The sequence below is a fragment of the Gossypium hirsutum genome, chromosome A09 (assembly GCF_007990345.1).
Source record: "Gossypium hirsutum isolate 1008001.06 chromosome A09, Gossypium_hirsutum_v2.1, whole genome shotgun sequence".
Classification (NCBI taxonomy): domain Eukaryota; kingdom Viridiplantae; phylum Streptophyta; class Magnoliopsida; order Malvales; family Malvaceae; genus Gossypium; species Gossypium hirsutum.
In genome coordinates this window covers 64,555,542-64,627,630 of record NC_053432.1, presented here as the reverse complement: position 1 = coordinate 64,627,630, position 72,089 = coordinate 64,555,542, and the positions used below count along the sequence as shown (strand labels likewise).

The 72,089-nt window shown below is 33.1% G+C and overlaps 3 protein-coding genes, 1 long non-coding RNA gene and 1 other non-coding gene across 7 annotated transcripts; 3 read left to right on the top strand and 2 right to left on the bottom strand.

Annotated features, from left to right (window-relative positions):
* Positions 1–12,717: 12,717 nt before the first annotated feature.
* On the top strand, positions 12,718–13,645 carry LOC107912782 (uncharacterized). The gene is made up of 2 exons (XR_001688287.2): positions 12,718–13,090; positions 13,393–13,645. It is a non-coding gene; the product is annotated as an uncharacterized lncRNA (long non-coding RNA).
* Positions 13,646–26,789: 13,144 nt separating this feature from the next.
* On the top strand, positions 26,790–29,375 carry LOC107912781 (histone deacetylase HDT1). The gene is made up of 10 exons (XM_016841107.2): positions 26,790–26,959; positions 27,368–27,438; positions 27,517–27,728; positions 27,853–27,869; positions 27,951–28,004; positions 28,098–28,258; positions 28,454–28,504; positions 28,590–28,677; positions 28,810–28,921; positions 29,011–29,375. The coding sequence occupies exons 1-10, from the start codon at positions 26,947–26,949 to the stop codon at positions 29,069–29,071; spliced, it is 840 nt and encodes a 279-aa protein (XP_016696596.1). The 5' UTR covers positions 26,790–26,946; the 3' UTR covers positions 29,072–29,375.
* Positions 29,376–30,018: 643 nt separating this feature from the next.
* TRNAL-UAA (transfer RNA leucine (anticodon UAA)) lies at positions 30,019–30,101 on the top strand. The gene has a single exon. It is a non-coding gene; the product is annotated as a tRNA-Leu (tRNA).
* Positions 30,102–31,904: 1,803 nt separating this feature from the next.
* On the bottom strand, positions 31,905–36,004 carry LOC107912780 (splicing factor U2af small subunit B). Of its 3 annotated transcripts, none has more exons than XM_016841105.2 (6): positions 34,868–36,004; positions 34,633–34,719; positions 34,481–34,562; positions 33,656–33,782; positions 33,111–33,569; positions 31,905–32,238 (listed from the first exon to the last, which is right to left on the bottom strand). In XM_016841105.2, exons 1-5 carry the CDS (start codon positions 35,102–35,104, stop codon positions 33,158–33,160), a joined length of 945 nt encoding a protein of 314 aa, XP_016696594.1. In that variant the 5' UTR covers positions 35,105–36,004; the 3' UTR covers positions 31,905–32,238; positions 33,111–33,157. The 3 variants fall into 3 exon arrangements, with proteins under 3 accessions (XP_016696594.1, XP_016696593.1, XP_016696595.1); XM_016841104.2 differs by having other exon boundaries at positions 31,905–32,975; positions 34,868–35,759; XM_016841106.2 differs by having other exon boundaries at positions 31,905–32,312; positions 34,868–35,759.
* Positions 36,005–39,189: 3,185 nt separating this feature from the next.
* LOC107912779 (glucomannan 4-beta-mannosyltransferase 2) lies at positions 39,190–43,736 on the bottom strand. Its single transcript, XM_016841102.2, has 8 exons — positions 42,888–43,736; positions 42,707–42,805; positions 42,312–42,564; positions 41,033–41,143; positions 40,498–40,748; positions 40,205–40,404; positions 39,906–40,121; positions 39,190–39,805 (listed from the first exon to the last, which is right to left on the bottom strand). The coding sequence occupies exons 1-8, from the start codon at positions 43,215–43,217 to the stop codon at positions 39,652–39,654; spliced, it is 1,614 nt and encodes a 537-aa protein (XP_016696591.1). The 5' UTR covers positions 43,218–43,736; the 3' UTR covers positions 39,190–39,651.
* Between the last annotated feature and the right edge of the window lie 28,353 nt (positions 43,737–72,089).

Sequence of the window (72,089 nt, the reverse complement as noted above, 5' to 3'; positions counted from 1 at the left end):
CGAACCTTTTTTTCATATGCCCGCATCATTCATTTTTGGTACATCTGACCATGAAAAATAGCTCTTAGCCTCTTTTCTTCAATCAAGTTCAATTGATCATATCGAGACTGGATCCATTCTGCTTCATCCAACTTTATCTGCGACAACACTCAAAGGGACGGGATCTCGACTTCAATCGGCAAAACCACCTCCATTCCGTAGACCAAAAAGAAATGTGTTGCCCCAGTTGAGGTTCTGACTGATGTTCGATAAGCAAATAGGGCAAATGGTAACTTCTCATGCCAGTCTCTGTAGGTTTCGGTCATCTTCCCCATAATCTTCTTGATGTTTTTATTGGCCGCTTCTACTGCTTCATTCATTTTCGAGCGGTATGGTGACGAGTTGTGGTGTCTGATCTTAAATTGACTGCAGACTTCCGCTATCGTACTATTGTTCAGGTTTAATGCATTGTCAGATATGATCCTGTCCGACATTCCATATCGACATATGATCTCCTTTTTCAAAAATTTGCTCACTGCCACTTTGTAACACTAGCATACGAAGCGGCTTCTACCCATTTGGTGAAGTAGTCGATAACCACGAAGATGAACCGATGCCCATTGGAAGCCTTAAGTGATATCGATCCAATCACATCCATACCCCACATAGAGAAAGGCCATGGAGAAGTCATGGCATGCAGCGGTGAAAGAGGCACGTGAATTTTGTCTCCATAAATTTGGCATTTATGACATCTCTTGGCGTAATTGACACAGTCTCCTTCCATAGTGGACCAATAATACCCGAATCTCATAATTTGCCTGGCCATTATAATGCCATTAGCATGTGTCCCGCAGACGCCTTCATGGACTTCTTCCTAGATTTTCTTAGCCTCTACAGCGTCTACGTATCTTAGAAACACTTGATCTTTCCTTCTTTTGTATAGGATCTCCCCATCTAAGACATAGTCGATGACCAACCTTCTTAGCATCCTTTTGTCATTCTCGCTTGCCTGGTCCAGGTATCCACGATTCTTCACGTATTGCAGTATATCGTGATACCAAGGGTCGTCATCTTTTTCTTCATCTTCTTCAATATTGTAACAGTGGGCCGGAGTTTCATAAATGCTCATCCGGATGGGTTTGACATCTTCTTGTTTGTTCACCTTGATCATGGAGGCTAAGGTAGCCAAAGCATCGGCTATCTGATTTTCCTCCCGTGGAAGGTAGTAGAAAGTAATGTCATCGAACTCTTTAATCAATTCATGGATCATCTTTTGATATTCGATCAACTTGGGGTCTCTGGTCTCCCATTCTCCCTTGAGTTGATAAATCACTAGCGCAGAATCCCCATACACCTCTAGCACTTTAATCTTGCGTTCTATGGCCGCGCGGATACCCATGATGCACGCTTCGTATTCCGCCATGTTATTCGTACAATCAAAATTCAATTTACTAGTGAATGGATAATGATCTCCGTTTGGGGATACCAAGACTGCCCCGATTCCATTACCCACAGCATTTGATGCCCCATCGAAGTTTAGTTTCCAGGGAAGTTATTCCGGATCACTTTCTTCAGCGGCCGTAACACACATCAGGTCTTCATTCGGGAAATTGAAGTTCAAAGACTCGTAGTCTTCCCAAGCTCTACTGGCCAGGAAATCTGCTATTGCACTCCCTTTTACTGTTTTCTGGTTCACATAAACTATGTCGAATTCAGAGAGCAGAATCTGCCATCTGGCCATCCTTCCATTCAAAGCTGTTGACTCCATCATGTACTTTAAAGGGTCCAGTTTCGAGATGAGCCAAGTAGTATGATACAACATGTACTGCCTCAGCTTTCGGGTTGTCCAAATTAGGGCACAACACAACTTTTCTATCGACGAGTACCTTGTCTCACATTCCGTGAACTTTTTACTAAGATAGTAAATAGTCTTTTCTTTCCTTCCTGACTCATCATGCTGACCCAGTACACATCCCATAGAATTCTCAACTACTACCAGATACAGTATCAATGGCTTATCGGGGTTAAGTGGCATCAGCATCGGAGCGTTAGACAAGTACTGTTTGACCTTGTTGAAAGCCCTTTGGCATTCTTCATTCCATTCACCTGGATTATGTTTCTTGAGGAGGCGAAAGACAGGGTCACATTTCTCGGTCAGTTGTGAAATGAATCGAGCAATGTAATTTAATCTTCTTAAAAAGCCTCGAACCACTTTCTGGGTACGCGGCGGAGATAGCTCTTGTATGGCTTTGACTTTGTCTGGATCAACCTCAATCCCCTTTTCGCTAACCACGAATCCGAGAATCTTTCCAGACTTGGTTCCGAAGGTACATTTAGCTGGGTTGAGTTTTAGCTGAAACTTCCTCAACCTCAAGAACAATTTTCTCAGGACTTGTATGTGCTCCTTCTCTGTTCGAGACTTTGCGATCATATCATCAACATAAACCTTGATCTCTTTATACATTATGTCGTGAAATAGGGTTACCATGGCTCTTTGATAAGTTACCCCCACATTCTTCAGTCCAAACGGCATCACCTTGTAGCCAAACGTCCCCCACATGGTTACAAATGTGGTCTTATCCATGTCTTCTGATACACCTTGATCTGGTTATATCCGGAGAAACCGTCCATAAATGAAAACAGTGAGTGTCCTGCCGTGTTGTCCACTAGGGTGTCAATATGAGACAGTGGGAAATTGTCCTTCGGGCTGGTTTTGTTCAAATCTCTGTAGTCCACACACATTCGCACCTTTCCATCTTTTATTTTTAGCAAGATGTCGGGCCTCATTCTTCGGAGTTTTTGCTGAACTGGCTTACATTCTTCCTTTATGGGGAGCCGGTGCACCATGATATCAGTGTCTAAACCAGGCATATCTTGGTACGACCATGCAAAGACATCTTTAAATTCTTGAAGTAATTTGACAAGGTCTCGCTTCATCTCCATGGTGATACAAGTTCCGATCTTTACCTCTTGTGCTTCTCCTAAGCTCACAATTTCTACTAATTCTTTGTAAGGCAGGATTTGTTTCTCTTCTTGTTCTACCATTCTCAACAAATCAGGAGATAGGTTACAGCCTTGGTCATCCTCAAAATCCTAAGAATCCTCCATACACACATCTCGCTCAAAAAGAAATTCTGAGTCACTAGCAGTGTCACTCGTATCATTGATATCTGGGGACCTGTTATGAGGATGAAGGCAGACACAAAGAATCAAAAGAATTCAAAACATTTATCTGTATGGTATGATTATGAATGACGAATGAAAGAATATTTAGAATGTTTAAAGAATAAAAGAATCCGAAAGTAATCGTTTGTATAATATGAATGAAATTGAAAGAATGAGAGAACATTTGCTCAAAAATGATAATAACCCTGCATTTCATTAAAATAACGTTTTTAAACATCAGTCTATTTCAAAAAAGATTCTTATTACCCCTAGGCCTAGAGCAATAAGTGTGTTTTGGACATTACTTTGAATCAGTTCTAAAAACTACAAGAATCTCTTCCACAGTCCAGTTATCCAGAACACTTCCAGGTGTGTAGGGGCAAATGCCCGATAAATTTTCTCCTTCAGCCTCTTCGTCATATGTGGCGTTGATGTCCAAGCTTTTTAGCCTTTCTTCTATGGCTCCCTTCATTGTCGTACCTCTCTCAGGATGAATGATTCCTCTGGACACAAAGGTTTTCGATATGTGGGGGAATATCATTGGTTCCCATTTGATTTCCTCCCCCGTTAACCGTGCTCTCCTTCTCTCTTGCTTTTTTTCCAGCTCTTTTCTCTATTGCCTTGCATTTGGCTTAAATCCTAAGCCGAAGTGGTCTCTCTTCTCCTTCAACGCTGGCGTTTCAACCCTTCCTTGTAGATGTCTCTCAAGTCCTTTTCCGGGTAGGGCCCCTTTTCCAACTGTCAACTGTAGGCTCATCCTCGTGGTTTTGGACAATTTTGGCACCAAAATCTTGCTTCCCTCAGTGATAAACGTTGTATTAACAAATTCCAAAGATCGAAATGAGCATTCGATTGCTTCGTCATCTGTCTCCAAATAGGGCGCATTATTGCTCACAGTTGCAATGATATCCTCTTCAGCATTGATCGTTATCAGCCACCCCTCTGATACCAACTTCAACTTTTGGTGCAACGACGAAGGCACTACCCCGGATGAATGTATCCAGGGCCTCCCCAATAAGTAATTATATGAGGGCTTGATATCCATTACTAGGAAATCCACCTCATATGTGTGTGGCCCGATCTAAAGAGGTACCTCGATTCTGCCCATCACCCTTCTCTCCGTGCCGTCAAATGCTTTCACTATAATCTGGCACTCCTTCATGTGAGAGCTGTCTATAGGTAATCTGTTAAGTGTAGTCAAGGGAAAGACATTCAAGGCCGAACCATTGTCAATCAGTACGCCTGGCAGCGTATACCCTTTACAACGCGTGGTGATATGCAAAGCTTTAGTCGACCCCATGCCCCTGAGTGGTATCTCATCATCATTGAAGAAAATATAATTATCGGCACTGATGTTGCTAACTAAACGGTCTAGTTTGTTAATGGAGATATCGTTGGCAACGTATGTTTCATTCAAGACCTTTATCAATGCGCTACGATGAACTTCCGAGCTTAGAAGTAAGGCCAGCATCGAGATACGAGCCAACTGTTTACATAGCTGTTCCACCACACTGTATTTGCTATGCTTTAGGAATTTTAAAAACTCCTTGGCCTCCTCTTCGTTAACTAGCTCGTTAATAGATTTGGTTGCTTTTTCCTTTATTTTTTCGACCCTTGGGGCTTTTCCTTTTACGGGTTGTACCTTCTCATTTGCTGTATCGTAACGTCTCCCGCTACGTGTATAGGAGCCCCTGTCTTGACCCTCTTTTAAAGCATCCACCAGGCTTTCCTTTCCTGGAATCGTCACGTTACAATCATAATTCTATGGGACCTTTTTGTTGTCTTTATAGGGGAAGACTGCAGGTCTTTGGATTATGACCCTCGGTGGTATTTGTACTCCAGCTTTATTATTTTTAGGTCTCGATATGATAACCACGGGATAGTTAGCTGTTTGATTCTATGCCGTCAATTCTCCCTCCGACGCAGATATATCTCCCTCTACGGGGTCTTCGATCTCTTCATAGAATTCCATTTCCTTATTATCCATCATGTTCTGTACTAGGGCCCTGAATCCCACACACTCTTGGATTTCATGCCCCACCTCATTGTGGAACTCGCAGTAGTTCCTCTCTTCTTTAGATTCTTCCCTCGAATCCAACGCGATAAATCCTCGCTTGGCCATCTCCTTCCACACCCGTTTCAATGGGGTCCTGACTTCTCTAACCTCACTTTTGACCTTCTTGTTCTTGCCTTCGCTTATCCCATTCACTCCTTGGTCGGTATGATTGGGGAGCGGGTTTCTTGCTACGTTGGATACTGCTGGATCGTCAAACCTTACGATCCCCATCTTAATGAGTCTTTCGACTACTTTCTTGAACGCAGTGCAGTTTTTGATTGAGTACCCGGTGATTCCCGCGTGGTATTCACATTGGGCGTTTGTGTCATACCATTTGGGATATGGGGGCTTTAGAGGCTTCAGGTAAAAAGGGGACACTACACGAGCGTTGAACAGGTTCTGGTACAACTCCCTATACGTCATGGGTATAGGGGTGAACTATGGCCTCTCTGTGTTCTCCCTCGTGTTGGATTCTTGTCTTACAGAGCTTTGCTGATTGGTGGTCACCATCTTGGGTTGATTTACGGTGAACCTCTCTGTGTTTTCCCTCGTGTTGGATTCTTGTCTTACAGAGCTTTGCTGATTAGTGGTCACCATCTTGGGTTGATTTACGGTGAATGACTTGGAATGACCCTTGTTGAATGTGCTCGTGTTGTTCACTTTGTTATCTCTTTTCCTCGGGGCCGACTTCTTAGCACTCTCTCTCGATTCTATCTTACCACTCCTCACAGCATTTTCGATCATTTCCCCTGTTATCACTATGTCAGAGAAGCTCTTGGTGGCACTTCCCAACATATGAGTGATAAAAGGGGCCTTCAAGGTGTTGATAAAGAGCATCGTCGTCTCCTTTTCTAGAAGTGGCGGCTGAACTTGTATGGCCACCTCTCTCCATCTTTGTACATACTGTCTGAAACTTTCATTGGATTTCTTTTCCATGTTCTGGAGAGTGATTCTGTCTGGGGTCATGTCCGTCACATAATTGTAGAGCGGCTTAATTGGTTATACCACTTAGATGCAGCCCCGACCAGACTATCTTGAAAGCAGTGGATTAATAGCTGGTCATTGTTAACGTATCCCGTCATTCGCCTGCAAAACATAGTGATGTGGGCTTCAGGGCAGCTTATTCCATTGTATTTCTCGAATTCGGGCATTTTGAATTTAGGGGGAAGGACTAAATCTGGGACCAAACTCAGGTCCTTGGCATCAATCCTTTGATGATGATCCGTGCTTTCCATGGCTTTAAATTTTTCCTCGAGCTATTTACACCTTTCTTCCAATTGTTTTTGCGAATCTATCCTCGCCTTTTCTTCATCAGCAACTTCATCCAAATCGGGAACGGGCGGATGGTTCGGGTTGTTGACAAAGTTAGAGCCTGAGCTGGTTTGGAAGTTCATTGGTATTGAAGGTCTGGCCTGAACCAACTGGGGCATGATCGTGACAGATGGTTTTGGTAGATTAATCCCGGGCTTCATCGGTACATGTCTCAGAGTGAAGCCAGGGGGTACTGAAGATCTTCTTTAGTTTCCTCAACTTTGTCCATGGGGCCCTTTCCCTTATCCATTCCTCCCAATAGCAATTAGGATAACTGGGTCATCATTTCTTTCTGGGACTCCATCATTTGCTCCTTCATCTCTCGCTGAATCTTGGCTAGCTACTCTTGCATCTTAGACTGCATTTGTTCCTGCATGTCCTTTTGCATTTGCTCCAATTTCTCAAGTCTTTTATTCATTGACTTTTTTCTTGTACCGTAGGGGTGCGTGGTTGGTTGGTTTTCGTTGGTTTCTAGGTTACTGAAATGATTTTTAATTAATTAATTAGAAACCTCTTATGACCTTTAATACATAATGATATGATGTAATGCAAATGCATGAATGCAAAGGAGGTATCAATTTTGATTCAATTGCCTTTAGAAAATTTCACTTGAAAATAAAATCTTTTACATAAAGTTGAGTTACAGATAAAATTTCGCTCTAATCTTTTACATAAAGTTGAGTTACAGATAAAATTTCGCTCTAACACTCAAAGTCTTAATTTTTCTAAGCAACGAGGCCAGCTCCTATCCGCGATTCGATTCCAACTCATACTTCACGCTCAGTGTGTCTGCCTGTACCGCTAAAGCTTGCAAGTTTATCAGCTACCTCCTGAATCTAGGTTATGGCTTCTCCCATAAGGTAATATCTGTTTCTGACCTGGTCTTGCGCATGGTGAAGCTGCTCTTTCCAATAGTCCTCATTTGCCTTGAAAAACTGGATCCGCATCTCACAGTTTTACAATGACGCCTCTAATTCTTCTATTCTTCCTTTCATTTCTTCTATCTTGCTCAAGCTTGCCCTCAATTCCATTGCAGTGTTGCAGTTTCGGTACTGATGTAGAGACTTCTCAAGTTCTGCCACTCTAGCCCTTAATTCATCTCGCTCATTTCTACTTTCCGACAGACTCTTCTCTAAATCTTCGTTTCGTGCCTGAGCTTCTCGGTATTTCCTTTCCCACCGGTCGACATTGGTCTTTTCTTCTCGGATTTCATGGCGCCATTATTCGGATGTCTTACCTAACCCCGCAGTCCTCATAGACAGACGTAGTTTCTTATAGTCAGTCTTCAAGCTGTCTAAATCTTCATCGGCCTTAGTTTTCCCTTTTCTCCACTTTTCAGCCTCTGACCTCTGGACATCAGCGTCTAATCTTAGGTGCATCTTCTCTTCCTCCAATTATTCGATCTTCTTCCCAAGCTCTGAACTCTTCTTCTCGAAATCTTGCCTTATAATTTCCAATTCTGATGGGGTGACTTGTAATTGTTCTCCCATAGGTCAAGCATTCTCCAAGCTTGGCCTAGGAACGTTATCATTAACCCTATTCTTAAACCATCCATCATACTCGGGCGTTACCATGGAACCGACAGCCAACCTCTTCATCCAACAAGTTTGCTTCCAAGCATCCGATAGCTCCTGAACTTTCTTCTTATAGTGAGCACCTTTAAAAGAGAATTCACTCTGAGCAAGTCCGTAAGTCGTGGGTACAAACTACCTCGACTTATATTGCCTCAACACAAGTAATGGAGTATACCTGGTAGCTCCCCAAATTCCTAACAAAGGAACCCAATCAAAGTTACCACATCGGTACATGATCTCATCAGGAACCATCCAATAAGCTCTCCACTCGATATCCTCCTCCTTGAGGTTTTGAAGAATTTTCATCCACTTCTCCTCCGAGATATCCTCTCTTCTTTGTATAGCTGCCTCCTTTTTCAGCGGGGAGTAACCTTCGGAAAAGACCCGATAAGAAACCTTGTCTACCTTCTAAAAGTGCCCATGAAATCATACCATCAATAATTGTACACAACCAATAAACCGCCCCTCGCTTGTCTTCCGGCATGAGCTCAAAGATCTGAACGTTTCGACCAATATCGTCGGTACCGGTGTGATTCCCCTTTCAAGGCGATCGAATAAGTCAATGACTACCTCGTCCACGTGCCTCAACGCCTTAGGAAAAATTACCAATCCGTAGATGCTTAAGGCGAAGATGTCGACCCTCTTTCTTTCGTCTGGATGCGTCAAGATCAAATCTCGCAAATTCTCCTAAGGGATACATTTACTATCTCTTTTTTGTTGAATTCGAGCAGTGACCCAAGGCTCGCTCATCCCGGAAATACTCATCAATTTCTTCACAAAAGTCTGACCACTAAAGGCCCGGGCATAAGTTTTTCTGACTTGAATTTTCGGACACTTGAGCAGAGTAGTGTATTCCTCCATGGTAGGTACTAAATCCACTTCTCCAAAAGTGAAACACTTGTAAGCAGAATTCCAAAACTGCACCATATCTCGGAACAGATGTTTATCCACTCTAATGTCTAGCAAGTAGGATATATCACCGTAGCTTTGATAAAACAACTGCTTGGTCCCTTTATCCCAACTAGTCCAAATATCCCTCAACTCTTGCAGCTCATTCTGTGCTACATTGATGTGAGTGAAATCTTGCAACTCTGATATATATCCTTCTGCCAATCTATCCCCTTTTTTCTGATTGTAGCTTCTCTGACCATGCACGCACGGCCGCGTTATCCTCGACTTTACTAAGAAATTCATTCTCCATGTCAAACTTTCTAACTTAGTAATTGAATACGAATCAACACCTCTTTTAGTATGCAATTTCAAGCAAAAAAAATCAAAACAAAACACAGGTTAGTATCACATAATAATGATAAAATGCAAGCACATAAACGATAATTACAACACATATACGGGTAAGTACTAAGGCTCGACGCGGTTCCACCCATGGATAGCTCCTAAGGTTCATTATATGTGGTTCGGTTCTAGAGATAAGGTACCCGAACCAGTAGATTCCTCAATCCTCGCCCATTATAGGCTCATATAGATCGAGTTCGGTTCGGGGGGATACATTTCCCTATGACCATGTGGAGATGAAAATCTCACGAAATCATAGGTACGGATGTACCCCGAAAGTAATCCACTAGCCCATGTGGAGGTGAAAACCTCACGAAAGCGTAGTTTCTTACTCTCACCTAGAAGGTGTGACCACAGCGGTCACGCAATGAAATGCAGTACTATTCTACGAGATCCGAACCATAACACTCATACAAACGAATGCAACCATGATTTTCAAAACAAGTTTTCGATTTTTGACAGAAGGACAGCAAATAATCGATTTTATGGCTAGACTCTCTTAAAGGTCCCCAGCGGAGTCGCCATGCTGTCGAAACCACCCTTTGTGAAAATTTAAAAATTTAAATTTAATGGAAAATAGGGAATCGACTTTTGAAAAACTGAAATATGGAGTCGCCACCGATCTTTTGTTTGTGTGATCGGGTCACCTAAGAATTTGGTTATTTCAATAAAACATTTTGGTTTACTAAAATAACGATCCTGGTCTATGAAAATACGAGAGAACGGGCTCGGGATTCGGTTACGTATGAGGAAGGATTAGCACCCTCACTACGCCCAAAATTGGTACCAAATTGATTAGATACTGTCCTTATGTCTAAAATAAAAAATCTTTTTGAAATGTGGTTCTTTTTTAATAACATTTGAGTAACCCGAGTTGGTTGCCAAAATCTTCTTGTTTTGACGTCCGAAAGTTTATACCTTGAAAATTACAAAAGGATGTCCAACTATTTGGTCCAACAAAAAAACCGAAACCCAACACAGTAGGGCACGATTCCTCGAATTTCCAAACATTGAACATTGCCTCACCTTAGGAAATACGAGTGAAATTCTGAAGATATATTCGATTATTTTGAACAAACGGGAAATTGTAACCCAGCACGATAGGGTACTATTCCCCGAATTGTCAAACATCGAACATTTCTTTCGTTTTAAAGGGTTTTTAGAAAACGTGAGTAAAATTCCAAAGGGATCTTTGATCGTTTAGAACAAATGAAAAAGCGCAACCTAGCATGATAGGGCACGATTCTCAAATCGCCAAACCTCGAACATCCTTTATTTTAAAAGGTTTTTAACAAACATGAGTGAAAACCTAAAGGAATATTCAATTGTTTTGAGCAAACGAGAAATCACAACCCAGCGCGATAGGGCATGATTCCCGAATTGTCAAACACCGAATATTGCCTTCGTTTTAACGGATTTTTAGAAGACATGAATGAAATTTTGAAGGGATATTTGATTATTTTAAGCAAATGAGAAATTGCAACCCAGCACGTTAGGGCACGATTCCATGCATTGCCAAATATCATATATCACATTCGCTTAAGGGATTTTTAAAAGACATGGGCAAAATTCAAAAGGGACCTTCGATTACTTTGAGCAAACGAGAAATTGCAACCCAACACGTTAGGGCACGATTCCACGAATTACCAAGTATCGAATATCGCATTCGTTTTAAAGAATTCTTAATAGTTGTGAAACTAGTTTAAAACGCATCAATTTGATTTGAAATAAGACGAAATTAATCATAAAATTTGGATTTTATAAAACCACATTTCAAAAATCAAGTGAAAAACAATGAATGGGGTAATATGTGTACGCATAAAAATACGACAATGGAAAAATGAAGATAATACAATTTATTTAATCAACTACAAGAACTTAAATGACTAAGCATAACTAGTTTGGAAATGTAACTGAATTTCAACCATGCATGGAGAATAATTAACATGACAATATGAAACAATGAATAAAATATGCAACGAAAATATGCATGACATGATATGATATGACTACTATTAGATACACAAAACAAAATGCAAATCAAAGACGTAATAAGGTATAAAATTATTTTAAGGACGACGAATAAATGGGCACATGAAATGTAGGTTGACAAATTTGTAAATATATAAAAAAGAACTAAGGCTAGATATACAGTTTCTTGAAATAGACATTATAGAATGAAAGTTTGAATCGACTTGCATGTAAAGTATTTTAAACACAAGTACATTTAAAAAGTTGATACTACATGATGATTTAAATAATATATATAATATAAAAGAATAATAATGAAGATATATGACAAGACATAACACACAAAATAGATTTATAAAACATATGTACATATAAGTTTATTGTAAAAAAAACGTGAAATTAATAACAAGATATATATAATTTCTTAAAATAGTCTAAAAATTATGCATAGTCTTATATCAAAACGTTTAAAATAATAGACTATATATACACAAAAGCAATATAATGTAACGATATACTCAAACGATACGAATTTTATAATTACAAAAAGAAACAATGACTTTTCGAAAATTATTTCATATATATAGAGAGAGAGAAAATACTTGATAAATCACAAAGCAAAAAGTGTATTAATATATATACATATAGGTGTAAAAAAACAAATGCATGTAAAATAACATAGATGTGATAATATATATAGGGCTAGATTAGTCTTATTATATATTATATACATAATAGATTTAAAAAAACATGCTTATATATAAGGAGAACTACATGTATAAAATACATGGATTTAGTAACATATATATATAAATTAAGAAATGAGTATCAATAAATATGTACATATGTATGATAATAATTTAAGAGATATATTACGTTGGACTACATAATAAAATATAAGAATAAACTTAAAAAAAACCATCTGTATAAAAAATATAAGGTTAATAATAATATATATGAAATAAAGAAAAAATCACTTTAATATAAAGTATATATGTATATACAGTAGTGTATGTGAGAAACATTATAAAAGGGATTGAAAAAAACGAAATCAAATCATTAAAATATATAAAGAATAATAAGTAAACAAGGATAAAAACAATTGAATGCGTCTAAAAAATTGATAATAAGCCATAAAATGAATAAATAAAGAGAAGGGACTTAATTAAAAGGGAATTAAAATAAGGGGGACAAAGTATAAATGGAAACAAATGCCAAAATGACAAAGGGGGAAGCATGTAACAAGTGCGAATGCGCAGGGACTAAATGTGAAAATGATCCAGACCCCCAAGACGCAATACTGTACTGCGGACTAAAGTGCAAACGCATGCAAATTAATGAGCTAATTTAAGAAAACAAAACAGAACAGCCAAGGCGTGATTGAATATACACGCAAAAAAAAGGAGGGACTCAGCTCGTAAATAACCCATTTGCTGCGTATAGGCACGGGTTCGGGTCCTGGAGCCGGTCGACGCGCGGACCCTCCCCCCTTGAAACGGTGCCGTTTCGTCTTTTGCTTAAGACTTAAAGAAAATGAATGGCATTTTGCCATTTTTCCCAGTTGCAGGCCAAATACCCAATCATTAGGGTTTCAGCGCTGCAACTTTCATCCCCTAGGGCCGACTCTTGGGTTTCACCAGCACATAATGTGCCTCCGCCACCGCCGAGACCCAAAGCCCCCTTTTTTGGTTCCGTTTCCATGCCCAAGGGACCCCGATGACGGAACCGATGATGTAATCAGGTAAACTCTTCCCTTTTCTTATTTTCTTCTGCTAAAACACATTCAAACCTCGAAGAAGAGGATCTATTCAAAAAAAGAAAAGGAAAATGGAACTCGAAATCACCTCTCGAAAATTTCGGCTTGATTTTTTTGTATTTTGTATTTCCGTGTGCTTAATATGCGTTCGTTTGTATTGCTTGTGTCCAAAAAGAGATTTACAGTCGAAAATCAACAGCTTTATAGCCGAATAATCAAAAAATAAAGAAAAATATAATTTTTTCTTTGCTTTCGTATTGGCTACTGCTCTGTTTGTCTTCTTGCAGGTACGGGTGTGCGTTGGTGTGTGTACGGGGGCGTGGCGTGGCTGCTGAAACGTTGGGGCGTACGGAGGCATAGAGCTACTGTCCGGTTGCTGTTGCGGCGCAAGAGAAAGAGGGTGACTTTGGGTTTGCCGAAACTTGGCTCAATTTTTGAGCCGTTTGGGCCTGTTCCAGTTATTGGGCCCTTGTATTTGGGCTACGGAATATTGTAACGATTTCGACTGTAATAGGACACTAAATTTTTATTTGGGTTTTATACTTATTGTTTTTTTTTTGTTTATTTTGTTCATTTTGTTTTGTTTTGTGTTTGCAATGGGCCGGGCAAATTGGCCTGCTTACAATCTTTGTAGGTTTTTTATAGACATCAAATAAAAAAAACAGTGATTCAAAGCAAATAATAACAAATCAGGAGAAAAGCACCAAATCGGAAGAACTCAAAATACCAGAAATCAAACCCGAAAACCTAAGGTGATTTTATTATTTTTTTTATTTTTTTTCTATTTTCGAATCTATTTACTCACATGTATACATATATTACAAACACATAAAAAATACAAAAAAATAAAAGAAAGAGTACCTTTCGGAGTTTTGGCCACCGCACTCGGTGGCCAACGACGGTAATCAGAGGCAACCTTATGGCGGTCCGGCGACTTGAGACATGGCCTGGCCTCGGATGCTTTGAGAGAGGGGAGGGGAACTTTTTTTTTTGAAGAAGAAGAAGAAGAAGAAGAGTGAAAATGAAATTTTTTGAAATTTTTTTAGCTTTTATAGCCTAGTAGTCAAGGAGAGGGCACTCCATCAGGCTATCAATCATCTTTATATATATATATATATATATTCAATAAATTTTTTTTAGAATCAAGGCTGAAATGATAGAATATATAATAATTAAAGGTTAAATTTGTTATATATCAATCAAAAATAGGATAATTTGGTGAAAAAGTAAATGTTGAGATTAATTTGCTCAACATCAAAATTGAGAGGAACCAAAGAGAATTTTTAACCCAAATATTTTTATATGTTAGATCAACTATAAAGTTAGAAATTTTGTGTTAAACGGCTTAAATGGAATATCGATGGGGGAATTATAAATTTTCATGTAATCAAAAGACTAAAAAAAAACTTGAATTGAATTATCAATTTTTAAAAAGAGCTAAATAACAATTTTCGATCTAGGGGCTAAAAGGGCATAAATTCAATTGTCTTTTGTTTAAAGTGACTAAACTGGAAATTTTCTATTGATTAAGAGGTGCCAAAACCTCCTGCGTCAAATGTATATGTGCAGAATATAAATAATAATAAAAAAATTATCATCTTCGTCTACCAGACTAAATTTTGATGATCTCTTTTTAGTATTATAAATTTAATAGTTAAATTTTGTTATTAGTTTTTATATTTTGTAAAAGTTTTCGATTTAATTCTTGCATTTTAATTTGGTCATTTTTAGTTTTTTACTTTTCAAATTTTAAATTTTTAATTCTCTCCAAATGATAACTGTTAAATTAATTAAATTAAGCTCTGCTATTTTCAAAATTTGATGTGCCAAACATATTATCGTATGTGTAATGCTATGTTGCTTATTTTTTTCCACATATTACTTATTAAAAATCTAGTTAAAGGGTTAATGACTGTCATTTACGTGAAGACAAAAAATTTAAAATTAGAAAAGTATAGGGACTTAGAATGATTCAGTTGGAGAATATGAATCAAATCTACAATTGTACTCATAATACATGATTGGTAATTGAATTTAACCAAACTATTTTAAATGTTACCGTTTAGGCCAGGACTAAAATTGACCAACTCAGAAGTATAGTAACTACAATTGACCAACTCGAAAAGTACAGGGACTAAAATTAATCAAATTGAGTATAAAGACTAAATCCACAACTTCTACAACATATAGGGACTAATGCAAAATTTAACCTAAATTTAATTAATAATCTTTTCTGATATTATAAACTTAACTTTAGTTTTGCCTCTCTTATCGGACAATCCTCGTCTATTTAACTCAAATATTCAATTTCGCATATGATGAAGTAATAAGCAATTTAAAGATGTTCCTGACTCAGCGGAAAAAAACACTCCTTCCAATTTTGGTTAATATATTGTTTGTTGATTATTCAAAATTATTTAGTTGATAATTAAACTTTTTTTATTTAGTTAATCCTTGAATTTGTATTTCGCTACTCATGTTAATATCTCCACACTAATATCATTAGTTTATGTTAGTGGTGATGCGTGGTAGTTTCTCAGTATGCCACATGATAAACATAAATTAAAAATCTTTAAAAATACATAAATTAATTTTTTATATTATTTATTTACTCATATATTTAATTTTTTTTAAATTCTATATATTTTTAATTTCAAAATAACAATGATAACATGATATTTTATAGAAATAAAAATAAAAATATATAAACTTACTAAAAATATATCTAATTAAGATAACAATTTGTCTAGATTCATTTCTGATGCAGAAACTTATAATTTTTTTATTAATTTATATATTTTAAAAGATTTTTATTTTTAATTTATGTTTATCACATGTCACCATCAGATTAGCTATTAGTGTCACGACAACACAAATTAATGGTGTTAGTGCGAAGGTATTAACCTTAGTGACAGAAAATAAGTTCATGTACAAAATATGTCCAAAAAACAAATTTAAATACTAATTAAATACTTTTAGATAAATTGGGGCAAACTAAATATGTAACGCCCCAATTTTCGGGAATTCTGTGAATGTTGGCAAAATTTCATGCTTTAATTTTGTCATTTGTGAGTGAAATTATGAAATAGGACCTATATGAAAATGTTTGAAAATGCTATAGGCTAAATTGAAGTGGCCAAATAAATAGGAGTGCAAAATAGGAGGATTTGCATGACAAACCTCCCATTTTACATGAAGTGGCCAGCCATTATGTTGTTGTAGACAAAATGTGTACTTGATATCCATAATTTATGGTACAAATTGATACAAATTGATAATGGGTTAGGTAAATGTTCCATGATAATGGGTTAGGTAAATGTTCCATGATTGGAATTTCATGTCTTTTGTATTAAAAAATTAAATGGACGAAATATGAAATTTTATTAAAAGAAAAAGGGGTGAAAAGAACAAAGTTTTGTCCATCTTTGTTCATCATAGCCTAAAGTTAGAGAAGAGAAAGGAGAGGAGAAAGCTCTTGAATGTTCGGTCACTTGGGGAAGAAAATTGAAGGTAAGTTCATGGTAGTTTGCTTTTATCTTGATGTTCATGAGTTCTTCTTGATTCTACCTTAACTCTTGAAGCATATTTTGGTTTTGGGTTGTGTTGTGAGCATTTGGTCATGAATTAAGATGAAGGAAATGATTGTTGTTTCATGTTCTTTTGATGAAAAATGGAAGATATGTGAAGTTGAGCCAAACAAATGAGCATGCATGTGCTTAGATGCTAAGGGGAAAAATCGGCTAATATGTTGTGCTTTAAAATGATGAAATGGAGATTATACTTAAGTAAAATCATAGATATGTGATGATTGATTGGTGATATACATGTTTAAAAAAAAACATGCATGCAAGTTATGTGTGAAAGAGTGATTTGGTAATAAATCTGCTTGGGGCAGCAGCAGTAACGTGACTTTGGAAAATCACCATAAATTGTGGGAGATGAGTTAGAAGCTGCATAAATTATGTAATTAAAGCTTAATGAGTCTAGTTTCAAATGGAATAAACGAGAACATATTTTGAATTCTGTACAATGAGAAATTTGATTCGTAATGAAGAGTGGTCAGATTAGTCAAACAGTGAAACATGCGAAACTTTGAGAAAAATCTGGTATTGATTGGCCAAACCAAAAATTCTGAAAATTTTATGGATATAAGATATATGAGTCTATTTTCAGGTAAAATTAACGGCACTTGATTTGGAGTTTCGTAGCTCCAGTTATAAATGATTTAGTGACTGTTGCTCAGGAAGACAGCTTGCAGTGAAATTATGATTATGTGGTAAACACTGACAAAAATTTGTTAATGAGTTGCTTATTGATTTCTTATAAGCTTACTATGATCTGTAGGTGTGGTTGGCCGAATATTGTAAGGGGTTAATACGTAGTTTGTATTTGAATAGTTAGATTAACGTGTTAGTAATCCAATTGTAGGCGGTTCGTGTGTGGATCTCGTCAGCATATCGTCGCAAACAGGTGTGTAACTAACACCCTCTTTCTTAGTCTGGATCGGCAAAATTCAAAATGTCGAAATGCCGAAAACCGGTATTTTGTAGATTTACGAGTATGCGAATGCTCGTGAGGTAAATCGATTAATGTTTTTGGTAAACTGCAAAATTTGGACTGCAAAGTGCATGATTTCTGTGCCCTCGATATTTTTGAGCTTAATGGGCCAAAATTGGAATGATGGGCCAACGGGCCCAATTCGGTAAGGACCCTCGGTACGTGATTCTGTTAGTACGTGAAAAGTAAGAATATGCATGAAAAACCCTAAAATAGATAAATTACTGAAATACCTTTAAAAGTGGAAAATTTACAATTTTACCCCTAGTAGATAAATTACTGAAATACCCCTAGGGTTAAATTGACCTAAATGCATGTTTGATTGTTGTTATTTACTGCATGCCATGTTGTTATTATCTGATACATGGGATTGGGATATTGACGGAGGAAGTACTGAAAGTGGCTTGTCCACGTACTGGAGGCTTTGCCTCAATTTACTGTTAACTGAGCAGCAAGGCTGCAACTGTGGAGTGTTAGGCTGGGTGGGTTGAGCTATTCCCCACATGGAGTGTATGGCTGGTACGGGTGGAGTGTAGTGGTTGGTGGGTTGAGTAGTCTCCCCAAATGGGCTTGCATATGTTTATTGATGTTGCATGTATTTTGAAATGGGCCTATGAGCCATACTGTTATCTGAATAAGGGGCTAAGGCCCAGTTTATTGTAATCTGAAAAGGGCTCTGGCCCAGTATCACTGTTACCTGAATGGGCTTAGGCCCAATGGACTTGAGCTGACTTGGGCTTTGAATGGGTTTTCCTTACACACTGAGTTTCCCCAAATTCACCCCCTTTTATTTTCATCCACGCAGGTAATCCCCAACCATAGTGGGCTTGGAGCTGTGAAGGAATTCGAAATGGCCACCCGTTCTGAAAGTTTGATTTTCTTCTGGTGAACTGAACATCCTTTTATTTACGTTTGAAGTTTTGGGTTTTTAAATGTAATAAGGCCGCTTAATTATTTTTGATGGTTTTAATATGTATTACTAAGATAGGTATTACTTATTTTAACTGTTGAAATTGGATAGCTTTAGGGCTCGTTTTCAAAAACAACAATTGATTTCAAAATAACACGACAACAAACAAAGCTTCCGCAATGAAAGCATTTTCCAAAATTAATCACTTTTCCTAAAAATGACTTAATCAAAATCGGTTTCCTAGAAATATCCATGACGTTAAGGTGTGGCAATGGCGGTATGCATGTCTAGGATTGGATCCGAAGGGAGCTTGGTACTTAAGCAGTCCGATGGACTCACCACCTCTTTTCCGGTTTCCTACCTGGTGCACAGCTTCCATTCACTTTAACCAATAATGAAATTATCTTTTAAAACACTAAGTAAGTTTTTTCTGGATCAACAATATAAAATGTTTTGAACGCTTCGATGTGGCATGTCGGATCCGGTCATAACGTCTGGACCGGATTTGGGGTGCTACAAAATATTAACCTTTCAAATTTCGAAAGATCCTTCTACGGTAGAAAATTCTTTCTTTTTATCATACTTTTAATAAATTAAGGGTAAATTAAGGAAATGATCACTTATATTTTGTTAGGTTTACGTTTTAGTCCTACAGAAAATTCTTTTGTTTTGTCATACTTTTATAAATTAAGAAAATGATCTTGGTTAAATTTATATTTTAATCGTTAAACTTTAATTTGTTACAAACGACCACTAACATTATGGATATGAAACATTTTGGTTACTGTGTTGTTACCTGAGATTAGAAGTGTGATAGAAATCACATTTGGCTATTAAATGCTAACATGGATTCCGTTTCATTATCGCATAATTTAGATTTTTTTAAAAAAAATTAACATTTTCTTTCTCTTTCTTTACTTTGTTTTTCTAACTTTCTCTCTCTCCTTTCACAACCCTAGTCGCTGCCATCAGAGCTTTAATCAGAGGCCACCAAAATGGAGATCTCTTTCTCATATACTATTCTCTCAATTTGAAGCTTTCGGAAACGTCTAAAAAATCCCCTAAATGACACCAAAGCTTTGAAGTTTTCTTTATTTCGATCTTTGTAACTAACCGACATCTCATCTTCAATTTCTGATATGTAACTCTTTTCACTGTCTACTAACCTTTGACCATTAGGATCGACGAACAAAGAACCCAAACCCCTTGAACCGGTCGAACCTGAAATGGTTTCTACTTCCTTTTTTTTTCCTTTTTTTGAAGCTCTATTGTTTATGCAGGAGTCTCTCTCTCTCTCTCTCTAGGTAATGGAGTGGTGATGATGAATGGGTCTGCTGGTTTAAAGAGTGGTAGTGATAGACGGATGATGTGAGGAGGGGTGCTCAATGGTGGAGATGGCCTAAGGTAGATAGTCAGGTGAGGGAAGTGGGGGTAGTAGAGATGGTGGAAATGGTGATGATGATGGTGAATAGGAGAGACGAGAGAGGAGTGAAAATAAATCAAACTAATAAGAAAAAAAAAGAGAGAGAAAAGAAATAAAAAATAAAGGAAAAAGATCAAAAAAATGTATTTAAATTACGTGACAAATACATGGAAGTGATGCTAGTGTTTAACGAGTGACGTGTGATTTCCATTCAATCCTACCACTAGTTAACAACACAGGAACCAAAATGTTACAAATTGATAACATTAGTGAGTGTTTCGAAATAAATAAAAATTTAACAACTAAAACGTAAACTTAACCAAACACAAGTGACTTTTATGATATTTAAATTTTATAATATCTATTCTATTTAATTTCTTTATTTAAGTATGATTATTTACTTTAATTTTATTGTGTTTGTTTTATATTTTGTGGCATGTAGCAATGGATGATAATGCAACAAACAACTCATTTCATCCAATATAAAAAACATGCTAGAGAAGAAGCATAATGATAAATTTAATTCTCAATGTTGAAATATTTTGTTAATTTGACTCTTATTTTTTTCTTGAGCTAAATTTGATTATTAACATTTCAAAAACAGTTAAATCATTTTTTTAATGGAAATATTAACAACAACATTAATTTTTTTAATAATATTAGTGTGGCAATCTGCACAACAGTTCACATGTAGCTCATGCTAATATGACAATATTTGTCTGATATGCCACGTTGACAAAGAAATTTAAAATTTATAAAAATATTCAAAAAAAATTAAATTAAAAAAAGTTAGCATGAAGTACACAAGAGTTAGCATGTTTAAAAGTTCAATGTTTAGTCAATATTTCCTTAAAAAAAGGTAACTTGACTCTTTTTGGAAGGTTGATGATCAAATTTGACTCTTTTTAAAAGGTTGAGAAAAGCTAAAGTGCAAAATAAAAATTATTATGAGTATTATTGCTGCAATTTCTACAAAGTTTAAAAAAATAGTCAACCATCGCATGATTGAGGATTCAAAAGCAGTGTTATTTGTGAGCAATGTTATCTTCACATCCATTTGAAGGACCGGATAAAATCTCGTGGTGTCACACTTCGACCGAAGCTTTTTCTGTCAAAAGTGCTTACAAGATCTTGAAGTAAGATGAGTGGCATTCTAGATATGAGAAATGGAAATGCGCATGGAAGCTTCCAGGTCCACAGAGAGTCCGTTTTTTTATTTGGATTGTCTTACAGCAAAGATTTCTCAGCAATGCAGAAAGAGTCAAATGAGGACTAGCGATTGATCCTTCTTGCTCTATCTGTGGTCATGAATCGGAAGACATTTTGCATATTCTCAGAGATTGCACAACAGCTAAAGATGTTTGGAATCAGATTATCTCAGGTAACCACTTACTGGAATTTTTCTCTAATAGTTTATATGATTAGATTCTTTCTAATGTGCAAGACAATACTATGATTCATGAGGGAAGAGTCAATTGGGCTTGCCTTTTTGGAATACTTACTCGGCACATTTGGAAGAACTGAAATTATTTTTCAAGAAAAACTTGGAGACCACGTGAGATAGTCAAAGCTTCGTACAGTTGGGTCAAACAATTTTTTTCAGTCTCTAGTGTTGAAATGATGGGTTACGATAACTTGTCCATTGATGATCGGCCTTTTGGATAGCAGATCTTCTTTAACACCGATGATGCTGTGACAGCCCTAAAGTGACCCTAGTCGGAAAGCGGTTTCGGGACCGCTAAACCAAGTCACCAAATTATTTGAATATGATAATTATTGTCTAAAATATGTGAATATGAATGTGTGAAAGTTTTAAGCTTCGATTTAGTTAATTGCATGTGAATTTAGTTAATAGGACTTATGTGGGAAAATTTAGAAATGTGCTAGGCAAATGTAAGTGGCCTATTAATGCATGTTATAAAGGTGATGGGTTTGCATGTCAAATTACCCAAAATTTGACTAGTGGCCGGCCATGCTATGGGATAAAAGGTATTTTAAACCTTTTATGTTAGTGTTTTATGTTAGGAAAAATAAAATAAGGAGCATGGGCAATAAAATAATAATGGTTAGTAGGATGATGAAAAAAAAAAGGGTTCTCATTTGTTTCTTCTTGACCGAAAAATCAAAGGAAGGAGGGGAAGAAAAGGTTGAAGAGGTTCGGCCATACTTGTATCTAGATTAAGGTATGTTTGATGATGTTCCATGAGATGCATGCATGTTTTAGTTGTTAGCTTGAGTTCTACCTAGCCCATGGTCTAAATCTTGCTATGTGATGGAGATGATACTCGGCCATGGATGTGTCATTCTTGCTTGGTGTTGATGTTGTGTTGATGAGATATCAAGTTATTTTTGTGACCCAAGTTGAGATTTGGATTTTGGAATGAGTAAAGTTTTCGGCTATGGTAATTATAAGGGTGATAGATGTTGTTTCATGCTAAATCTAGATGAACAATGGTAGTGCTTATATCTCGATATTTATGAGTTTCTTTCTTGGTTCTACCTTAAACCCATGAAGTATTTTTAATTGGTGTTGTTGGAGGTTTCGGTCATGGGATTATAAGCTTGTTAGTTTGATGGTGAAATTTATGCCTTGTAAGGGTAAATGGTTCAAAGGAACATTCGGCCATGATGTAAAAATTATGGTGAAGTGATGTTAAATGCTTTGAATATTGAGTATATATATATTGTTATAAGTTGAATTTAAGGTTTGCTAAATTGTCTTTGTCATTGCCGAATGTGTGTATAGTTAAAGAGAATTTGTTAAAGTGCTTAGTTAATTGATATTGAGTCAATGATATGTGTATTCGGTCATAAAGTTGCACATGAGGAAATGTTAGATTAATGGTATTAAATTGCTTAATGTGATTAAAAATGCGTATGACCATTTTGTATTTGAGCTAAAGGTGGCCATATGACCTATCAAATTCATTGTCATATTCGGCCATAAGCTAGCATAATGAGACTTTAATAAGTTAAATTTGTTTGAATTAGCTCAAGAGCTTAGAGGACCAAAGTTGGATAAAGGAAAGGAAAAAGTGATCGAATAGCCGTCGAAATCGTTCGACAACATCCGAGGTAAGTTTTCGAGTAATGGAACTTAGATTATGATTCGATTAGATCATGTTTTAAGCAATTCAAAATCATGCTCTTTGTATGTGGCTATTTAGCCGAAAATGATAATGCTTGATAAGTGACTTATGTTTGAATTCTAGTTATGAAAATGGAATATAGATGTGTCATGATTTATTGATATGTGCATGGATATTCGGATGATAACCGGGCTAAGTCCCGAAGGCATTTGTGCGAGTTACTATATCCGGGCTAAGTCCCGAAGGCATTTGAGCAAGTAGTTATATTCGGCTAAATCCCGAAGATGCTTGGGTTTGGAAGTGAGCAAGCTTGCTGTAAATTTCCAATTAAGACGCTCATAAAATCCAAACGATGAGGTATGTTTCGTATATGCATCGGAAAAGTCGATCCGTTTTAAATAGTATTCGTTCAATTGATTAACGAATTTTCGGCCTTTAGTTAGGTTTGATACCTTGTGAATGAATATATGGATTGAAGCGTGAAGTAAGTATGATTATGAGAATGTGCATATATGAAGTTATCCAGTTAGCCATATGAATGTTATACCTTAGCCGAAACTAATTACATTATTCAAAACTTACTAAGCATTAAATGCTTACTCCGTTTCTTTGATTCTTTGTTTTATAGATTTTGGTTCGTCAGCTATCGGACTCGGGAGTGTCAAAGTCAAAGTCGTCCACACTATCAAAGCCCCTTTTGGTACTCTTTTAGTTGAACTCTGATAATGGCATGTATAGGAGTGCCCTTGTGTTATTAGTCAAGTACTTTGGTGTTGTATATATTTGGATAGCCATGCGAAAATGGCTTATATATTTTGAGCATAGTGTTATAATCATCTTGTATGTATATGGTTATTGTGAGGTGTGGATATGCTTGGCAATGATTGGCCATTGGATTGGTTAATCATGATCATATTTTTGTGCTATATATGCTAAAAGGGCTAGTTGAATCATGGAAACTATGAAATAGGTAAAGTCCACCTTAAAAACAGATGCTGACAGCAGCAGTGGTGTGGATTTGAAAAATCACTAAAAATAGTAAGAATGGAATTAAATAGTGAATAAATTATGTAATAGAACCTTGATGAATCTACTTTCATATGGGATAAACGAAACGATCATATGAGTCCTATTTTAAGAGATATTTAAGTTTTAGTAAAACAGGGCTAGAGCAATTTCTGGATCCCCTGATCTGACTTTGGAAATTCATTATAAATTAACCAGAGATAATTAGAAGTCATGTCTTATATGTATAGATTCCTTTTCGAGTCTAGTTTCTTTAGAAACAAACGGCATAAGTATTGAAGCCCTGTACAGGGAGATATCCAAGTCGTAATGCACGAAGGTCAGAATGGTCAAACCCTGTAACAGGGGAGACTTTAACTAATAAACTGTACTAATTGGCCCGACCAAAAATTCTAGAAAAAATTTTGTGGATGGATATATGAGTCTAGTTTCAGGGAAAATTTACAGAATCAGTTTTCGAGTTTTGGAACTCGAGATATGATTTTTAAAGTGACTGTGATGCAGTTAACCAGCTTGTCTGGAATTTTAAAGTGAACTGTGTTAATAAATGAAATAAGTCTGTTAACACCTCGTGTTCGACTCCGGCAACGGTCTTGGGTATGGGGCGTTACAATTTTATATACAATTGGACTAAGGAAACGCAACATTTGTGGGAGTAATTCGTGATGATAATGGAGAGTTGATCTCTGGGCATAACCGATATATCGGGAAGTGCTCGATTTTTTATACCGAACTTTGGACCATTTTGGAGGGCCTCTAGCTTATCTAACGCAGAGGTCATGACAAGGTCATAATCTAATATGACAGCTTGGAGGTCATTAAAACTATCTAAGGAAGTGTTTCCATCACATCGAACTTCTTTGATTAGAAGAATTCAAAACATCTTGGCACAAGAAAAACAATGGCTCTTACATTACATGCTTAGAGAGCAAAATTAAGCTACGAATTGCTTAGCCAAACTAACTTTGGTAAAAAAGAAAAATTGTAAAATTTTGACCTCCTTTCTACGATAGTACTAGATCTCCTACAAACAGATAAGGCAAAGGGTTTTCTTTTCAAAGTACTTCTATGTAATTAGTTAGATAATGTTTTACTTTCACAAAAAAAAAAAGAAGAAGGGAATTTGAATAGCACGATTGGTTATTTAAATTGGAATAGAACAAGAATTGAATAGTCTATTAGGTGGGAATGGAATACAATAATAACATAATATTATATTGTTTGGTTTGATAGAGTAATGATAAGGAATATACAAGGAATAGATTGCAAATGAAAATTTTACTCTTAGATAAAAAATTGTTTATTTATATTATTAAAAACTAATTAAATTATATTTTATAATAAAATAAAAAATTAAAAATATAATTATTTGTGGAATAGTTTACTATTTAATTTTAAAAAATTATATTTAAAATAATAGGTAAAATAACACAAAACATGATTAGCAATATAATAATTACTAATCTATAGAATTTTAATTTTAATATAATAGTCCCTAATACTTTTAAAAATTTAAAATTTAATTCCTTTACTTACATCAAATCCTAAAATAATACTAATGTTTGTACATACGAACCTTAAATATATCATTCCTATTATAAATTCTTGTAAATATATTACTACGTATTGAAATTTCTTGTAATTAAAAAATATAATTCTTACGTAAGAATTGCTTTCATGTAATAAATGCAATTTCAGTTCACTTAGAAATATTATTACGAAATTTATATTTTCTAAATCAACAAGTTTGGTATATTGGCCGTGAATTATTTAACTCCCTTTGAAATTTTATCACATATTTTATTTTTATTTTTTAAATTTCGAGATAAATTTTAAGACTTTATTCAATGTGTGATTTGATATATGAATTTTAATTTAATATAATTATATACATGTAACTTCGATTGTGGTTCAAATACATACATGAAACTTTAATTTTGATTCAGTCATACACATTTAAAGAAATAAATAATCAAATTTATTTTTATATTGGATAAATATAATTATATGTGTATGCAATATATAAACATAAAATAATGCTATATCAATAATTGTATTAATGATTTGTGAGAATTTGATCAAATCAAAATTTCGTGTATAAATTTACACATTAAATCATAATTTATGTATAGTTTTGAAATTTATCCCTTAAATTTTTAAATGCAATTTAAGGTCACATATCAAAATCTTAACTTTACTTGTGGAGTGAAAATTTGCTGAGGTGTCGGTCATTGAACGCGGCCAATTTTTTTTACCCAAATATTTTTTTGAACAATTTCATTATAAGTTCTAATATTTTTTTTACACAATGCCTAAAATCCATAACTCCTCCCAACCTATAAATAAGAGGATAATGTGTTTTAGTACATTTGAACTCACATCCTTCTGTATTGACAACAATACCCATACTAATCAAGCTAAAACTCAATTAATTTTTTTAAAACCCCAATTTTAAGTGCCAAACAACCTAGATAAAAGAGTGATATTGATATGGAGATATGAGGCCTAGTCTTTAGGTATTTGTAGATAGTTTTAGTGATGGGCTTATTATGGGCTTTACAAAACATATGGGTTGATCATAATTGGGTCAGTCCGAAAAGGAAGCCTTCACAAACAAATCCTTGAATATTGAAAAGAAATAATTTTTTTTTTAAAAACCCTAGAAATAAAATAAGCGGCAACTATCATATAAATTCATTTCGATTGCCATTCAATTCCACTCTCTTCTTTGGAAGGCGTGTTTTTACTCTCACCTTCTCCCACTCCTCGTAAAACCCTAGTTCTCAGACGCCACTAAAACCTTAGTCCTCTCACTCGTCTTTCATCATCCTCATCAATGGAGTTCTGGGGTAACCCATTCTTTCTTTTACTTATCTCTCTTCGATTTTATGTTTATGTTTCTTTTACTTTTTGAAGCTTTGATTTTTTTTTTAAAAAATTCTAATGAAATGATGCTAGCTTTCCCTTGGGTTTTATTTGAACTTCTCTCTTTCAATGGGAAGCTTGTTTTTGTGGCCGTGTTTGATTGGGTTTTGGGTTTACTGTTGTCAACGCTAATAGCATCAGTTGCTGGTTTCATTATTTGAGATTTATCAGTATGATTTGACACATGGTAATTATTTTGTCATTGGATGGTAGCTTGTTGAAAATGATTATATGCAAATTATATTTTTCAGGATTATACTTGAGACATGGACATATTGTTTTTATTTCAAATTGGGTTAATCAAATTGGATCATCTTTTATGCTACTATTAGGTATTGAAGTTAAAGCTGGACAGCCTATTAAAACGGACCCTGGTGCCAGTCATGTCATCCATCTTTCCCAGGTTGGAAACTGTCTAACTTGATGTTGTTATCTATTGTTGTTTGTCTAAAATCATCTGCTTTGTTGCCTTATGTTTTAGGCAACACTTGGTGAGTCAAAGAACAAAGCAGAGTCGGTTCCTCTCTATGTGAATGTTAATGGGAAGAAACTCGTTCTCGGAACACTTTCCCACCAGAATTGCCCGCAATTGTGTTTTGATTTAGTATTTGAGCAAGGCTTTGAGCTCTCTCACAACTGGAAAAATGGGAGCGTCTATTTCCTTGGTTACAGAACTTTTGTCCCAGAGGAAGGATATCCTTTTATCAATAGCAATTATTTTGTTTTTCTTTTTTGTAATAACCAAACTTATTTTTTTAATGTGAATTTTGCCTGTGAAATCTTGTGCTTCCTTGACTTCTATGCTGTTTTCTGTCACCTCTGATGATGAATTTGGTGAGTAATGGAATATATCTTTTGCCTAATTGCAAATTGCTTTAATCAAGTTTTTCTCATGCATATTATTCTTATATACAGATAGTGAGGAAGAAAGTAGCGAGGATGAGGAACTTCCTGTGGCTGCTGAAAACGGTTAGTTCTCTTTGTGTACTGGAATTTAGTATCAATAATTGAAGATTCTACTAATTTGCACTTTCAACCTGCAAACATTTTCTTCCATTACAGGAAAAGCTAAGACAGATGCAAAAACGGCTAATGCTGGGAAACCTGATGCTGTAAAACAAGCTGTCAAGATAACTGAACCAAGTGATAACAAGAAAAATGAGGACGATGATGATGATAGTGATTCCGAGGATGGAAGTGGTTCTGATGATGAAGATGAAGAGGTCCTTTTCTCAAAACTAAGCAAAACCATAATTTCATATTGAATGTTTTTCCTTTGTTCTGAGTGGTGTTTTGTTTGATATGACTTTAATTTTATTGTCAATGACTTCAGTTTGATAATTTTTAAGGATTTGTTTTTCTCTAGTTGAAGTAGTGATTGAGAAATTTGGATTGAATTTTTCTGTTCTTCTGGACAGATGTCTGTGGATGAAAGTTCAGATGATGAGGATGAGGAGACACCTAAGAAGGTACGTTTTGTGGGTTCTAACTGGTACTTGATTGTTCAATCTGACCTGATTCAGTTGATGTAAATTTATGTCTCTGGATTTCAAGGTTGAGTCGAGCAAAAAGAGACCGGCAGAAGCTGCAACACCTGTTTCTGCAAAGAAGGCTAAACCTGCAGCGACACCTCAGAAAACAGGTCTTTTCTCATAGTTCACATGAAACTCTGCCGTATCATATATGGTTTTGACATGTTTTTGGCAATGGTTTACCTTGATCTGGCATCCATTTCTTTAAGATCTTATGATTTCATTATTCCTTGCTCTTGCAGATGGTAAGAAGGGTGGTCACACTGCAACCCCACACCCATCAAAGCAAGCTGGGAAAACTTCTGGAAAGAGTCCAAAGTCTGGTGGTCAATTCTCTTGTGGATCTTGTAGCAAGTACTTGCCTATAACTTTTAGAACTGCTTCCAATTTTGTTTTGAATCGGTTTGGTTTCTTAACTAACTTCCTCCATTCACCATGAACAGGTCCTTTGGTTCCGAGGGTGGTCTAGAGTCCCACAAGAAGGCCAAGCATGGTGGCAAATGAGATGATATTACATGCTCTTATGTGCATGTTTAATTTTTGAGAGATTATGCTTTTCTTAGTAAACTGGTAGTTTATTGTCTAAAAAAGGCAATTGAGTCCCCTTGCTTCTGATTGAAAGCTTATTGTTTTGGCAAATTATATATTTAGGGTGTAATGTTGCGTATCTCAAATCGTTTACTATTTTAGTCGTGTTTTTTTTTTCTGGCATTAAATTTGATGTTTATGTTTTTGGAGCCTATAGAAGTTAAAACTTTTGTATTTTTTTTTGGATAACGAAATGTTGAATGGCAATGCTTATTCATCATATAGTTAACCATTAACTATTTCAACTGGTAAAATGATAATAATTTCATGTGGTAATGCAAAATGTGCTATCATTTTTAGGAATGCACAGCAAGCTTTAATGCATTCATTTTACTAAACGACTAAAGGATAAATATAATTGAAAGAACAAAGTAGTAGAAGAAAATCCGTATTCCAGGGCTTATATTGTATGAAGATAAATACATAATAGTAGGCGTATAAAATTGTAATATCCGCCACAACAATAACACATGAGAAAAGTGGCAAGCTATTGTCTTTGAAATGATTAATGCAAGTTACGGGAAATTAAGCTGCACTCCAAAGAAAAGGACATACCAAAAATTGAGTTATACTAAAATTTCTGACTGAAGAGTTAGAATTTTTGCATATAGAAAAAGGTCCATCCATGAATTACAAGCATCTGTTTTAGTTCCGATGGAAGACTGAGCAACAGTTATGATAGTAGTAATAGAACAATGGGTATGAACTCTTTGTACCTATTACAAACATTGCTCTGCCTGCCTGCCTGTCTGTTCTCCAAGGACTTTGTAATACTTGGGTAGAGAAAAATGGACATAAGATGATAGAAAAACCAATATACATAAGATTTTATATATGGGTTCAATGTTAAGTACGAACAGTCAGCTGGTTTGCCCGAGAGGTTAAGGGGGCAGACTTAAGATCTGCTGCACATAAGTGCGCGTGAGTTCGAACCTCACAGCCAGCACTAATTTTGATTGGCTTGTTTGAAGGACAGGGTAATTTTTTTTCAAGGCTACAAATTTTTTCCTAATAATTGTTTCTGTTTCAATAAGTTAATACTAACTAATTCATTTTGAATTTAACTTTTTGAAAATTTTGCATGAAGGGTGGATATCGGAGAAAAAGTAGTTTGTGGCAAATTTTTATAGTTTGTACTTTTAATATTATGCAATTTTAGTATTTTGATGATTTTGAATTATAGACTTTTATTTTGAGTTCATAATTTATTGATTTGAAAGGAATTGGAAGATTTAATAAAAGTTATTTCACGACTTAAGCATTAAAATGTTAGGAAGATATCTAAAAATGATCTGGAAGTTTGATGCAAAAATTGTCAAAAAACTTAAAAAAATTTCGCTCTATGTATTCAATGGCACTTTTGTATTTTCTCCATCATATTTTTTCCCTATAAATAGACATTATTAGGTTGAGAGAGGGATATAACCATTATTGGTTTTATTTTGGTTTTGTATTTTATTTTCTTTATGGGTTTTTATCCCTCTTTTTTAGTTGAAGTTTGATTATCTAAAGTTTGTTAGATCTAATTATTTTTAATCTTGTCTTTACTCTTTAGTATTTGCATATCTTTTGGATTAATTACAATTATTCAAATTTGTTAAATATTTGGTTGGTATTTGATAGCTTAGAACGGTTGCTTTGTTAATTAGAGATTTAGTTGATTGATTGATTTCTAATAGTTATGGCGACTGCGTGATTATTTGTGTAGAGTAGGCTGTGATCTAACTTAAATAAACTCTTATTATGTGTTTATTGGTTAGAATTGAGTCTCTTTTATTCTTAATGTTATTGATAGTTTAAATTCTTAAGCAATTGTTATAGGATTGTTTAACAATAAGGGTAGTAATTAATGATGATTGACTTGATTGTTGAGAAGGTAACAAGATATTAAGTTGCTAAGCGATTGTTGACAACTATAACCAATTAATTAAAGAACATTTAAAATTATCTTTGTATCGATGATCAAATTCTTCAATCAAACAACTGCTAGAGTTTATCATATTGGTTTTCTTATATTTTATTTTACTATTTCTTTTTACTTTGTTTTAATTTTAATTTTAATTTCATATTTTATTTTTATTTTACTTGTTTATTAAAGAAATAAAATTATTATCGATATTTTCATATTTTATTTTTATTTTACTTGTTTATTAAAAAAATAAAATTATTATCGATATTTATAGACATGACCATACTTGTTGCTATCTACTAATTTATATTTTGAAATAGATTTTAATTTTTTACGACATCGACAACCGTACAATTAAATATTTAAAAAATATTTAAAATTTATATTTAATGTATCATTATATTAAATTATTTAACTATCATGTAATTTTACTAACTTTTTACTTTCTACTATTATGACTAAATTTTTTTTTAAAATAGCAACCATTTTTTTAAAATACTTTTCTACCACACTTTTTTCTAAAACCAATTTTGAAAATAACTTTTCAACCTAACCCTAACTGTAATTTTTAATCTTGTGATGAGCCCCGGATTACTTAATTTTTCCTCTCAAAAAAAATTGTCAAGTCGTTAATAACCCATATGAGAATAATACATTAGAAGCAGAAGAGCTAAATTTTACTAAAATTAAAGTGCAACTAATTTCACTAGCACAGGGACTGCTTATACAATTTGACCTAATTACTAATAAATGAAAAAACTAAATAGATTAGAAGCCCAGTAGCAGTTTTTAGGTATTAAGTGTGGCAGAGAAGAGGAGAAAGAACGAAGAAACGAAAAGTTAGAAGGGAAACACAGATTTTAATAACTACCAATGACCAAATGTTTCTTCAATCAAAAAACAAACAGGTCCTTCAATGTCTTAGCACAAAACATGATTCTGGGGGTCCAACAAAAACCAAACTTGTCAGGTTAACAACTAAATATAACAAATAACAACGTCTAGCAAATTAAGTAGAGCCTTTGCTAATACCACTATTACTCTTTGCTTGTGGTTAGGACCCAATGCAACAGAGTTGAGGGAGTAGTAGTTGCAGCTACTTCTTGTTTTCTTCTTTAAGTTAAACCCAAAAGATACTTTAAACCACCAGTTTATTTGGCATCCAATGGACTACCTGTATACACAAATTCCATGATAAAGTTGCAATTAAAATGATTGCTCAGTCCCGAGGAGCAGGAATACCTGAACCTGCAAAACTAGATTAACATTGATAAGTATACCGATTTCCTACAGAAAAATTGTGACTTAAAAAAGAGTTGAGGTAGAGATGGTTTAAGGAAATTAGAACCATGAACTTTGATCATTCAGTAGCCTGGACGTGCCATGGTCAGAGTACCTGACTGTAGATTTATGCGCACACACAGTATAAATGCACAAACAAAGCTTTAATCCACATATTTTCCTAATGCTAAAGGCTAAGCTAAATATTGAAGGCAGAAAGGTAGAAGGGTTCCACAGAGGAGATCAAGGCCACTAGAAGAGCTTCAAGGGAGTTGTGTAAAAGAAAGTAAATGTATGCTGATTAGCTTAAAACCTCATTTCTCTTGGTATTTTGACTTTTCTTTCTTAATCGTCTTGTTCTAGAAACTTCGATAAAACCAAGTTAATAGAAGAGAAGATATCGAGGAAAAATATGATAAAACCGGTAAACAAAGAGAGAGGAATTAAACAAACAATTCTAGAAAGAAACTGACTGGAGAGCTGAAGACAAAAAGGGCATGTGTTTGAAACTTCTCAAAGTAAAAGCACACAATCAAGCATCATGATGACAGTTGCAAAAGGCATGGACCTAAATGGAAAAGGCAAAACAAATTTCAAATTCCATATCATAGAATTGTGAACCTGCACTACCTGCACAGTGGAAAATGTGCTTAGTAGAAAGATTTACTGAATGGTTCGTCTTAGCAGAAATATTTCTAACTTCTACTGACTACAGAGAGGGGTTGAAATATAAAAATGATGAAGGAAAAACATTGAGAGACAAACCAGGCAGGGTGATATAATCAGGATTAATGGACTTCTGGAAGTGAAGCCTACTCCTGTTGCTGATAGTTCTTATCATCATTCCGCAAATATTCATTGCTACCATTCTCGTTGTTATTATTGGCAGCGTCTTTCTCAAAATTATTTGCATTTTCCTGTTGCTCCCTTTCACGATTCCATTGCTCAATTTTAGCACGTCTCTCCTCACTGCCTTCACGGATTGGGCTATGATTCCTCTTTCCCCCAGGGCTTCTGCTCCGACCTCTCCGATGACCAGGACTTGTGCTTCTGCGTCTTCTGCTCCGGCTTTCGTGATAATTATCCCTATCATTGTACCGTCTACTATGGTCACGTGAACCATGAGGGCGCTCATCATGGCTACTACGACGCCGGTTAGGGCTTCTGCTTCGGCTATGACTTCGCCTCCTTTTTGACCTTCCAAATAACTGGCGCCTCAACTCCCTAATAAAGATTAACACAATGAAAAGTTTTAGACATACAAAACAATGACCATATAAAACTAAAGCTGATTTAGAGAAACATCCTGCCTGCTTATTCTTTTAAGGTGCATAAAATTGCAGTATCCACCACGACTGCAAGTATTCTCATCATACTGCCTACAGGTGGCCTCTCGGAAGTCCGTCACAGGTGAGAAGTCAACAATGATAGGACGGGCTGTAGAAAAGTAGCAAAAAGCTAAGGCAAATTAGTGATACAAGCATTTGTGAAGATGAACTTCCAAAATAACCAATAAATCAAAGCTAATACAAAGGACAACTTAACAACACAAGCATCTATTACATATTATGAAAATGCCCAATAATAGAAGCTCATACAAAAGGACAACTCAACAACACAAGAAACTGTTACATATTATGAAAAGAAAGAAACTAATACAAAAGGGTAAGGTAACAACACATTCATCTATTGGAATACCAAAATTACAAATGGATGGAAACTAATACCAAAGAATAATATAACATAGCCAGGACTTGACATTTTGGAAATGACACAAAGTTGAGTTGGTTCGAGGTTTGAATAATCATGTTTATGTCATAATTGTGCCATCTTAAATTTGACACAAAATAATCGTGTTTCAAAGTATGTTGACTCATCTAACTTGTACATGAACTGTTTCTACACGTTTAATTAATTGTGCTAACAGGTTAACCTACATTACTGAACACATCTAACCTGTTTAAACTCATTTATAGAGATATATTTGAAATACATAAAATAACTTATCATCCATGTTCAAATACGTTTATCATGTATATAAGGCTAAACTTTGTTGTATTTAATCAAATTTAAAAGCATTATCCTATAACCTGTATATATATATCATGTAATACAAAGGATAGAAGAAGCCAAACCAGCATAAAATCTTCCGCTAAGATTCTTTACTGCATTTGCAGCGTGTTCTTCCTCTCTAAACTGAACATACACATTGCCTACCTGTTCAGAAAATTAAGTTATCAAACAAATAGAATCCAAACGAAAAATTTTCCGGGAAAAAAATATTTACCATATGGTCAGCCAAGTTATCACATATGTTCAAACTCTCAATTTGACCGTACTTGCTCAACTCCTCAAACAAATCCTCATAAAAAGCCTGCAAATTCAACATTAAAACACTAAGACTCCAGTTGCCAAGCTACTTTTAAACAATATCCTAACTAAAAATTACTCTACACCAAATCACAGAATCCAAATAGAGAAACAGTAAAACTTTGAGATTTGAAAAGCTTAAGGAGAAATACCTCAAAATGTTGTTGGATCTTGCGGGGATCGATGGGGTTACCCTGGGCGTCGACGCCCGGGGTGATCATGTCCGGCCGTTGGTACATGTTGGAGAGAAGGATAGTAGGGCTGATGCTGGGCTTGGTGTGGAGACGCGAGCAGCGATCCCCATGACGGCACGCGCCTATCTTGAAATAGAAGGGGCAGTTCACTCTGTCCTTTTCAGTCCCAAATATCGACGCCAAATGCTCCGCCATTTTTCTTCCTCTTCCAAGGATCTGTTCCCTTTTTTCTGTTCTTTTCCGTCGTGGGTTTGATTTGAAGATCAATAATATAGGTGAAAAGTGTTTTCGGTTTTTGGGTATTTGGATAATAACATTACGTTACATCCAAACTTTCAAGGCCCAGCTTTGACATCATTCAGATTTAAACAGGGCTCATATACGTACCTTTGGGCTATGGCTATGGTCACATCATTCCAAGGCTAATCATAATCCAATACCATCCTTCTGCAAATCTCCTAATTAGATTTGTTGTCGAGAAATATGATCCCTCAACTCTAACTACATAAATATTTTCAAAACAAAAACGCTTTTTCCATATAAAAACACTCAACCCCATAAGGATTCTTTGAATTTGAAGAAAAATGATACTCACATTATTATTCCATCCATTCATAAATTTATATCACCAGTAATTCACAATAATTTAACTTGAAAATTTTAATCTAAAAAAAAATTGAATACAAAATAATCTAAACGTACACCCATATTAACTCAAACAAAAAATATTCAAAAATTTTAAAACTTTGATTAAATCAATTATTTTTTGTTTATCTCATCAGTAACTTCTTGCATATTATTATAAGATAGTGAAACTCCAAGCTGTGGCAGGCACGAATGACACAATAGATGAGATCCTTACCATATACACATCATACATGATAAACAGCACCCAGTAGAATGGGTTTAATATGTATGCAGTTTTCGAAATCGTTCAATTTTATCTTTTAATTGCAACCAGTTTATTATTCCAAAACAAACTTTACTTTTACAACTCTAGGATTCCTCTTTCAAAATAACTTCACCAATATCCCCCACCTACTCTCACAAGCCTGGAAATGGACAAACTGGATTCTAAATTATTTCAATTTCAGCATAGTAGATAGTAGATGCTGCGGTATATATAAGGATGAATGAGGGTGACCCCATGTCTCAGAAAAATGGACCTAACATGTCCCCCGAATGATGGGGTTGCATAACCAAAAAAATAAAAACCAAAAGGATCCCTATGTATATGTCTTTGTTATAAAATTGAAACATCAAACACCACTCCTAAAAGGCCAAAATACAAGACAGCAAGTTTGAGATGACTTCTCAGCTAAGCATTATTGTATTTCATCTTATACTTAAACACCAACCAACTACAACAAATCAATTTTAACTAAATTCTCACATTTAATCACTTCATCTTATCAGTCCTTTTCTTCATTCATTGCAATACCAGCGGGTCAAATTTTTGGTTTCTTCTGTTTTTTGAAATGAATAACTGGGAAGAAAGCTACAAGTGTTGGCTATGTGGTCCTTGGAGACGAAGTGTGGTTAAATGAGTGTCTCAAAGCCACTCTTTACAATTCTCCCCATCATAATTGACAAAAGATATATACTTTAATGCAATCTGACACATCTTGGCTGTTACACTATAATGCAATATATATATATAATATATGGTATGGAGTACCTTGTGCTTTGCAATAATAATACCATTTTGCCTATGGGTGATACTATTCACTTACACTATAGTTGGCAAAAGTTAAGGTTGATAATACTGCAACATCATGTGGTAAAAATATTGTAGAGAATTTTATATATCATCTAAGATATACGTGATACGTCGTGATATATCGTGTGTCATTGTCTGGTTATTTCATTAGTCATGTTAATTTTTAATAACTTAATGAATAATTTATTTATTTTTTCTAATAAAATTCCATAATATTTTTAGCGTAAAAATATATATGACCATGAAAGATTTGATGTTCTTCACTAGTTACCACCACTTTAAATCCTGTGATTTTTTCTCATCAAATTAAAATGAGACTTTACCTCATTGACACAAAAGGTTCAAAAATTTAAATACTACATCTTGTTTCTGAAAACTAATTTTATTTTCTTTTCTTTAAAACAAATTGTCAGAAAACTTAATTTGGAAGTTTCCCTAAATCTATGACCTGCAATTAAATATTGAATTACTTTCAGTTTTTGAACAATGAATTTAAAGAAGAAAAAAACAGTGATTTGCAGGCCTCACTTCACTCAATTAAAACCTTTCAACCTACTCTCTTATATTATATAAACCAATGCCAGATATATTATTGCTTTTACCTTTTGGCTAATATAAAATAAAGCCTGTTTTGTTTATATGTCTCCCTCTCTATCTCTCCCCACTTGTTAACAAAAAGATAATGAGGCTTCTACATAAAGTAACATACATTTAGCTTCATTTTAAGTTTAATGTTCCAATATGTTGGGTTTTCTTTTTCCACTCAATGAATAGAGCTAGATTCCTAACTTGAAAAATAAGTAATTAGAAATTTATTTATATATATATATATTAGAGTAAACTGTAACATTAATTAATCACTAAATTATGAGTAGATTTTTATTTTAATCACTTAATTGAAAAGTTATAATTCAATCAATGATCTATTTAAAAATTTTCATTTAAGTCACAGAGCTATTAAAATCGATGTTATATGACATTTTTTTGTTTGCACTGCCTACATCAGTCGTAAGTTCTTTTTCTCCTCTTCTACAGTTTAGTTTTTTTTTTCATGAAATAATTTTAGATGTTACGAATTCGCAAACCAAAATTCAAACAACTTTCTCCGATCTTCGACACTAATTGTCAGATCAACTTGGATTTAAGGTATGTTATTCTACTCATTGATGGGTACTAATTCACTGAACCGATTGTTGAATTGTCGCTTGGAGCTCGCTAGCAGAATTTTTTTTTAACTTAATAGCCCAATGAGTTAAATAAAAACTTTTGAATAGTTAAATGACTTAAATGAAAACTTTCAAATAGTTCAGTGACCAAATTGTAACTTTTTTAGTTAAATGATCAAAACGAAAATTTATCCATAATTTAGTGGCTAATGGTGTAGTTTACCTTTTTAAAAAAATAAAAAGCAATAAAAATCGACAATACATATTAGTCGTATATAAAATATATGTTTTATTACGAAGTTGGGAGATATTATATTAAAATGATTATAATAAATAGAGATATCAATTGTTACAATAAACCGAGGAAATTTTGATTTGAAAATATTTTATTAAAAAGATTATAATAAATAGGTATGTCAATGTTTTATTATAAAATTTTGTATTAACAAACAAATTAATTTATGAAAAATAATTATAATCAATATAAACAAAAAAAATTACATTAAGTATATTATATTATATGACATTAAGTATAGGTTTGGATTGATAACAAAGCTAATTGCTATTGTTAAGTGATATTATGATTTTTTTTCTTTTACTGTTATTCAATTATACAGTTCAATCAATAAAAAAATTACATGTCAACTGAATATTTAAAGTTGTTTTAAAAAAAAATTCCATGTTATTACTTTGCCAACAACTAACGGTGTTATAAACATTATACCAAATTAAAGTAATGGATTAAATCTTATATTTCAGCAAAATAGAGGGACTAAAACCAGAAATACTTTAATTCAGAAATCATAATTCATCCCACAAGCTGCAAATGATTGGGACAAGACATGAAAGGTAAGAATGAACCTGTCTCTTGTAAACTTACCTAGTAATAAAGTGTCTGAAAATTACAGATCTAGAAATGATTTTGGACAATATTAATATCTGGAAAACATAGAAAAGCTTAACCTGATATTACGATGGGTTACCAGATTATATAATTTATTCTAAATAATCTATTCTAAGAGAAAGGAGAAAACGTAGGCCAATGCTTAAAGTCTAAGACAAATTATGTATGGCATCATGTTACTTTTGCATCAAGTTTTTTTTTTTTCTGTACTTTGATATATATAGCTGTATTTGCATGAATGGGATCAATGATTTCAGGATCTGTAAATAGTTTACCAGTTGCATTAATGATGCAAAAATTAGAAAAATCCAGGGAATGTATGCATGCACAAAACAAAGGTTGGTGAGTGAAATCAAGGCTTGGTCGACTAATGAGAAAGTAGATAATTCTAGTTTTTTTTATTCTATGAATGATGCAGCAATTATTGCCACAGTTGTGATCTTGGAAAGCAATCTAATTATTTTAAAATATTCTTATATCAAATACAAAATTATTAAAAAGCATGCAAATACTTGAATTTGATAAATTAACTGTGATTACAAGTTCACCCTACTATTTATCACTTTATTCCCTTGAAAAAAGAAAAAGCTTCAGTAAAACTAACAAATGGAAACTCAAAAATAAAGAAAACCAAAAGAGAAAAAAAAAATCTCACAATTACATGCAAATTGTCCAAAGCAAACTATCTCAAGGCCCTGACTCTGTATAAATATATATTGGCAATAACACCACTCTTTTTTTTTTTTGTTCTTTTCTGGTGAATTCTCCATTTAACAGCAATGATCTTTGAGGGAGACATGGCAACGGACCGACCGATGACGCCTTTTTTTTTTTTTTTGGTACTGAATATATTGAATGAACTATTTCTGTTTAACTAAAAATAAGTGATGGGACTGATATTTGCAGTCAAATGGTAGCAGCAGCAGACAAGTTTGTATCTCACTTTGCTTACTTAAATGATGGTGCCAACATATCCAATTCCTGTGATAAAGAAGGTAATGGTTTGCAGGAAGAGGTATACGAAGTAGTTATTCTTCCCGTGGACGAAATCGTAGCATCCGCATAGGAAAAGGAATGCTGCGAATCCAAGCTCCAACGTATTCAGCCTGTTGATTCAACATGATTACACACACACTGTTGGATTCTTTTTGTGTCAATTTTTATTAAAGAGCGATGATGATGATGATGATTTTTTATGTTGTTTACCTATCAGTGAATTTGAATTTCAACTTCCTTGGTGCTTTGGCATTGTTCTTGTTCTTAGCAGCATCGGCTGCTTTCTTGACAGCATCACCGAGTTTCTCGGTCACGACCCATTCATTGGCTCTCCCTGCCTCTAGGAGACCGATAAACGTTGCCTTTGTCCGGTGCAACGACATCACGTTCTCGAACAGGATCCAGTAAAACAATAGGTGGATTGATCTGCAAGAAACCACGCCAAAATTTTAGTTTTTGCCAATTGCAATAAACAGGCAGGGGAACAAAGTATGCTACCATTGTCATACCTTGGAGTTCCTACAGAGTTTAGAATGGTAATGACTGACGGAATATAAACAGCTCCCCAAATAGGAACCCAAACTTCGGGGATCAAAATCGTGAGCGGAAGAACAACGCAGTAAAAGCAAAAGGTGACCATATGAGCAATGATCTTCCGGACGAAGAAGAAGCTGTAAATTACATATACTTTCTTCCAGAATTTCACTTTCTGTAACACGTATTTCGAAACAAATCGATCAAAATTATCAAGATGTAAAAGGAGAAGTGAATTTGTAGCATGATTTACAGCAGAAGTTCTAACCTTGTTTTGAATGATTTCCCACACCATTTTCCTGAAGAGATTAGCAGGGCCACAAGACCATCGATGCTGCTGGAATCGAAATGCCTTGAAAGTACTAGGAAGTTCACTTTTCACCTGAAGGTCACCCAGGTAAACGAATTTCCATCCCCGGAGACTCGCTCGGACCGCCAGGTCCATGTCCTCCACGGTGGTCCGATCCTTCCACCCACCTGCCTCATTAATGGCCGCAATTCTCCATATACCAGCCGTCCCTGCATACATTTTTTTATGTGATTCATTAGACTCGTTTATGAATAAATAAAATATTGGTATGAATTTTCAACTGAAGCACCTTTCATTATTTATTACCAAAATCCTACTTAGTAACGACATCTTAACCGACACTAATTCTGAGTTTGTCCAAGTCAGTGCTGCATATATTTTCTTAGTTTGCACTCACTTTCAAACACCAACTACACCTCTCTTTTTTTAATACATGGCAAAGTCACTATCAGTAGATAGACCAAATTAATGCATCATATATATATATATATACCATTAAAACCAAAGAAAGCATGTGTTGCTGATCCAACTTCCTGTTCCACTGTGAAATGGTAATCCAATGACATCTCTTGCATTCTTGTTAACAAACATTCGTCAGCATTCACTGCAAAAACAATGTAACCATCGATGAATATCATGGAATTGAATTTAAATGTCTTAAAAATTATTAGATTTGTAATTAACATAATTGGCATACAAACTTAATGCATAATGTGGGGTACAAACAAAATATAAAGCCGTCTAGACTTTTTTTGTCCTCTTTTGGCTCAAATGATAATGTGACAACACGAGGGGAGCATACAAAATCTATGCATCTGACTCTCATATTTTATAATAATTTTATTAATTCCTTTGCATCCAAACCCATAAACAAAAAACAATTACTACTATTTTTTTAATTTCAAAGAGAAAATGGAAAATATCTGACTTTAAAAAAATCCAAGTGTCGGCAAAATGGAGTAAGGTCCACCGCATATGGATATAGTACTGCCCGCATCTTAGACTTTACGCTGGGACCCAATTTTTTACTTGAAAAAGTTAAAAAGGCACGTGGAAAGTGGAGTGGCTGTTATTTGGTTCTAAATGACAATTTTAACCTCCAGGCCACTAGGGGACCTTTGCTCTTGACCACGTGACCCGTACAATCTGGTTCGTTGATCAAAAGAGCAAAATCCCACCGTTTTTTGTTCTTTGTTATTTGAAAATGACGAAACAACCCTCGCAAGTCACATGCTATTGAAAATTAAAAGAAATGTACCTTTTAACTCTCTGTTTTCTCCCCACAAATGAAAATTAATAATCTCTAACCAATACAAAAACGGAATTGTGAAATTGATAATTACTAAACTAACTAAATATTTATATGCTTACTAGTACTACCATTAATATAATTGATTAGGTGTTATGATACTATTTCATATTCTCAAAGATGGGTCCCATGAACAATGATGAAGAAAGGGTGGCTTAGGGCAAAGAGGGTCCACACCCCCGTGATTGGTGGGTTCTTCTTGTGGACCCATCCCTTTAGCCAGCCTCCCATGCAGTCTGCAACCAATTCCGCCGACAAAAAACCAAAAACCCAATTGCAAAGATAAAAAAGACCTAAACAAAACAACCAAGATAATATGCCCACCGACAGTCTGAGAAATTTAAGCACAAAAGCTAATCCAAAATTATAAATGGTAATTAAATTTAATGTATTAATTTTGGTTGTCTTCTGTTATTAGGCGGTTATGGATATGGTTGTGTTACGGTTTAGAGTTTGTACTTACCAAATCTCCACCGGGCTTGAACCAGAGCAATTTCAGGGTTGTTGACCAGAAACGGGATGCTGCGTCTAAGGAAATCGGGTTCAGGCCTGAAATCAGCATCGAAAATGGCCACGTATTCGCAGTGTTTAACGTAGCTTCGTTTTAACCCTTCTTTCAAAGCTCCGGCTTTGTAACCCGTTCTATTTTCCCTGATTTGGTACGTTATGTTGATGCCTTTGCTCGCCCATCTTTGGCACTCTTGCTCTACCATCAACTGCAATCATAGGGGGGAGGGGTAATTATGGCGATTCAATTGCATTATCATTTTGGGCGAGGAAATTAAGGACACAAAAATGGCATCGGGAACTGTTTTAAAAGTGATTGGTTTTGACTTTAGGTAAGATATTGGTTTTTACCTTGATTGCAGGGTCAGTTGAATCATCAAGTACTTGGATCACGAGACGATCCGACGGCCATGAAAGTCCACAAGCTGCTCCAATGGAGATCTTGTAAACCTGTTCTAATACCCAACGTCAACAACAAAAAACCCAGAAATGAAAAACACCAAAAATGAACAACAGAGGAGAAAAAACAGACTTCTTTTTCGTTGAACATTGGGATTTGGATTAAAACGACGGGGAAATTAGAGCTACCGAGTTCCACATCATCTTGAATGAGCTCAAAATTGTAACGCTTCTCTGGTTTTTTCCAGAAAAGCTTAACCAGGATAATGACTATGCCCATGTAAACCCGCTCCATGAAGAGCATGAGGGACATGGCTAAGCAAATGTAGACGCCCAGTTGCAGCAAGGGAACTATCAATGGCGTTTTGATTAGCTCCCAAATCAAACCCAGTTGGCCCGTGATGTCATCTCTCGACACTTGAAACGACTCCGGGATCAGCAGCTTCGGTGAAATTTGAGCCATCGCCTCCCTCTCTCCCACTCACTAGTAGAACAAAAAAAAGAGAAACCAAGAAAACGGGTGTCGGCAATGGCCTTTTTTTTCTCTCTTTTTTTATAACATGGAAAACTAAGAGACCCTAATCAAATTTGCCACTGCTCTCCTCTTTACTCTCTCGCAAAACATGTGCCACCCAATGTAGCTTCCGTTTTGTTTGAAACAAAAAAGGAGAGAGAGGCTGGCTCTGTGAGGAAGAAAACCGGGCAATAGATGGATAGGTAGATAATGGGGGAGAGAAATAGAACGAGTGTTTTTATAGTCACATTTGGTCCTTTTTTTTGGACTCTTAATTTTTACTCTCTTCCCCCTATTAATTTTCTTTTGGAGTTACATACATTTTTTTTTAGGGGGATCACCATAAAAGTTCAGTACATTAACTGTTCCAACTAGACGAGTGAATGGAGACCTTTATTAGTTCAGACAACCTAACAACTTTGTAAAACCAAGTTTTAATTCTCTGTACTTATTCCTACTTCTGAATTTTATCTACTTCCAATTCCAAAAATTTCTGAAATTTAAAGAAGTCCAAAGAGTGTAGGGACTAAGGACAAAATTAGACCATAGCAATATCTAAAAATTCATTACAAGCTAAAAAAAGCATGGTGTTGATGACTATTGAGAGGACATTTTTGGCATACTGAGTTACTGAAATAACCTTCCAAGAATGTGAACACACTGTTCACTTTTTAAAGATATGATGTGGCATTTAGTAATTGAGTGGGGTGGCAGAAGCCAAAAACATTAAACACTTTCACCTTGGGAAATTGGCATTAACTGCCTTGACCTAAAAGTTAAAAAACCAAAAAGTACCAATAAGAGAAGGTTGGAGGAGGAAGGTTTAAACTCCCTCTTCAGGCAAGATTATTAGTTAAATACCTGGATTTGTTTGTTTCCCCCTTTCCCTCTTTTGGAATCTTGATTTTACTTCCTCTATCATTGCTAATCTTTACAATTTCATCCTTCTATTTTAATTTCACATAATTTTATAACTAAATTATTTCAAATTGAGTAGACTTAAGGGACTAAAAACCATAATTAGACCTAATCAAATTGTTCCTTATCACCCATTTTTAACGAGTCACCATCCCCAAAATCATTCTCCAGTTTTCACTCTTTTTTGTTATGATTGGAAAGAGATTTAATTTTTTTTCCTTAGTGCTTTAAAAAGAAGAAATCATAACATAAATATTATATAAATTAAGAGGTTGCCAAATAGAATCATCTTTAATTAGTTACTTACTAAGTATATGGTATGATTTTACTCATTATAAATGCTATTTTAGAATAAGACGTAAAACATTTACTTCATGAGGCAAATATTAACTTATTTACTTAAACCAATTCTTACCTTCTCACTTACCCTTTCAGTGGATTATTATTATTATTAGGCAATCATGGTTGAATCAAATCTTTTTTGCCTCGTATATTTCATAAAATCTCATTTGGGACCCAAATTCTATATATATGCCTGTCTGTACCTTCTATTTCTTATGAATGAATTTTAACAATTTTGATCCATTCTTATTCACTTTAATCCACCTTCATTAAAGTAAAATGAATAAAATTATAGTAGTTGTGCTTGAGATGAATAGTATGATTGTAATTCAATTGATTCAAGTTGAGTTAGTTGAGTTCCACCATCCAGCCGTGTTACAAGCTATTAAAGAAATTATTCAACATCCTTAGATGATTAAGGTGACACATGTATTCAAAGAGAGTAACCAAGTAGCTAATGAATTGGCAATAATGACATTTTCAAGGTATTTAGGCATGTATAGCTATATGCAACTCTCGAATGAAAGTCTTCAAAAGCTATATGATGATTACTTTAGAATAACTTGACCCCACTTAGTCTAGTTATGATTTTATCCTTATTAATGATTAAGAATAATCTAATAAAATATAATTAAGGTAATTTATAACCGAATAATAAAATTTTACGGTCTAATCAAATGAAATAGTATAACATATTCAATAATATACTGAATAAATTTACCCTCCAATAGTCTATTATCAAAAAGAATTTTATCTCCTGAAAACCAAATTCCCTTCTGAGGTTTTGAAGTACCATGAATGAATGCTTATTCTGCCTCTAAAAGAAGTACATTGTCTTCAAGAAAGCTTAAAAGGCTATGATTTCATGTTATATTGATTAAATTAAGGAAATTAATATCAATGCCCAAAACTTGAAAAACAACAAAGTTTTAAGATAACAGCAAGATTTTATAAATTTGGTGTTTATTTTTTTCCTTGAGTATATATATAAAAAAATAACAGCAAGATATAAAAATATTATCTTAAAAAATTGTTTATAATTTGGGCATAAGAGCGTATAGAGTAGAATAAGCTGGAGTATGTGTATCAAGTGTCTTGGAACATTTTTTGATATCTTTATTTATAGAAAATTTATTTAAAAGTTGCAATTCTTATTTATTTTCAATTTTTTATCAAATTGTGTTTTCATTAAACTCAAATTTTTGAAATTGAATAAATTATTTTGCAGTATTTTATAACTTTAATTTTTCTTTTGAAAAATAGAAATTTTAAACGAGTTTGATATAAATTGTATTTTATATTTTGTATTTTTTATTTCTTAAAAGTATCTGTTTTATACTCAGGGAGAAGATCAAACCTTCAAACACTAATTAAAGTAGGAGAAACCTTTTATCATCTCATTTAACTATTGTTGTTGTATTTTATATATTTATTACAAAATAATTATTTAAGACACCGCATTCAATTGTCATTAATGGGACATCCAAGTGTGAAGTGCCTTTAGTGTAAAATCTTCCAAAGGTTGTTTTCATTTAAAACATATAAAATCGAAATATTATGTACAAGTGTGTGAATATTTCACACAATAACCTTTTTGAATTGATTGTTTAACACTTAAAATTTATTCTTTTTCTTTAAAATTGTGAAAACACTAAACTTTCATTCACTTTATTAAAATATCAATTAACATTCATTCTTTAAATATATTTTAAAAAAACATTTTACCAAAAAAAAAATCAAATGTATTAATCTGACATTTATAGAATATAGTATAAAATATGATTAGATTTGTTACCATCCGATTTTAAAAACTTTTTAATCCCAAATTTGAATTTAGCCCAACATGACTTAACTTGATGCCCCATTTTATTTATTAATAAAATATTAAATTATATTTTATATTAATATTTACATATTCTTATAATTAATTTAAATATAAAAATATCTTTATTATTTAAATTGAATTTCAGCTTAGTCAAATCGAAATAATAATAATAAAACTCAATTTAGACTAAGTTAAGTCAAGCTAGCCACTTAACCCGTTAAGAGACATAGATACATCCAACTATTACATAAAATTGCATAAATGAGTTCAACTCTATGAGAAAAAAAATTTAATTCAACTTTAAATCAATTTGATTTTTTTACTCAATTATGCTGATTGATTTACAAGTGGAGTGGCAAAAAAATTGTTTTTAAATTTTTAGTTGATATTGATCTCGAGTTTGATCTCTAGACAATTCTTACCTCTACTCTTAGGATTATCTTACTGTAAAGAAGAAAAGAAAGATGAAAATGATCATTGGATGCATTTTTTTATCAAATAAATTATTTCATAAAGAAACGGGGAATTGCAACAAAATAGGAATAAAATCCCATATAAATAGAGGCCAACGAAGACACAGATGCAACCACACAAGACGGAGAAAGTTTGAGGACCTCGGACCCGCACAAGACAATCCTGAAAGGCTAATAAAACCTATCACTTTATGAAGGAGAAAGCACGCATCCATTGCTTGAATTAAGCTTTCTTGTCAATCAATGGGAGCAAAGAGAGACGTCGAGACAATACTTTGGCATTCTTAGCCATTAAGGTGAACAAAATATTGGTGCAATGAATCCCTATTCAAATCCCTTGTCGTCCTGGTAGTGGAAACATCTATGAACCTAAAAGCTAAAACAACAACTGTAGTAGACAACCAACAAAAATGAGTCCCCATGAACTTGTGCAATAAAGTTTCACCAAGTGCTTGAAAAACCATGAGTCACTTCCATGTGGGACCAGGTCAAAATTGAACCTATTGTTTTTTAAATCAAGAGAGTGACAATCAATTAAGATATAGATTCAAAGAAAGAGTTGAATTAATTTATTTGTAAATAAATATGAACTAATTAAACTAAATTAAAACTAACTAAATTATCAGTTGAACCAATTTTTTCTAATTTTTTATTTTTCATAAAATTCTATAATTGAATTAATCAAGAAACAATAACTTGACCGATTTAATAATGAATCTGATAACCTTAGTAGTACTCATGGCCAAAACTTATTAATCCGAAAGATCATTGGATGTGGTATTAGACCCATATAAAAATGATAGGAAAATTAGTCTAACAGGCTTCTTGCCTTGATTACATGACTGTTGTGCAGTGTCCAAAATGATGCAGTTTCCCATCATATATATATATATATATATGCATGAATGAAAGCATATGAGTGGGTTAATTTACGCTTTCGTACACAATTTCTCCGCACATAATGCCACCCAACCTGGTGGTATAAGTTCCATTAATTTCCAAACCTAATTTGAGAGACAAGCTTTAGTTTTATTCTATATTCTATACACATATATGGCTAAATTATTTGATACATTATCAATAGAGATTTAGACTTCACAAATAAAATTAGAGGCTGATAAGTGTTTTATAAAATATAATAAAATATTTTAAAATAAATATTTATAAAAAATAAAAATATAACAATTTTTAGTACTATTTGTGAAATAAAAATAATATATTATCAATGTACCAAAGAGTGGCCATATCTATTTGCCCAACCCTCTATATAAATCGTCTTCTTCATCACTTTCTATTGCGCTAATTTGCAAGGGTATCAAATTGACGGCAAAATAGTATGCTGAGTATTGACCATTCCAAAATTAAAGGTATACTTAACACACACATTCACCTAAACCGTGGGCTATGCTTATTTTCTTAAACGTTGTTACCATGCTATCAAAATCTGTCTCCAACATAAGTGCATGAATTTGTGCTTGTAGAGTTTGTTTACACATCAAATCCAAATCATACTATATTTTATTTCCAATGACCCAATAAAAATTTCAATTAATTCCAAAAATTTTGTTCCACTATTTTGAGTAGGAGATTTATATTCTATAAATCGAAGTGCAAAATTTGGGAGGTTAAGTGTGATCGCCCCATCATGTACAAAAACTAGTTTTGAGATGTATGTGCTTATATTATATTTTAATTTAGACGAAACCTTTTTAATATAAGAGTGAAGTCAGAATTTGTTAAAATTTGAACCTTCAAGCCAATTGAAAAATGAAAAAGATGGGTAAAGAAGAGGAATTGGATGGCGCAGGTGTTGAGTCTAGAGCGGTGTGAGACAAGGTTTGTCTCCTCTCCTCTCACCAAAATATATTAACAATATGAAAAGAAAAGAAGAAAAAAGAAGGATAAGGCTCTCACTTTACTCAATTTCTGCATTAACTTTGACTAGTGTTTCTCTTTTCTCAAGTCCAAAATGTACAACCATGTGAAGCTACAATAAATTCCGGACTTGTGCATCAAAATTAAGAAACTAATTATTATTAATGATTCCTATTAGGTTTTATTTATTTATTTATTTAAAATAACTCAATTAATATATATTTCAAAAATACGTTGAAAACATTTGTTGAGCCCTTACTAATTTGATGTTTATAAAATTGTTGCCAATCAATCATGTGGATCATTAATGACATGAAAGTAAGGGTGATGGAGTAATGCCTAATCCTCGTGAATTAACTGCTTTAATTAAGCCAATACCATGTTCCTTGACATAAGGCTCATTATGTTTGTCTTTTATGTTCAATTTTGGGGGAATTTGTTCTCTAAAATCTAGAATTAGTAGCTCTAATTAATGAGTCAAACATTAAAAGAAAAAGGAAAACATGCTGTGAATTCAGCAAGGCATGTGCAACTATCTGACTTTTGTGTCCCCATTTTCTAATGTCACTCCATGCCTTTACCTTCTTCTCCAAATCAAACCAACAATCAATTTTTTGTTATTTTAATAATTCCCAGTTTTTTTTTCCATAAAATTTTAGTTTGTTTATTTTTGCTATCAACATTAGGATGTTTACTTATTTGGGGTGAAATAATTATCCTTTTTACTTTGTGAAAATTGAAACCTTAGTTTAATTGGATAATATTATTAAACCTTGTCATTAAATTGTTGGCTTGAAGAATTAACAAAATCAACAAATCATCATTTTGTATGTAACAAATTATAATAATAATAAAAATAACATTAGTTTAAATTCTTGTGTTTACCAATAAATGCACTGGTTTTTCAATTTTTATAAAGTAGAGGGACTCAATTCTAACAAATTAAAGTAGAGTGATTAACTTCTCAATTTTTATAAAGTAGGTGGATGAAATTCAAAATTAGACCAACAAGAAACTATCTGAAGTTCAATTTTTGAATTAATATCGATAACACAACATTATTTTGTTACTAAAGATATAAGATTGGAATTTTTTAAGGGTTTGTTCTTGGGTTGATAAGGAGGCGAGGTAAGAATTGTTTAGGATTTTAACTTGAAATTAGGTGTAAACAGAAACTTCAATATTAGTGCAACTCCTAGACGTTGCTTGATAATGGATTTAATTTTAATTATATTTACTCTCTTTTTTCGAATTTTGAAATTTCAATATTGATCAAATGATAACAGTTAAATTTATTAAGTTATGCAATTTAAAATTTTATACGACAAACGTATTATCACATGAGTAATATCATGTCAGCTTGTTATTTTCACATATTGCACCCAAACAAGTCATTTAATGGATTTAATGGCTATCATTTACATCAAGGCTGAAATTTCAATTTTAGAAAACTATAGAAACTAAGAAAGATCAACTTGGCGAACAAGGACCTTTTTTTTGAAAGTTTACAAGTACAAAACAATCAAAGTAGAAGTACAAATACATGTCCAAGTAACCACCAAATGTAGAATCAAACTATTACAACACAAATAAACTGTGATATGGAACAATCCGGGCTATGAACTAACTAATATGAACTAAATCTCACACTTGGCAACAACATATGGTGGGACTTGGAGACCTACGCATTTAATTGCACATGGTGGGTCTTGAACCTAGGTACTCAAGATCTAGGACTAAATCTTCAATTGTGCCAAGGCTTCATTAGCTATTGGAGAACAAGGACTAAATCTTCAACTTTAAACATAATTGATGACTAATTGAAAAAAATAACCAAATGGATTTAACTGCTACTATAGGGTCTATATTGAAAATTTGAAATTATAAAAACTAAAATCAAACAATTTGAAAAGTACAAGGACTAAAAGTGATCTAATTAAATATAGGAACTAAATCCACAACTTACACATAGTACATGAAATAATAGTAGAATTAGATCATATTAAATCAACTAAAAATTAAGACCCTGTTTAGTACCTAAAATATTTTTTATTTTTATTTTTTTAAAAATAATTTCATAAATAAAAATTTAAAAAAAATTATTTTCAATAACGAAAATATGAAAACATGTAGGGTACTTATTCTCCTATAATAGAAACATTAGAAATAAAATAAAATAATTTCTAGATTTATATGGATTTAATCTACATTAAGAAATTTATATTTAAAAATTATTGAAATAAAAAATAGTTTTGGATTTATAAATATTTGAACCACGGTCAATTTTTTTAAGGTTAAAAATGTTTGTTTTAACATTTTTCAATTTTACAAAGCAATATCAATAAAAACAATGAAAACAATTTTTTTTTAAAATTTTCACATATTCTTATTTTTCAAAATTTCTATCAAACACGTTTTTTAGTTTTTTTTTTTGTATCCAAAAGAAAGTAGAAGAAAAATGACATTTATTTAATTTTTTTACACACATTTGATAAACAGTAATAAAAACCACTTAATATATTTTTCTATAAAAAAGTGTGAAAAATGATAATAACATAAGGAGGTACTTGAGAATATTTTTATTTTATTTCTTTTCACATTACATTATATTTTAAAGACTTTTTTTTTTAATTTTGGCTTTGTTTAAAATAAAGTGAAAAGTTTTGAAAATTAAAAATAAATTTCATAATTTAATTATTTAAATTTAACATTTAAATTTTTAATTTCTCAAATATCATCTAATTGATCAAACATTCGAAATTTATTTGTTAACCAACATCATAAGTAGAAGAGATGCATATATATATATATATATATATATAATAATTCAAATGTAAGTGATTAATATTATTTTTTTAAAAGAAAATATTGAGATGATAGAGTTAGATAGGAAAGATAGAGCAGGTATGAGAATTTAGGGCAAACCGACTAAACCCAAACTTTGTGGCGTATAGTGACGCACATCTTCATGCTTAGCCTTTGTAAAGGTGAGTGAGTGAGGGCTTTATCACCAATATAATGTGCCATAAAGGCAGACATAGCTGACCTACCTTTCTATGAATCTCTGCCAGGAATACTCTTTACCATAATCATGCCTATTATAACAAAAGGGATTTCATAGGATAAAGTAATTAATTAAAAATTATCTATGGTGGTTAGTTAATAATATTTATATTGCTTTCTCGGTTTTATTTATCTACTTTGTTTTATTCCCTAATTAATTAAGATTGTATTTTTTATTTATACATTTTCTTAAAATATTTACAATTAAATATGAAAAAAAATTCAAACAAAACCCATTAATATCAAGGGGACAAGATTCTACATTGTCCAATGGGTTTATTGTACATTAAATGAAAAAAAAAGGCCTACCAAGATTTAGAAAATAAGCTTAAAAAAAGTGTAGCTTAAAAGAAAAAGTTTATTTTACCTTAAAACTTATTAATAAGTTAGTAAACTTTCATTTTTAAATTTTTTATCGCCTCAAATTATATACTATTAATTCTCTTTATAACAATATTTTACTATAATAATTAAGATTCTAGCAGAATTGATTTTTTCTATTTTTTTTTAATTATATATAACAAAATTTTACTTGTAACAATAATAACTATAGCTATGAAGTACGTTATTTATTAATTTAATCATTTATTAATTTGATTAAATTAAAATATGCATAAAAATAACAATGCTTATACTTATTGTACATCTTTTAATTTTATTGATTTGATGCTTACTTTTTTATTTGATGAAAATTCGTAATATAAATTTTATTATAATTCTACAACAATTATCCTTTTATAACAATATATTATAAGTGTATAAAAATCACATATCTATAATAAACAAAATTTTAATAAACAAATAAAGCTGATATAAAAAAGCACAAATTGTATTTGCATGATTGTTTAAGCATTTCCAAAATAAACACTACCAAAGTTCAATACTAAAATTTGAACCAATAGTCAAAAGGAAAAAAAAAAAACACCCAAGACAAACCACATCTTCAATACTAACACCATCCTAAATTAAGGCTAGAAAGTCAAAATGCAACCACAACACTTACAATGGCGGGCATAACACAACACTTACAGTAAACTCTCTTTATAACAAATGATTTTTATACATCTATAACCAATTTATAAGTTTATAATGTTTCAAACTCGAATATTTAATTAGAGAACTTAATAATTTATTGAATTGATGTAACACCCCCTAATCCTTTTTCGGTATCGGAACAGGATTACGGAGTATTACCGATCATTTCAGTTCATTATACAAATAATACAGAAATATTAATTCTAACAATTTATAAATAATATATTGTCTCTTATATGGTTGTTGTGACCCAAAATAGAATTTAAAATCACTTTGGAACCCATTCGGAAACTCATATGATTTCTCGTTGAATTTTAAAATTTTTCACTTGAGAAATAGTACCACACGCCCATGTGATTTGGGGACACGCCCATGTGTCTCCATGACACGCCCCTGTTGTCACCCCGTGTGACTCACAAGGCTTGGGCATGCCCGTGTCCTTTACCCGTGAACTCCTCTGACTTATTGATCATGAACAAATTAGTTTCACACGGCCAAGTCACATTCCCGTGTACTTGGGTCTGTACCTCACACGGCTGAAACGCACGCCCGTGTCTCTGCCCAGTGGTCATACCTGAGCATTCTGTTTTACAACATTTTAGGTGTAGGGGACACACGGCCTAACAACATGACGGTGTGCAAGCAGTGTGTCTCACACGGTCTGATCACACGCCCGTGTGCCAAGCCGTGTGGACTCAAAATGAACCTTATAGTTCAAGTTTACCAACCCTGCAACCCTTGAATAACAAGCAATTTAAAATCCAATCTTTCAACCAGTCCAAAAGACATTCAAATGGCTAATTTAAACATCCAACCAATATACATTCATTGTTACTACCATTTATATCAACAAAACTTTATATTATTATGCTAATTAAACTTATATATATATATACAAATACTCAAAATATGCATGTTCCATACTATCATCAGTATTTTATGGCAACATTTTCACTAACATACAAAAATGATCACATTGACAACCTAGGTACATGCCATTTCTCAAAATAAGATACATCACCAAGTATTTAAGTTCGGGAGTTGGCTTGGATGCTGAGACGTTAGTCATTTCTGTACCTAACCTGCGAACGAAAATAAACCATACGCTGAGTATACACTCAGTGGTATTTCTATAAACCAATACTTAAATGATATATCTATACTTAATTCATATATTTTAACAAATAAGTACATCATGAATTTTCAACCATTTGTCTTCATTTCATATTAACATTTATTAATAGAATCAAAACTAGTAATATTTTCAGTTTAGTCAATATCATTCAGTCTTTGGTACAGTAATTTACCCCATTAACATAACTCGAATCTGAACAGATACACGGATCCAACCCACACACCAATATAACACATAGTGCTTTATTGGCTTAAGCCAGAATAAACAGTAACAGTACGGTATAGAGTACCTCATCGAAATTAATCCAGAATAGTAACAGTACGACACACGAGGTGCTTTATCGACTTAAGGTCGATTATCCCTGAACACTTCCAATCCTATTGCATGCCAATTATATCCGATTAGCCCGATACTATTAATAAGGTTTTTCAGTTATTTTTCAATTTAAACATTAACATTTCAAATCAGTACAGTAAGATAACGATACTTACCTTATCTTTATTTTCCATACAATTTAAATAATAAATACAATAAATAACTATTAAGTTCGATTTATAGAAATACAAACCGTAATTCTTGAATTACTCTTTGCCCACCTTCTCTTTTCCTTTCTTTGTCGATGTTTCCGGTACTACGTTAGCTACGAAAAAATAAACAATTAAAAATTATCAATGTACTATTTAACATTATACATTTCAATTTCCACATAGCTTTTACCTGAATTCCAATTTAGTCTTTAAAACATAACTACTATTTTTCTTCAAAACAAATCCCATATTTTCATTCTAATCCATCTTTTACAAGTTTTAACACTTAACTTTCTCTATAAAACATCAATTCTACAATCTTTTCAGTTTAGTCCCTACTATAACAAAACTTGTATCTCTTTTTACAATTCAATCCTTCTCCCACTTCTAACTTGAATTTTTATCACTTTATCTCATCATTCATTCAATTGTTCAACTTAATCATCATCTAAAAATTTCAACATAATTCAAGTAGGGCTTTGTTCTAGGATTCCAAAAACATGAAAATCACAAGAGACTAAATTGAGTTACCAATTAAGCTTCAAATTTTAAAACCCTAATTTTCCCTTTTCTTTTTCTTTCCCTTTCTTTCTTTCTTATTCCGTTTTCATTATCTGTTCCTTTTTTTTATTTTGTTTCTTTATTTTATTTTATTTACTTTAACTATTATATTATATTATTATTATATTTTAGGAATTATTATTATTTACTTAAATCGTAAGTAAAAACATACATATATTACAAATGTATGTATAATACTTTTTACACTTGTATTTAGTTTTTACCATACATTTGTCACTTAAAGTTTAATTACTAATTTAGTCTTTTGACTTTTCTTTATTCTACAATTCAACTTTTATTCTTTATTCAATATAGTCCTTTCACTAAATTAGCTTTAATTCAAGCTAGTTCACTTAACCAAAGTCTAATTAACCACACTACTAGTTTCGTAAATATTTCTAATAAATATTTACGAATTTATTTTACAGAAATATTAACCCAAAAATATAATTTTCCAATACTCTTAAACTTTGGGTCGTTACAATTGACATATTTAATTCCACTCATTTACAATTATTTTCATTTAATAAGTTATTATTAATAGATTTTTTTCATGTGAAATATAAATATTTTATTAAAATAATATTTTAATTAAGATTATTTTTATTTAATAAATTATAATTACTAGGCTTGCTTATATGAAATAACTATAATTTTACTTAAAATTTTAGACAATATGTTGTCATAGAGAACTAATTTTATAACTATAGATGTTGTTATAAGTGAAAAGATGTTATAGAAGGTTAAAAAAAATCAATTCTACAAAAAGTTTGATTATCATAATGGTTGAATGTTATAGAGAAAGTTAACTGTATAAGTAAAAAATTACCATCATGCTTTAAACATCGAAAATTAAAGAACTCCAAACCTTTGCTAGAGCATCAACCATACAATTAACCTCACACTTCACGTTAATAAACACCACATCCTTGATCATCTTCCATTTCAAATCAATGGCCTTGAAGGTTTCTCACACATGCAAAGGTCATTTTGCTTACCAAGTACCTAAGAAATAACAGTCACAAAGTTAAATTCGATGACGAATTTTCTTGCCAATGTAACCAGATTCAACAAAAATGTCTAAGACAAATTTGATAATGATTACTTCAGCAGTGATGGCATCTGTGTGATTAAAAGGGATAGAGAAAAGGGTTGATACTTTTAACTTTTACATTATGCAAAACTCATCCACACCTTACAAAACCCAGAAAACCTTTAGCTGGTGGACACCATGGATGGTAGACCGCACCCATAATAGGCAACCCAAGTTCTTTTAAACCTTACACTATCGTTCCTTTAAGGCAATTAAACTAAGGATTTAACTATTAAATCCTAATAGAAACAACTTTTGGCAATTTTGTAACCAAAAAACAATATATATGTATATGTATATGTATATGTATATGTATATGTATATGTATATGTATATGTATATGTATATGTATATGTATATGTATATGTATATGTATATGTATATGCATATGTATATGTATATGTATATGTATATATAATACTAATAAAAGAAATGTAGTAAAATGTTTTCTTCACGTGCATTCTTCCACCACTCACATAAAACAAAATTAACAAGGAATGGAATAGTGTGTTTTTGTGTTTACATATTTGTAACACCCTAAACCTGGTCTAGATGTCCAGACCAAATCTAGAGAGTTACATTATCCACACAAGAACATACTATCATAACATAGTTAAACGAAAAAATTCCCATATAAATATCATTCCAGATAACAACAATTTAAAGCATATGATCCTCATAAATTCATAAAGTGCCAGTCCCTAATAGTAACACTTAAAATAACTAGTAAGAAGATTGACCGAGCTTCCATGACACCGACCCGATCAAGCTTGGGGTTTACCTAAAATCCAACAATAAACAGAATGAGTTGTGAACTCAATATGTAACCGTAGTCAAATTATTCAGTTAATATTCATTTGTAAAGTAATACAACTAGATATTTGGTTTGGTACAGAACTATTTAAAATTCAGATTCAAAATAGATCAGTTGTGCACAAATAAATATATATATATATATGCAATTACATATATATACATATCACATAATAGATTCAGATGTAGATAACCTAACCCCCATCCACTGCACACTATCTTTAACCATCCCAACACACCATTTAAGGCATTCAATGCCCTACCATCCCTACACACCGCGAAGTGTCTATTTGACTCGTTTACAGAACACAGCTTAGCTGTTGAATCATATTGCATCAAAGCCCAGAATCAGAATTAATCACATAATGGCTATGCCACCTGTTTAGAGTAGATTACTTCTTCCTTCACCACAAACCAACCCATACATATGCAGAGTACAGATATTCAAAGTGCACTTACAGTTATAACATACATGTGTCAGTTACAGAGTAAGAGAGAGCTCCCAACCAATCAAGTTCAGACTATTCATACAATAGGGAAAATCATTATCAGTCATAGTCAACATTTACGACCTCAAAAATGGTTTTGGCCTATATTTTATTGCCACACGACCTGGACACACAGTCGTGTCCTTGCCCATGTGCTCACACAGCATGACACACGCCCATTTCTTCAGTCCGTGTGGTTCTATCCTGTAAACAGTGAGTTACACAGCTTAGACACGCGGTCGTGTCCCTACTCATATGACTCACACGGCCTGGACACACCTCTGTGTGGTCTTAAGTCACAAACAATGAGTTATACGGCCTCGACACACACCCGTGTCCTAGCCCGTGTGGCTCCAATTTGATGAACAGTGAGTTACACGGCCGTTTACACGGCCTGCCTCACACCCGTGTGACGTTGACAACCACCATTTTCGGCAACCCAAAACTTGCAAAACTAGAGTTTTCGGTACACACCTGATATCGTTTTGACGGAGAAACAATACGGAGACTACTCAGAACCTAATTAACCATTTCACAACCAATTACCCAGTCAATTCAACATTTTACGAAACCAACCTATCGCAAAGAAAACATGTCGAAAGATTCGACACTAATCTCTTCCAATTCGCACACTCACCTCATACGAGACAAAAGAAATCAAGCTAATATGGTGGATTAACGTCTTCTGCACTATCCTTGCCTAACAAAGTAACCAAACGAAGATTTAACAAGGTTTAAATAAACGAGCAAAAACCCGTTTAAACATAGAATGTTAACAAAATGGAATTCACATACGCAAGGAAATTGTAGTTAAACTTACATAAAATCGACCTCATAGGCAACCCGACTTCACAATGCAGATAACAATCAATTGCCGGAAAAAGAGAAAAAAATAAGGAAGGAAGAAAAAGAAAAAAACTAAGGTTTTTTTTATAAACAAAATGAAAAGAACGATAGCATTCTTTAAGTTAACCACCCCCTCTTCCGACATTTACAAAAAAAATTACTAACGCATACAATGGGATTCGAACTCAAGACCAGACAGAATACAAACAGATGCTTAACCAGTGAACTAGCAGGCTCATTCTTGTCACTGACTTACCCAGAATCGTACTTAATAACCTAACTCGTGGATAGGGGTTGTTTTAAACAAACAAAACTTTAATTTTAACAAACAAAACTTAACAACGCAGTTCGAACTTCAGACTCTAAACACAAAGCAGAACACAAAACCACAGATACAGAAATCCAATTACTATAGATTTCGATAATTAGACTCTTAATTTTTGGGCGTTACAATATTCATAATTTTGATTTTTCTCTTGAGATTAGGTTTTAGTATTGTGGAATAAAAATGATTTATAGGTATGTGATTTCATTTCAGATCAGTACATTCAACCTTTTGTTGGAAAATTTGGTTCATAAAACGATTTTACAGTTATAGTGGAAGATTAAAATTTTTCAAAACCAAGCCGATTTGTGATATTCATAGCAATAAAATTTTACCGAAAAGTACTCGTGTTTTGTGCGAGATGGATTTGAGTCAATCATGGCTTTCAACCAAATTACCTTCTCTACTATCCTCATATCATGAATGTCGAAACCTTTTTGGAAATCGACTTTTTATTTAAAAAAGAAAAGAAAATGATGTTGCCACCATTCCTTTTTATTAGGTGTGATTGGATCACCTCGTAATTTGATTATTTTAACAAAAGGTTAGATTTACAAAAATGATGATTTTCGGTCTACAAAATCCAAGAAATGGGTTATGTAGTCAGTTACGCATGAGGAAGGATTAGCACCCTCGTAACACCCAAAATTGGTACCTAGTTGATTACTTGATGTCTTAGTGTCGAGAATTGAGAATTCAAAAAAAAATAATGATCCCCTTTTTTTTTGCATGATGTTATTTGAGTAAAATATCACTAACTAAATTAAATTTTATAGAAAAAGCCTTCTTATTTCGAGTTAATCGAGAAGAAAATCATGCCCCGTAAGTTAAGGCACGATGTCTCGAATCCTCAAAAACAAGAATAATCGCCATTTGATTATTACCTAAGTCCTTTGTGTCTTGAATTTAAAAGGATGTTCATTACTCTGGTTCAAGAAGAAAGTCTTACCCCGTAAGTTAGGGTACGATTTCTCGAATCCCTTAATTAAAGAACATCATTTTGGTTCTAATTATTTCCTACGTGTTGGGTAAAAATGAATATAACATTTAATACGATGTGTAATTAATTTATTTGGGCATAGTATGAAAATGAATAAACATATTTAAACATGATACATAGTATGGTGATAGTAAAATAAAATAAAATAGCTATGTGGTACAAAAAGAAATGAAATGATGATATTAGAATAATAAATAAATAAATAATAAAATAAAATAACCATGCTAGTAGATAATAATGAGAATAAAATAATAATCATGCTAATAAATCATAATAATACATCTATAATAGTAATAATATTATTAATCAATGATGGTAACAATAAATAATTATGATATGATTAATATCGTATTTAATGAAAATAAAATGAAAATGAAAGTATAAAAAAAATGTAAATTAAAGGGGAAAATGTAAATGACATAAATTAGAAATACTGAAAAATAAAAATATATAAAAAGGAGGGCTGAATTAAATAAATAAAGGACTAAATTGAGATTTAAACAAACTTTAAAGCATGAATTGCGAAATAAATAAAGAAAGAGAAAATAAGGGACTAAATTGAAAATATAAAAAATTTAACGCCTAAATTATGAGAAAACAGAACATAAATGATTAAATTAAAATAGAATAGAAAAGTTTAGGGACCCAAAGGGAAATTATCCCAACCCCATGTTATTTCCTTAGTTCAACAGTGAGTTAAATGACTGATTTGTAAGGAAATTAAAATTATGGGGTAAAAATAAAAAAATAAAAAAAGAGTAGGACGAATATAAAAAAAAGCAAAAAAGCAGAAGGACCAAAATGGAAATTACCCCCTCCATGCGAAAACACACGGATCCTAGGGAGGTCAGGTCGGATTATTCGGGTCGGCTTTGAAACAACGTCGTTTTGGGCGTCTGAAGCCAAGCCCAAAACGATACCGTTTTGGGGCTCATAAAATTCATTTTGAATCAGTTTTAAAAATAAAACTTCTTTTCCTTTCATTTTTCTCTCTGAAGCTGTCCTCCTCTCCGGTCAAGGGGCCAGCGAGTCTTCGCCGTTGCCAACAGTCATTGGCGACAGAGACCGCCGCCTCTGGTGGCTGAAAATCAGAAAAGACTTCTTTTCGAGTCTTCTTTTCATGTAGAATAGGGATCTGGGCCAAAATCCCCCAAAAAGATTTAAAGTTCAAAAAAAAATGAAACCTTTCGGTTTCTTGGTTTTTTTTTAAGAAAAAGAGAAAAAAAAAAGAGATGGCCCCTACGACGGCCAGAGACAAAGCGGTGCAGGTAAAAGTCGAGCCTTTTATACTTTGTTTATATTTTTCTATTTTAGATGAAATTAAAAAAAAAAAACTACCTTTGTTAATTCTTTTGCTTTTTTGTATTCAATTTTCTTCTTTTTTTGAATCTATTCGATTGCTTCTTAAAAAACTACATGTGTTTGTTGTGGCTTTTATAGCCAAATATATTACAGAATATGTTTTTTTTTCTCTTTTCTGCTTCTTCTGTTTCTACTTTCTGCCTTTTGCTTTTTGTTTATTCTTCTTTACAGGTGTTCGTGGCAAGGTCAACGGCGTTGGGGAGTCGAGCCTTGCCACTTCGGTGAAAGGAGAGGGGATACACCTACTAATGTGGCAAGGGAGCGGCGCTGGAAGGATTAAAGGTGGCTAGGGTTTCTTGTTTAGTTTTTAGGTTTTGGACTTTGGGCTTTTAGGATTTTTAGGTTAGCAGATTGGGTATTCAAGGTTTTAGGATTTTTACGTTAGCAGATTAGGTATTCAGGGTTTTGGGCTTATAATTTGAGTATATTTTTTGTAAATGAACTTTTTTTTGTTTATTGGGCCGGACAGATTTGGGCCCTTACAATGAATTGTGCCAAGTGTGAGCTCGAGCAATAGGAACCAAAACATAGAAAAAACGACGTAATTACTTTCAGTAGGAAAGTAATTTCTCTTAGTCTTAGATACTAAATTCCCTTTATTTTCTGGAAAAATATTGGTGTACGAAACTTATAATTTTAGGTTAATCGGTGCCATTTGGGGAGAGATATAAGAATCCTGGTTGACCAAGCCTTTGTAAAATAATATTATTTAAATAAAAAACACATTCTTACTCTAACTAGAGAAGGGGTAGGCAGCACACCCTAGTAAATACTACTAGGGTTTTCATCCCTCTCTTCTTTTAGGAGGGGAATTGTGTCTCTCATGCATTAGGTCCAATTATATGTGCTTCCTACATTTTTGACCCAGCGCTTTATGCTTACTTTAAGATAGTCATTTAGGAATGTCTTTTTGACATTCATTTGCTAGATCTTGCAATCAAAAGTTGTCGCAATCGATAGTAATATGCGGATCGACTTTAGTATGACAACCGGAGGGAAGGTTTCTTCGTAATCAATACCTTTTTTTTCTAAGTATACCCCTTTGCTACAAGTTTCACCTTATAAGTTGTCACACCTAAAATCTATTTTAAAACTGAAAATTAAGAACTTTAAGAGTTAAATTGAAAAAGACCAAAAGTTGGTGGTCTCCACTGAAAAGCCAGGAAAAGTTGAAAATGAAACTAGGCAAGGTTGAAATCCAATGTGGTTCGATTGGATTAAAACTAGTCGGTCTCTTTGTGGGAGACATAATGATTTTAAATGGATGGCCCCTAAACAATTGAATACCATAAGAGGATGGCTATAAATAGCCAAGAGATGACTTCCAAGAGAGGATTCATCTCAATTTTTTTATTTTCTTCTTTTTACCCATATTTTCCATTTCTTTGAAGACGGGATGATTTCAGGAAGCTCCGCATAAAGCAATGATCATAAGGCTTGAGTTGGAGGAATGAAAGGAATGAAACGGGAAGAGTGAATACCATGATGTGCGAAGCTTTGGGCCTTGCAGAGAGGACACTACGGTGTTCGAGAATTAAGATATGGGATGGTGAAATGGAGGAATGGAAGGAATGAAATGGGAAGAGTGAAGATCACGGTGAGGCCATAGAACCGATTAGAGGCTATACACCTGACTTGGAAATGAATTTATGTTTTTCAAATTAAATAAAGTTTGAAAATGAAAATAAATCATTTGTTCATAGTGAATCGTGGAATGCAGAAATATTAAATATATTTTCTTATAGATTCTTTTATGGTAAATTCGTCATGATTTTAACAGATTAGAATGGGGTTGAGAAGATTATTTAATTCGAAAAATATTATGATGTTTATTTTGGGAGATAGAAAAACATATATCATGCTGGATCTAATTATAAAGTACTAGGTCAAAAGTTTTGGAAGTACTTGTAATTGGACTCGATATGAGAAAGACCCAATGTAACAGCCCATTTTCAGTGGTGTCAAAAATAGTGGTTTCGGTACCACAATTTCGACTAGCGAGTTAGTAAATATTTTTTATTTAATATTTACAAGGTTATTAGAGTGTCGTATTAAAATTTGGTTAGGTAAATTTAATGTTTAGATAGTTAATTAAGTAAAAATGAATAAATCGTAGAAACTAAAAAAGTTAATTGCTATTGATTTATATATGTGTAATGTTTATAAAAACATGAATTGAGGGCTTTAACCTTAATTAATCCTAGTGGCCGGTTAATGGTTAGAAATATGTGTTTTTATGTGTTTAAAATATGTCTAAATAAAAGTATTTTATGTTAATAATAATAAAAGATTAAAACAAAACCAACTATCATCATCTTCTTCCTTTTCTTAGTTTATTAATGAAAACACCATTATTAAAGCTCCTTAAGTTCGGCCAACAAGACTCTTTGCATGTTAGTTGATTTCACTCTCGTTTTTAGTTTTTTTTTTTATGTTTTTGAGATTATTATAGCTTAATCTAACTAATCCAGGGACTAAATTATAAATTTTTATAAGGTTTTGAAATGTTCCATTGATGATTTTTTATGTTCTTGAAGCTAATTGATCGGTTTATAAGCTTAGTTGTTAAATAGGACTATTTTGTAAAAAGAAATTGGTTAGTTTTAAGTTTAAGGACAAAAATGATAAAATAAAAAATTTAACATGAAATTCTTGTGAAATTTCAATAATCATGGGGTGTAAATGTATAAGAGAGAATTTGGCTAGCATGGTTTTGGTTTAATTGTGATAAATGTGAAAGTTTCGATTTAGGGACTAAATTGAATAAGAGGTAAAAGTTTAGGGTAATAATGTAAAATGTCATTAAAGGTTCAAATACATGAATTTAGATATTTTAAGGTACTAAATTGGTTAATTGAGCTAAATGATTATATATAGATCAAGAAACAGATCAATTGACCGATAACTGTAGGAAAGGAAAAGTTGTCGACTAGTCCTCATTATAGTGTTGGTAGTTGTTTCATTTATGTAAGTTCATATTAGATTTATTATGCTTATTAATGATTTGAATTCAAATTTCATATGTGTATGGTTAACATGGTTAACTGTGGAAAGTTTGAAAGTGGAAATAAAAGTTTGAATTGCAAGTATGGCAATTGTACATGTTTGAGTTGAATCATGTTATTCTATGGAATGTATGTGATCAAGTTGATCAATGTATAATGTTATGAACATGACAAGATTATGGAATATGAGTTAAAGCCCATGTGAGCTTAGTGAATGATTAGGATACAAATGTCATGGCATTAGAGTGTTCTAGGCATTAGGTCTCGGTGATTACAATTTTTAGGTACTATATACCGGTGTTACAGTTTCTAGGCACTCTATGTCGGTGATATATTTTCAAGTACTAGGTAGGTGGTGGATACCATACCGATAGCCGGAATCTAGCATTTGTTGTAGATTCTCTTCAGCTTGTATGAGCAGTATCATGTAATGGTTAATGTCCCGATCGTCAGCTTGTATGAGCATTATTTTCCCATGTATCCGAAGTTAATTTACTATAGTTCTCTAGGAAAAATTGTTAATGAATTGTTTAGAAAACAGAATTCATGTCATGAATGGTTATATACTTTGGTTGTGAATTGGCATGTAAAACATGTATCTTTGGATCTTGTTATGTTATATGTACATGTCTAACCATTTGGTATGTTAGGAAATGTGAAACAAGGCATGAAATTCTAGTTATATGTTAAGTTCAAATTGTATGCTTAAAATGACAGGTATGTGATTTTTAATTTCTACAAACTTACTAAGCTTTAAAGAAGCTTACCTTGTTTCGTTTTCTTCCTTATAGATTGTCAGATTTGAGCTGCCGATTGGATTTCTTTTGGAAATCACACTATTCGTCAACACTTTTGGTGGCTATTTACTAATTTGGTCAATTATAAGTGGTATGTATATAGGGTTTTGGCAATGTACGTTTATATGTAATTTGGTTATGTTTGGTACCATTTGGTATTTGAACTAAGTGTATAAACTTGCAAGTTATAATGGTTGTTATTGGTTGTGACTTTTGTTGGTAAGCATGGTTAGTGCCTATAATGTTATTTTGCTTGAAGAAATGATGCTTATGAATGTGGTCATTTGGTGATCTTCATTTGTGAATATGTAATTGATAGATGATGTTAATTTGGTATTGTATAACCATGAAATGTTAGGTTTGTTTAGGCTTGAATGGTTAATGTTTTATGTTTGAATTGTGGTGCCAATGATTACATATTGGTTAAACACTTAGGTTGTATGCTATGCGATGTATTTTGGTAGGTTTTTGGATGCATTTGAATAGGTTAAATGGTTGGTATATTGCATAGCTTGTGGTATAAGTGAACTAGGGTGAGATTGCTTAATTTAAAAGGCATTTTAGGCACACACGGTTGTGTGCCATACAAGGCTGTAGGGCATGGCCATGTGGTTTGTTAAATTTAAGTGCAGGTTGGATCACATGACATTAGTCTGTTACACGGCCTTACGACACGGCCATATGACCCAAGATTACACAACATCAGTTTGTTACACGGTTAGGCAACACAACCATGTCATAGGACCACACGGTCTCAGCATTGTCACACGGTCTAACCACACGGTCGTATGACTCCTGTTTTCACTTTTTACCTATCTTTTTGTAAAAGTTTCAGATTAGTCATGATTTGTTCTCAAGTTATTTTAATAGCTTCCTAGGCTCGATTAAAGTTTGGTTTTATTTGAATATCAATGGATAATTGTATTTATATTGTAATATGGAATGGTTGACTATTTATGTCGAATTACTGATTGGTATGGATGTTTAACAGTTGTAATACCTTATAGCTCAGGTCAGGTGACTGGACTAGGTATAGGGTGTTACACCCAAAACCCCCTTATATTAATGAGAGGGATGAAAAACCCTAGTATTATTAACTAGGGCTGTCGCCCTCTATACTTCTAGTTAGACTAAGAGTTCGTTTTTCTAGTTGAAATAAACTTCTACAATTCAACAATGATTCCACTTCCTCTTTTTATAAATAGATGGTACCTTTAGGAAAAATTATACAACTTTAAGATATTGTTCCTCTTCCCAAAATAGTGAGACTTTTATTCTCTAAGTATTAAATTTATTTTCCGAAATAACAATTCTGTTAGTTTCTTTTGAGAAAAGATTTTTGTTTTCACACTAAAACAAAGAAAACCATTTCTAGTTCTATGTTTGATTTGAATCATTCGAGCACCCACTCAAAGTAGATTATGGTACGAGAATAGTGGAAACGGCCGTTTGGTTGAAAGCTAAGAACAACAGAAAACACATATACGATTTTAGTAAAGGGTTTATTGCTATAAATATCACAAACTGACTTGATTTTCAAAATTTTATTTTTTGCTATACAAGAAAACCGTTTTTAAATTGGATTTTTTCCAACAAATTAGTCCTATGCTACCTTGATTCAACTCTTTGTAAAATGTTATATATAGATAGGAGTAAGGCGAACTATAATTTTTGTCATGAGTTCCACTACTCATAAAAGGAATCACAACATGCTTATCAATCCATGGAATTTTAAGTTAGATATCAAAGTATCATGAGACTTTATGACATCCATCCTGATTCTATGAAAAGTGATTGATGATTTTCAAGAGATTGATGGTGATGAAAATATCAAGTACAAAGGGCTCAATGATTAAACATATTTAATTTTAGTAAGTGTTTGTGTATTTTTTATATTTATATTTTGTATGCTCTTTTTTCACTTATTATTAGGTTGAAATGTTATGACATTTTTTTATTAACTTATATTATCCTTTATGTTCTTATAATTCCATTAACCATTTTACCTTTAGTATGTTATACTTACACAATTACAAACAGTGAGAGTTCTAAAACTACAATAAGATAAATTAGTGACTATTAGAATATTCATATTGAATTTGACTATTAAGCTTGGTATACAATTGGTTCTTTACAATATGATAATTATCACCATTTTTCTTTATAAATGGAAATTATGTACGCTAGACATTAACATGGGCACGTTTTCATATAGAACATTTTTATTTTGATATGACATTTCGCTTCTAAAAATATTGTTTTTGAGCTTAACAAAGGTGAAAAGCTTAATGAAGAAAACTTTAAAATCTGGAGTACAAAAATCTAGTATTTACTAGAGGAGTAACAAGTTTACAAAGTCTTGAATAATGTTTAGGAATAACCTAAAGAAAGAAATACAACCCAAAGTAGAAGGGGCTGAGAGGTTTATGCTATTTGTTAAAGGAAAAATTCCGTAGCTTCCATAATATTGTTGAGTAGTATGGACAATGATATCAAGCATGAGTTTAAAAAGCATGAGGTCACAAAAAAAATGTGGATTGCACTTAAGGTGAAAATTGATGGCACATCGATTACTAAGCTTAGATATCAAGTTTGACACTTATAAGAAGCAATCCAATCATAATATGAGATAACGTATAAAAGAAATGTCAAATATGATAAGTGAGATGAATGATGTAAGTCACACTTTGCTTGATAAACAATAAGTTTAAGCACTTATTTGGTCCTTACCTCATAGTGGAAACACATGAAAGTGCACCTTATCCATAATATGAACATCGAAACTTTGGAGGATGCTTCTCGATGTAACGCCTCAAAACCCAACCTAGAAGTTTAGACCGAATTTCGGAAGTTACATTGATCACCGAAGTGATAGTAGGAAATTTTAGTTTAACAACCCAAAAAACATTACAGTATTAATAACAGAACTTACAGTCCAAAAACGTTTACATAAAACTCAGAATTACAGAAAACACTTTATTAACCAGTTAAAAAAATGACGTTTCCGAGATCTCCGCATACCAAGTCCAACTTCAGAACACATAAATGTACCTGAAAGGGGAAAACACTAAAAGGGGTAAGCTACACGAGCTCAATGCGAGTTCGATACATGACGAATAACAGAATTACAGCATTCAATTCAATAGCGAAACAGACTTACAAATATACATAGAGTTAGAAAGTAAACTTGGAACCAACGTCCCAACAGAACGTAACAACTTAAGCACACCAATCACACACAAACATTCAGAATACTTGTATTATTCAGTTAGACAGAATACAGTTAGAAAATCTTACACCTAAAACACTCAAACAAATGCGTATGAATGCAGTCAAGTAATAAGAACCCACCCATCCAACCAAAACACCTCACCGTCCCCCGGTCACACTCCAAAAGAGCTGTTTAAGCTCATCCAACCAAACACACCACATAGACCTCGAAAGTCCTATCCAACCCTACATACCATGTATGTAGACTAAGCCACTCAAATATTAATACGCAACAGAGCTGGCGTATATGCAGTACAGTGCAATGCCATAATTTGCTATACAGACATGTTACAGTTAAAACTGCCAAATCAGAATATAGTACGTAGCAAAGTTGATATACGTACGGTACAGTGCGATAAACCGCTGTACGAATAAGTTGCAGTAAACTACCAGGTCAGATCAGAATCAATCTTCCTTCTCTTCACAACCAACCCCAAATTAGCTTTATGTAAGTGCATATATGCTTACAACCTTATAGGAATAATGATCACATCGACAGACAGTCAGACAGAAACAAATATGCACACACACCCTGCTAACAAAGTCCAGGATCACTCATCTCACACAACAGTCACAAATAACACATAAGCCGAAGCCTAGATCAGAGTATTAACCACATTTACTAAAGCCTAGCCAAGGTTTGGAACATATAGACATATTTTCAGATCACATACACAAAACTAGAGTTGATGACTTAGGAACACACGGCCATGTACTCTGGCCGTGTGAAAATGCATAGACCAAGAAGAGGTTAACACACCCGTGTGGATAAGGCACACGCCCGTGTAGGCCAGGGATATGGCCGTGTGAACAAGCCATGTAACTCTTTGACCATTTGTGCTAAAATAGAGTGTAGGGCAGACACGACCGTTTGAGGGTCTCACACGCCCGTGTGCCTACCAGACATGGTCGTGCGTGCAAAATATACGCCCGTGTGGGATCCCGACATCCCCAAATTAGCCACACGGCCGTGTGGCACCAAATCACTAAATCCCTAATTCCCAAACACACACGCTCGTGTAGCCACCCGTGTGGTTACGAAACCACATCGAAACTGGCTGAAATTTCAGTTTTGCGACCTCAGAGTAAACCCTAGTCGTTAACCACTCTTTAAACTACAGAATCTTATAAAAATCTTTTAGATTCAACAATAATTTCATGCTGAAAATAAGCAGTTTAGAACACACACAAAAGATGCCAAATTTCACAGCAATTCGGTACCACACACTCGAAACTATCAAATACCACAAAATCAAATTAACAAATCAAAAATAAAAAAGAAGAGGCTTGAAACCCACACCTTAACTTGCGATAAAAATGCCCCAACAATCAGTGAACCACAAAGTCTTCACTCGCTGCGCAATTATATCTCCCTCAAGAACTCGAAACCAATTCAAAACAATGAAACCACAATGACAGAAGAGAAAGAATTTAGTGAGAAAAAATGGAGAGAGGAGAAAAAAGAAATGTACCTACCAACATTAGGAAACCCCAAAAAAAGAACATGAAAAGAAAACTCTAGTTTTTTTTTCCTTTTTTTCCATATTACAAAATAAAAAAAATAAAAATAAGCAAAACAAATAAAAATAAAATCTGTCCTTTTAAAACCAACAAAGCTAAATCAAAATAATTCCCTCAAAGCACACCTGATGACTCAAACCCAAGACCCCTAGGCTAAACTAGCACACAACCAACCACCAGACCAACAGACCCATTCTGACGCTTGAACGCGAAAACAAACTCAAATGCCCGATCTAGCCACTGACCCTACCTACAAATTCCAAAACTTCTAACCCTAAAAATCAGAGCGTTACACTCGACAACTTCAACTGGAAGAAAATCGTATTGAGGCAACTAAGCCTAGTACTACTGTGCATATGGTGGGAATGAGTTCCAAAACAACTTTGAGCTTCAAGAAGCATAGAGCATATTCGCCTCCAAAACACATACCTATCATCTTTGTTCAAGAGGATGCATGCTGGCGGTAACGGTGTTTCAAAGTTTCCATTACCGCCTCTTGTGGTAGTGTCATTGGTAACATCACTATTTTAGGGCTATGTTATACACATGGTTGGATACATTTTGTTCAATTTCTAGGCTTTATAATTTGGAACAGAATGGAGAAGATGATGATTGTATTTGGATTTCAAATTTTTTTTAAAATTGATTGACTTCTTTTTCTTTTACATTATATTGAAAATTTTGGGATTTTTATTCAATTTTAGTTGCAATTGTGATGAATATGATGATTTTTTTTATACAGTTTGTGAAGAAATGAAGAAAGGTTGAAAATAATTTAGGAACAAAAACATTATATATATATTTTGTTTTAATTTAATTTTGATTTAAAAAAAGGATAATTTGCTTAGAGGCCCCATCAACCTAGCCAACAGTCAATAAAGTGACACATGCCTTCTTTTGATTAGCTCATGTATTACGTCAACAAAAAAAAGTTAACATCATTAAGATTAGATACCAAATTGTTGAACAAAATAAAACATAAAACTTGAAGTACTAAATTAGATATTTTAAAAATAAAGATATCACATTAGAACAAACCCTAAAGTCTATGTCATTATCCCTAATAAGAACCATATATATAATCTCATAAGTTATTATGGGAATAAATTGGACAAGAGAATTTTGGTCCTGAAGCTATGCAACACATTTTTGTTATTTATTTTTATATATTCATTTTATTGTGATAAAAAGTATCACCCACATTGTTTGTCACTTTAAGTAGAACTTTCGCATGATAAACAAAAAATTTGTGCATGTTTTCTTCTACAGACTTTACAAAGAAAACCTACCTTCTTTCTTCTTCTTTTTTTATTATTTAAATTTAATATAAAAACACATATAATTATTATTTTTAATTTAATTTTTAAAAAGAAAAAATTATTAATTTATTCAAGGAAAAGAACAAAAAACAACAAACACCCGTCGTCGGTGATAAAGGACAAGCTCCATCAACACAACAAAAACTTCAACCTCAACATTAATAAAACATTACAACATGTTACCAACCGAATTTATCACAACTCAAGCACCTGACTTGCTAGATAAATCCACTTTATTAGACTTTTATTATTCATTTTTTATTATATGATTTTATTATCTATAATGTATATAAGAGTAGTAGTTTAGAGAAACTTGGAATAAATAATATAACACTTGCCGTTGTTAATATTACTAAATTTATCATTTTAAATATTTTTATTATTTATAATAATTTAAAAAATTTAATCTAAGTGCAAACAAGTTGATTAATCATTAAACTAAACTTTATATCAAAGAAAACTGATAATTACAGAACAACAGATGTTTGTATTATATATTTTAATCCAGTTATTTGTTGATCTTATAAGAGGGGTCAAAATATATTATATAAATGGTCCACCAATTTATTTAAGTTCGACGTATTTCTACAATATAAATTAACCTTCCATTTTTTTAATTAATAAAAGTGATGAAAAATTTAGATTTCTTTTCGTCTCATTTTCAGAAATGATTTTTGTTTTCTATTTTTAAAAGTGGAAAAACATGTTTGATAAATGAAAATAAAATTTTATGCTCAATAATAAAAAACATATTTGATATCTATTTTTCTATAATAGAAATATGAGAAATAAAATAAAATAAACTATATAAATATGGATTAACTAATGTATTTGATCTAATATTTGAAAATTATTTTTTTAAAAGAGAATACTTTTATGTTTATATAGATTTAAACTAGGGTTAATTTATTTGAAATTAAAAGTTATTGCTTTCATTATTTTCCATTTTATAAAGTATTTTTAGTGAAAATAACTTTTTATAATTTTCACATATTTTTCGTTTTCTAAGAAAACAAAAATAAAAATAACCCTCATTAGAACGTTGTTTTCTTTCAAGATTTGACAATAGATTTGTTCATTAACAAGTTAAGTGAATGTAAAAATTGTACAATTAATAAATATAAATAAGGGTAGCATTGTACTTCACCATTTGATATGGCACCTTCGATTTTAGAGTAGCATTTATGTGCCTCTTAATTAAGCAATGGTGGAAAAGAGACAAAGGTCT

What these genes read in the sequence shown, in the direction of transcription:
- LOC107912781 (XM_016841107.2), top strand. An exon ending in TCCTGTGGCTGCTGAAAACG is followed by an intron (nt 28,005 to 28,097) that starts GTTAGTTCTCTT and finishes CTTCCATTACAG; the next exon opens with GAAAAGCTAAGACAGATGCA. An exon ending in ATGAGGAGACACCTAAGAAG is followed by an intron (nt 28,505 to 28,589) that starts GTACGTTTTGTG and finishes CTGGATTTCAAG; the next exon opens with GTTGAGTCGAGCAAAAAGAG.
- LOC107912780 (XM_016841105.2), bottom strand. Translation starts at nt 35,104, where the DNA reads ATGGCGGAGCATTTGGCGTCGATATTTGGGACTGAAAAGGACAGAGTG. An exon ending in AGATCCAACAACATTTTGAG is followed by an intron (nt 34,720 to 34,867) that starts GTATTTCTCCTT and finishes TTGAATTTGCAG; the next exon opens with GCTTTTTATGAGGATTTGTT. An exon ending in TAGCGGAAGATTTTATGCTG is followed by an intron (nt 33,783 to 34,480) that starts GTTTGGCTTCTT and finishes ACTTTTCTACAG; the next exon opens with CCCGTCCTATCATTGTTGAC.
- LOC107912779 (XM_016841102.2), bottom strand. Translation starts at nt 43,217, where the DNA reads ATGGCTCAAATTTCACCGAAGCTGCTGATCCCGGAGTCGTTTCAAGTG. An exon ending in CAATGTTCAACGAAAAAGAA is followed by an intron (nt 42,806 to 42,887) that starts GTCTGTTTTTTC and finishes GTATTAGAACAG; the next exon opens with GTTTACAAGATCTCCATTGG. An exon ending in TGCTTTCTTTGGTTTTAATG is followed by an intron (nt 40,749 to 41,032) that starts GTATATATATAT and finishes AAATGTATGCAG; the next exon opens with GGACGGCTGGTATATGGAGA.